This window comes from Aquarana catesbeiana, linkage group LG09 (assembly GCF_042186555.1).
Source record: "Aquarana catesbeiana isolate 2022-GZ linkage group LG09, ASM4218655v1, whole genome shotgun sequence".
NCBI lineage: Eukaryota > Metazoa > Chordata > Amphibia > Anura > Ranidae > Aquarana > Aquarana catesbeiana.
In genome coordinates, this window is record NC_133332.1 from 192,286,119 (window position 1) to 192,347,066 (window position 60,948).

General features: G+C 42.6%; 1 protein-coding gene across 1 annotated transcript; it reads left to right on the forward strand.

The window, feature by feature from the left end:
* Window positions 1-43,044: 43,044 nt before the first annotated feature.
* On the forward strand, window positions 43,045-58,548 carry LOC141107260 (ankyrin repeat and SOCS box protein 12-like). Its single transcript, XM_073597961.1, has 3 exons — window positions 43,045-43,187; window positions 47,863-48,692; window positions 56,998-58,548. Exons 2-3 carry the CDS (start codon window positions 47,879-47,881, stop codon window positions 57,129-57,131), a joined length of 948 nt encoding a protein of 315 aa, XP_073454062.1. The 5' UTR covers window positions 43,045-43,187; window positions 47,863-47,878; the 3' UTR covers window positions 57,132-58,548.
* The last annotated feature ends 2,400 nt before the right edge of the window (window positions 58,549-60,948 follow it).

Below are 60,948 nucleotides of genomic sequence, written 5' to 3' on the forward strand. Positions count from 1 at the left end.
AAGTCGAACTAAACACTTTTCTCCTTTACAGCCAGAACTAAGGGGTGCATACTTTACTTTCCTGTCCAACTCACTGGCACCTGGCATCTTCTTTTGAGTGCCGGTCCTCGATCCTTTTTTCCTTTTTTTTTTTTCCTGTCTTGTCTGTGTCCCATCTGAAAGCAGCAGTAAAGAATAGAAAAACTCTACAAACCAAGGAAAATCCTTCCACAGACAGTTGTTACTGAAACAAGTGTCCCATTTCAATTATCTAAAAGTTTGGATTTCTTATTTCTTTCTGTACCAGAGAAGAGGATCATCAGCACAAATAGAGAGGCAAGGACACCAACAGCATTAAAAACCTTAAATTGTGAGTACAGAAAAAAGGTGCCAAACTAAAAAAAAAACAATACCAGGTGCTTTAAATGTATTCTTAAATCTATTGGATATAAACATCCAGTGTGTTTTGGGGGCCACAAAATCCCCCCTTCCTTTATCGGGGTTACAAGACAGACATGTAAAATAACAATATTTAACCACAAGTTGTGCTAAAAAAAAGAATTATAGATGTAATAGCTGCTAATAAAAGAAACTGAACAAGAACTTAATGTGTGGATGCCGGAACAACTAAATAATAGATACATGTATACCATTTTATCACCATTAGAGGAAAAAAATGCGGCTGGAAAACAGCTACACATGTATCAGAGTGTTTTTGAAAATACTGAATAATTTGTTATCAGTCACACCAATCTACTATGGTTACAATTGAAATACAGTTTAATTTAAAAAAACATGACTGAGACAGCTGCACATGTATCAGAATGCTTCTAAATAAATGTAACAATTGTATCAGAAATGCGTCTTTATATAAAAATGTGATTCAAATAAAGGATGTGAGTGTACCTTAGAAAGTGGTGATCACCGCCTTTTTTTTGTACAAGTGTATCTCAGTTGAAACCATAGTCAAGTGATTGATATAAATATTTCAGTTGTGTCCAAAACATTGTAATGCATATGTAGCTTGTTTTCCAGCTGTTTTTCCTCCTCCTAATGATAACTTGATACATATCAAAATAACAGCTTCTGTATATACGTATCTGCTCCGTGCAGCTTATCAACAATCTAGGCGTGTTCAATGCTCACTTATTGTTTGCAGCTTTATAAAAAAGTTTTCAGTTGGTGCGCAGAATTATCTATTTAAAGTATCTACTGTATTATTTAGTTGTTCTGGCATCCACATACTAATGTCTTGTTCTGTTCATTTTATGAGCAGCATGTTTGTAAGACTATAATACAAATAAATACAGCTTATTAGATGGCAGTCGTCAAAATAAGTGTATGGTTTATTAGGTAAAATGTTATTTGTATTTTATATACTGTACTTTTATTACCTAATCATTTTATTTCACCACGACTTGCTGTTAAAATATTTTACAATTAGTTGTTTTTATACCTATAGATGCATGGATATACATTTTTGTATAATGTTTTATCATTGTTTCATGTCTGCCTCCTTGCCCTGGTGAAAGGGGCCCCCAAAACCAGGGTGGATGTAAATCAATGATATTTTTTTAATTTAAATTTATTTTTTATTATTTTTTTATATATCTATTTTTTTATCACTTTTATTTTAATAAAATGCTTTTAAAGTAAAAATCTATCTAAAGATAGTTTTCTATTTTAAGATGCATCAATAATTTTGTTCATCATGAAATGGAGCTTAGTTTATATAGCATGAGGCTGTATATTCTTCAATATTTACATTTTTAGTAAACTCATTCCATCCAAGCTGAGATCACACGCACTGCATTAATGCATTCACACAATTTTACATTAACCATGAGATAAAACAAAGTTCAGGAATATTCCTTTATCTCATTGTTTTGCAAATCTATATACACTACAAACTGTATGATTGAATCAATTCTGATATCGCTATTTTACTAACCTGACAGATTATCATTCTAAATAGGAAACCTTCATTTTGTTTGCAAATATTAAAGATTCTAACTACCAGCAAGAATGAGTCCTTACGTTTTAAAGAGAACATGTCATTTCAGATCCATCCTGGCAGCGCCTGTTGGCGGGCATCCACTCACCTGCTGCTGCCACATCCCCCACCTTGTTGTGTTGCTGCCGCATCACCAGCCGTCCCATTAAAGTGAATGGGACTGTCGGTGAGTCAACAGCGGGTCAGAGTGTTGGCCACTGTGGAACAGAGATGACAGTTGATTTAAATTAAGCCTTTTTTACTAGTGATTTAATTCCTGATTTAAATCAACCTTGATTTAAATCAAATCCACCCTGCCCAAAACTCATTGGCTTTTTTTTTTTATGTGATCAATTATGAATAATTAAAAGTGCCTTGGACTCTTTTTGGTTTGGTGCCTTTTTTGAAAATTGATACTTTTGAGTTGCTTTCAGGCACCCATGGAGAGAGACCTGTTTTTTGTTTGCGAACTGCCTTATCAGAGCCAGTGATGTTCTTGGAAAACTTCCTTTGGTTTAATGCTTTGAATAAATATTGAAATCCCAGCACCTCCTAAGAGCCGGTTCACACTAGGATGACTTGTCAGGCGACTTAGCCGCCTGACAAGTAGCGTCCGTCCTGTACAATGGAACCGTTCTAATCGGAGCGACGCAAGCTGCTCCGACTTAGAAAAAGGTTCCTGTACTACTTTGGGGGTGACTTGCATTGACTTCTATATAGAAGTCGTTTTGCAAGTTGCCGCTGCAGTCGCGCTGCAAGTCGTGCTGCAAGTCGTGTTGCCTCAGTGTGAACCAACTCTAAGTCTGCATTCACACCTGAGCAGAGCGTATTTCTGGTAATGTTTTTTGTTTTGTTTTTTAGACTTTTTAAAAGATTTGTGTAATCATTTTTGCACATGTATCAAACTTCAGACATTTGTTTCCTGGGCTGGACAAGGGGAAGGCAAAGGACTTCAGGCATGAAAACATGCTTATCGCACATTTACAGGTGCTCCCTTGAAGTCTATGGGCCCAAAAATGCCCGACTACACAAGAAAATCTCATGTATTTTTCAGGAATGTACAAGTGTAACCGTAACGATAATAGTTCCACACTGTGTCAAAGATTAAAAATAAATTGAAGTGCTGATGACCATGTGATCTGTGCTGCAGTCCCATAAATATTTCTAGCACAGGAAGAATGAATAGAAGAAATAACATACAAAGATTGTGCTGTAACTCCTTGAAATCTATTACAGCTTTCATACGCTCCACCTACACTGTAAAGTATCTGAACAGGACCTGATCTTAATGAATTCCCTTTCACTGCATTAAAGCGGAGTTCCGCCCAAAAGTGGAACTTCCACTCATTTGTCTCCTCCCCCCTCCGGTGCCACATTTAGCACCTTTTGGGGGGAGGGAGGAAAGGATATCTGACAGATATCCTGTTCAAAACTTCCAGGAGCCACAGCCACGGCTGTTGACGTCATGGCTCAGCTCCCTCCTCCTCCCTCCTTCCCCTGCCGCCGGGAGGTTAAGGTGCAGCCCCATTCAATTGAATGGGTCACTTTCGGCCAGTGGTACTGCCAGCTGAATGCAATAGGGGAATAATTTTGCCACAGAGTTTAAGCAGAAAGCAATATTTTTTGCTAATGCCAGCTGACATAATGTAAGGCTAGTTTAATAAGCTTGTGCGCATAACCTTTTTTGCATCAGGAATAGAATAATTTATGTGCATTTTGTATTTATAGAACTGAACTTATACAATGTTGTCATGAAATAAATATCTCTTCTAACCCACATTGGACATTCTGTGTATCAATATCTGTACACTTTGATGTTGCACTGCTCTGAATATGCACTGTTCTTAGCAATTCTAAAATGCATTATTGTTGAAATGTTACAAAAGTCCTTGTTTTTCTTAAAGAAATTAAATAATTTTTTGCCACTTTTAAAGTTTTTGTTTCGTTATTTTGCTTTGCTGGGAATGACAGTCCAAATTTTCTTTTTCGTACATCACAGAACACAGAGCAAACCATAAATCATGACTGCCTGGGTTATGGACCACCTATAAATGTATATAGGAACAAAGGAGAGGGAGGGACAGTTGCTTAGGCTGTCGACCATAACCTTTTAAAAAAAAAAAATGGACTATCTCGGCATCGACCACAAAGTTGGATTTATCATAAAATTCATTTATTACATAAAAATATTAATCGCAACAAAAATTATAAACGCAATGGCAAGATCAATACAGTATTATGATACGTATAGACTTCCAGGCTTGATAATTGGTTAAAAAGTATATTCACAGATTTATACAGTCCTCACAGTCCCAACAGTTTCGCGATCATAGGACCGCTTCTTCAGGACGATAAATCTATAAAATAGATGGTATAAACAATCATAAAGAGTCTGAATATAATATGTCAAACAGTATAAACAATAGTTATAACACAGCAGAGAAAAATAAGGCGCATAACTGCTTACCAGTGACTCAATGACCAAACAATATCTTCAGCCGCCAAAGGTTCCCCCCCCCCCCGCGGCAGACAAGGGGGATTTTGCAGGTAGTATTACATTTATATATGTATAAAGATGTATTCAGGTAGCAAGGGGAAAAGGGGAGGGGTGGAGAGGTAAAAGTGGGGAGGGAAGGGAAAAGGAGGAGGGGGGAGAGAAAAGGGGGGTAAGAAGAAAAGGACAGAGAACAAAAAGGGTGGGGGTGGTGAAACGATCAATGGAAAGGGACAGGGAAAGGAGAAATGGGAGTGAGAGCAAAGGGGGATGGGGAAAAGCAAGAAAGAAGGAACAGGAGAGGGGAGGAGGAAAGGGGGAAAAGAAGGGGGGGCGAGGCAAGGGGGGGTTGGGGGAAGTTCAGTCAAATGAAGGGATACATACCAGTATTGTCACAAAAAAATGTAAGGTTGTGGGGGGGGGGGAGAAAAAGGAGAAAACCAGGGACCAGAGGCAGTTGATATAGCACTGCAGGTGAATCACTTTAATCAACTTGTTGACTGGTGATGGCTATATCCATCCAAAAGAGGCGGTATTACAGCTTAGTAATCTGTAATGCAAAATACATTTCAGTACAAACTTCTCAGCAAAAAAGGTAGGTACACAGCCGTACGAAGGCTGGATACATACCTGCCTGGGTGGTATCCTACGGTAGTTAGTGTACCGTTGCCAGAGTAATATAGATGGTTTCCTATCCTCTGGCGGAATTCATGGATAGTTTTGCCCACATAAAATGTGTTTGCATTTGCAGGACATCAGATAAATCACCCCTTTAGTACCGCAATGTGAAGAGGTACGGGGGGCTAACATTTCACCATTGGGTAGCAGATATTTGTTACCCTCAAGAACCCAAGGGCAATGGGGACACTGGCCACATTGGGAAGTGCCGCGTGGTCCAATTACGGGTGGTTGAGGGATCCTATAATGGCTACTACTGAGGCGGTCTCTAAGTAAGGAGGTCCTCTGAAACCCCAGTTCAGAGGTGGATCTTACATGTCTATTCAGCACAAGGTGTCAATGTTTGCCCACAATCTCCCTTAACTGATGGTGATGAGCAGAAAATCTTGTTAAGAAATTTAACAGTATCAGCTTGTTGAGGTTTCAAAGTATGGTAAAGCAATGAATTTTTAGTACGTGCTGAGGCTCGGTTGAAAGTCTTCGTCAAATTGGTGTGGGAGTATCCCCTTGCCAGGAGACGGTCTCTTAAAGAATTGGCTTGTATTCTAAAATCTGATTCTAGTTTACAGTTCTTACATAAGCGCAAGAACTGAGCATACGGTATACTCTGTATTAGAGATTGTGGATGGGCACTAGAAGCATGCAACAAAGTGTTGCCAGCAGTGGGCTTACAACAAAGATCAGTTCCAATGGTTCAATCAGTATGTTTGACGATAGTCAGATCCAAAAAGGGATCTGCCTATCCTCAAAACTGGATAAATACCAGAAGCATGCTTCTAGTGCCCATCCATACAGTAAACAGATCGTCAATATATCTATACCAGAGTAAGATATGGTCAAAGAAATAAGACAGTTGCTCTTCAGAGGTTATAACTCGTTCCCAGTCACCAAGATACAAATTGGCATATGAAGGGGCACATGATGTCCCCATAGCGACTCCTTGAGTCTGTAAATAGTATTGGTCATTAAAAGTAAAGTAGTTTTTGGTGAGTATGAAAGAATTCCAGAATAAATTCATTCAAGGGCCAAGAGGTTTGTTCTTGTTCCATCAAGAAGGATCCAGCCATCCGGTGGGATCTGGATCCCCTCGATGTGTTTTAAAAGATCTGTAGTATCTTGTATGTATGAGGGCAATCCACGAACATGTGGCGTTAAAAAGGCATCAATGAATTTGCTGGCATTATCAGATAGTGACCCAATCCTGAAGACTATCGGTCTCCCGGGGAGTGTATCTATATTCTTATGAGTCTTAGGCAGGGCATAGAGGGTTGGAGTACGTGGAAATTTAGGAATAAAAAATTCCAAAGTCTCACGATCAATCAAGCCTTGCAAATGGGCCCCAGTACAGAGGTCTATTAGCTCACCAACAAAGGTTTGGACAAAAGTGGGGGAAATGGTCCCATACTAATTGCAGTTGTCAAGGATAGTGTGGCACATTGTCTGATAGTGAGTGTGAGTCATTATGACGATGTTGCCCCCTTTATCAGATGGTTTAACGACCATATCAGTACGTTTTTGAAGGGATTCAAGTGCTAGTATTTGTCCCTTATTAAGATTGGGAGGAATTTTTTGCCAAGTTTCTTTTTTGAGGTCCATAATTGGTGCAAAAAGGCCCAGATAGTGGGGCAGGTCATAAGATCTGGAAACTGTCGAGATTTCAATTTTAAATCTGTTGATGAGCTGGGTGGGAGGTTGAGCCTGAGCCCCTGCTTGGGGTTCACTGTGAGGGAGGGATGATGGCAAAATGTCATCAGTAGCACCCTCATCATAATGTAACAGGTCACGCAGGGCCTGAAAATCTTCCATAGAAAAATGTTTGGTTCACTCAACAAGCTCACGTTCAAGGTTCGCTTGCTTGCATTTCCTTGTCAAAGATAAATTTGAATGTGAGATTTCTAGTGAAAATGTAGAGGTCCTTAAAGTGGATGTAAACCCAATGTCATCCTTTCTAAACTACTGCCATAGGGGTTATCTATAAGGATATACATGCTTCCTGCATGTATCTTTACCTGTCAAATGTCTCCCCTCTGTCTGTTATGAGACCCGAAAAACTGCAGATTCTGTGGGTGGGTCTATTGTCTGGAGCTCGGTGGGTGAAGTTGTGATGTCAGTAGACTCTCCTCCCACCTCTACACTCCCCTTGTCAATATGCATTTTCTCCTGTGTATTTCTTACACTGAACTTCTGCTATGATCTCTAACATCCACTGAAAAGACAGGAAAGTAACCACATGACTTCAGCATGCCAAATCATGCTGAGGTGTGGAACAGCCAATCCTTGCAGAGCTGCTGAAGAAAGGAGTGGGGTGGGAATTAAAAAAATACTGCATGTCTTAGGCTAGTGCACGAGATATGTAAATCACCTGTCACTCACAGCAAGGGGGAGGATTTGACAAAGTTTTTCTCTGTTTGTCAAGTTTTATCTCACTGAACAATAAAAGAGGATTGCTCAGAGCTGGATTAACTCTTTGTGGTAAGACTGGGCTCAAATTATAGGAAATCTTATACTCTACATTATGACATCAAATCCACTTTAATTGTTTCGCTAACATTGATGGGATCTTGTGGGCAGTAGCCCAAGCTTAACTGTAAAACCAAAAGCTCATCATCAGAGAATTGGAGAGGAGTCAAGTTAATAATGCTCAACTTAGGGTCGCTATGGGAGTGTTGGGTGAAGGTAGAGGGGGTTTGAGGACAAAAGTGTCCAAGTTGCTTTGTTGTTTCTTGAGATCTAAAAAAAATATCATTGTGAGATTTATTGACCTTAGGGTTCAGAAGTGGAGAACCTAGAATTTTAGGGATAAGGCCATGTAAATTGGAGGAAGAAACAGGGGGAGCATTGCTACCACCTGCAGCTTTGTTCCTATATACATTTACTGTTTTGGATGATGGTACCTTTTAAATTCAACTAAATTTTGATAATGATGGAAGATAACTCATAATATGCACCACCTATAGGTGAATGGACACGGGCAGGACAAATGGGCAGGAACCCCCCCCCCCCTCTATAACTCCTCCCTCTTAGGAAGTGTTTTTTTTGCCAGCATCTTTAAGGTGATGGTCACTAAAGTACAACTCCCTGTGTTGTATGGTCATATTCCCAAGTAATTCCAGCAAGGATCAGAAGTTTTGTCAGCCGAATCCATTTTTATAGCTGGGACGTTAAGATGGATGGATGTACCCAGGCCCCACTACGATAGATTTGGGTATTTTGGTGGGGTTTGCCTGTAATGTGACCATTCAGCGCTGGACCCCACATATATGGAACCCTGCGAAATCTGGTAATGACCAACATGTTCCGGTATGGTGTTGTATAGGACAGGGCAGTGGAGCCTACAGTATCTCACAAAAATCAGTACACCCCTCACATTTTTGTAAATATTTTATTATATCTTTTCATGTGACAACACTGAAGAAATTATACTTTGCTACAATGTAAAGTAGTGAGTGTACAGCTTGTATAACAGTGTAAATTTGCTGTCCCCTCAAAATAACTCAACACGCAGCCATTAATGTTTAAACCGCTGGCAACAAAAATGAGTACACCCCTAAGCAAAAATGTCCAAATTGGGCCCAAAGTGTCAATATTTTGTGTGGCCACCATTATTTTCCAGCACTGTCTTAACCCCCCTGGGCATGGAGTTCATCAGAGCTTCACGGGTTGCCACTCCTCTTCCACTCCTCCATGATGACATCACATAACTGGTGGATGTTACAGACCTTGCGCTCCTCCACCTTCTGTTTGAGGATGCCCCACAGATGCTCAATAGGGTTTAGGTCTGGAGACATGCTTGGCCAGTCCATCATCTTTACCCTCAGCTTCTTTAGCAAGGCAGTGGTCATCTTGGAGGTGTGTTGACAGCCCAGGGATGCCCTCACTTTGGATTGATTTCCTCTCACTTGCTGTTTTGGCAATGGGACAGGGAGTGAAGAGAAATTTCCCCAACAGGACACAGATGGCACAAAAAAAAAAAACAGACAGGATACATAACCCTCACTTACTCTAATGCCGCGTACACATGGTCGGACTTTTCGGCTACAAAAGTCCGACAGACTTTCGACGGATTTTAGGGGGACTTTCAACAGACTTTCTAACGACCGGACTTGCCTACACACGATCACACAAAAGTCAGACGGATTCGTACGTGATGACGCACACCGGACTAAAATAAGGAAGTTGATAGCCAGTAGCCAATACCTGCCCTAGCGTCGGTTTTTGTCTGTCGGACTAGCATACAGACGAGCGGATTTCTGGGTCCGGCGGAGTTACGACGTAAAGATTTGAAGCATGTTCCAAATCTAAAGTCCGTCAGATTTGCGGCTGGAAAAGTTTGCTGAAAGTCCAGGGAAGCCCACACATGATCGGATTGTACGCCGGACTTTTGTAGCCGAAAAGTCCGACCGTGTGTACGCGGCATAACACTTCAATATAGAAATCTAGCAGGAAGCAAAAACTATGTAGGGTTAGCTTCAGATATTACATGATATGTACCTAGAATATAATACATGGGAAAATACAAAAGCTGTGTTAAAATTCTGGGCAGGAAAGACCAGCTATATACTGTATATCTAGTATACATGGCAGTTACATTATTACAACTGATTTATTTAGTTATACAGTGTATAGCTGGCCTCACTATGTTTTACATTAGGATTTAATATGCATTTATATATATATATATATATATATATATATATATATATATATATATATATATCCCTGTATTATATCTTTTATTTTACAAGCATAAAATGTATATTTCTGACAATCTAGGCTAGTGAGTTGACCATATACACTCATCGGCCACTTTATTAAGTACACCTTGCCAGTACTGGATTGGACCGCCTTTTGCCTTCAGAACGGTCTTCATGGCATATATTCAACAAGGTGTTTGAAACATTCTTTAGAGATTTTGGCCCATATTGTTGGTTGTACATCCATGCTGCGAACCTCCCGTTCCACCACATCCCAAAGGTGCTCTATTGGATTGAGATCTGATGACTGTGGAGGCCATTGGAATACCGTGAACTCATTGTCATGTTCAATAAAGCAGCTTGAGATGATTTGAGCTTCATCACATGGTGCATTATCCTGCTGGAAGTAGCCATCAGAAGATAGGTACACTGTAGCCATAAAGGGATGGACACGATCAGCAACAATACTTAGGTGGGCCGTGATGTTTAAATGATGCTCAATTGGTACTAAGGGGCCCAAACTGTGCCAAGAAAATATCCCTTACCACCACCAGCCTGAACTGTTGATACATGGCAGGGTGGATCCATGCCTTAATGTTGTTCACCCCAGATCCTGACCCTACCAGCTGATTGAAGAAAAGGAATATCTAAATAGAAAGGTATATTATTTTTACTTGTTTTAAACTTTTTTTTAACATTTCTTCAGTTGCTTCCCAGTTTCTAGCCTAGGCCAAAATAATATCAAACATCCCAGAAGTCTTCATGTGCCTTTTTTTTCCATCTGGAGGAGGAGCTTTCTTACCTAAACTTGCCCTCCTGCCTCATGCCTGAGCTAAGGGTAGATGGGTTTCAGGAAGTAAATGCTGCTGGAATCATCTGCCCTTTATCAAGATGGCTGTAGCTAGAAATGCTAGGGAATATTTTTCAAAGCAATTTCTCACCAAAATAAAGCACTGAGACATGTATGGATGGGTGAGTTTGCTTTGAATATTAAAAACTAATAACATATAATTTTTCAGCTTGTGGTGTTCAGATATAATTAAAGACGAAATGTAGGCAAAACCTTTTTTTCATTTTGTATAGAGTAAGGGAGGGTTATAACTCTAATCAGGTTTTTTGCTGTGTCCCAATGTATTTAAACTACAAATAAGAACAATATGCAATTAGCAATGTCATTTAAGGTAGGCATTCAGGCAAAAAACATATTTCTTATTTTATTTTCGATATAGTAAGTAAGTAGCTCAAGAAATAAGAATAGGCAGGCACTCACATGAAATTGACTCTCACATGAAATTGACTCTCACAGTGACACTGACAGCAGTGTGCAGCAGCACAGATCTTAATGGCACCTCACCAACACAACACGTCCCCTCCTGAGTCACAGTGACAGTCTTCCTCCAGACCCATCCGAACACACAGTAGCAGGCACTCAGATGGTCTCAGGCGGCTCCCGACTGGAACTGCGCGTGTGCAGCTCTGAGCCCAGTGTCCCAGCCATGTTTTTTTACTGGCAACATTTTCTTGTCACTGGCATTTACTGGCAGGAGAAAAGTGCCCATTTTTTACTGGTTGCCAGTAAAAATACTGAAGGTTGGCAACACTGTTGAAACTTCTTGTGTGTTTTCTATCAATTGCTCTCACAGAATTGTAGTTGATGATTCTAGTGTATGAATAATGTGTGGAGTAGAAATGTAATTTTATTGTGAATTTGTATTCTACAATAACAATAAACCTTATCCTATCCTTAGAATTAGGGAAATTGCAATGATTTCATAAAAAATGTGCTTTATTTGACCATTGCTCCCTGCAGGCTTCATGGATGATGAAGCTTGCCATAGATTTTTCCACCATATCATCAAACAAGGACTGGCCAGTTAACAAAGACCTAAAAAAGAAAAGATAAATTATATTTATTGGGGGGGGGTCTCTATATTTTTTCAGTAAAGACTTTGGAAAAAAATGGAAACGTCTCAAAGATTTTTGTACCAGACATTGGAAGACACTCAGAGATGCAGAGCGGGTTGGCAGTGGTTGCCCCTACAGAGTACATGTATATGAACTTGAATTTCTACAGCTGATCATGAAAATAAGCTATAATCTGTGTTCCTTTCTCTATTTCAAATAATAGTTTTATAAAACATGGGATTTTCAATTAATATTTTCTATTTATAGATCAGAAAGCAGCTGGGATCCAGAAAACAAGCATAAGGACAATATACATGAGGAGCTACCCTGTCCACAGACGCAAGCCTCAATGAGGAGGAGGCAACAGCTACTGCAAACTCAGCACCTTTATGTCAAACACCACTCCAAAAAGAGAGAGAGTAATAGCTTAGAATTTTAATAGACTGTTTGATATAATGTCCACAATGTCAGCCTGATTGGTGTCACAAGGCAAAGAAGCCCTGGCCTTCTACCAGAGCCCTGAATTCTTGGTAAGAAGGGTCCCAGAGGATTTATAGGTTGAAATGCAGTTTGGGATCATAATTATTGCAACACACCACCACCACCACCTTATGCTCAACACTCCCAACCAGGGCTGGACTGGGACAAAAATTTGGCCCTGGACTTCACCCAGACTGGCCCACTTTGACAGGTCTCTCCCATGCCGGCTTGCCACCCAAGCCCCCCCACTAGCTATTAGCCGTTCTACATTATTTCTCTTATAGGCAGTACCAGTGGGGAAGCTAGACATTATTTCACCTGGGGCAAAGAATCAGTTTGGCGCCCCCCCCCAATGGAACAAGATTAGGCAGGAAAGTGAGGCCGCCCTCCTTCCAGATCGTATGATGAGCTTCTAAGTGTTGACTCCTGAGCATCATGTCTGTATTCAGGCGCGCTGCATAACTAGCCAGGGAGAGGAGGTGAGCACTGTGGGGGGGGACAGAGGACTGGAGGGAGGCAGCGGTCCACTGTCACTGAAATCGGCCCACTGAGCCATCGGCCCACCGGGAAACTCCCTGTAGTCCCAATGGCCAGTACATGCCTGCTCCCAACCCACCCACCCATTTCCTTCTAGATCACCTTTACCACTACATTTACACAACTTGCATAACCACATATCCATACAACACACAAGTCAAACAAGTTCTACAACACCCAACACTTCCACCTATAACCCATTCATCACATTCAATCACATGCTTTCTTTCTTGCTGCATTTACTCCATCTTGAGGAATGAATGAGGCAATGGCACACTATGGGGTTGATTTACTAAAACTGGAAAGTGCAAAATCTGGTTCAGTTCTGCATAGAAACCAATCCGCTTTCAGTTTTTATTGCCAAAGCTTAACTGAATAAGCTGAAGTTAGAAGCTGATTGGTTACCATGCACAGCTGCACCAGATTCTGCACTTTCCAGTTTTAGTAAGTCAACCCCTATGACTCCAGCCTGCCAATTATTGTAATGATGTTTTTTTTGTTTGGGATTTATCTAGAAAAGCTTTTTTGTGCCAACTAATTTTGCACATTTGCATACTATTATTGTTTGATGTGTTCATTTTTTTTAATGTTTATAAAAAAAAAAAAAAAATGAGAGCATAGTATATCTTGCACTACAACCTTATTGGCAATCCATTGCAAAACCAAAACTATAGGTGTTAGCACTCTCTTTATAGCTATATAGTCTCCAGTCTTCTGGGAAGACTTTCCATAAGATTGTGTAGTTGCTCTGTTGCAATTTCTGCCCATTTAAGAGTATTTCTATAGCTAAGTAATGATGTATGACAAGAATAGTGCATTCCGCATTCAAAATATAAATGATTTTAATAGGGTTGAGGTTAAGGCTCAGTTCAGGTCCTTTCAAGTTCCTCCACACAAAACTGGTCAATTAAAGTGCTATATATAAAGTTTTAGATCTGAATTTGCTGTTGGACACTGGGACATAAGGTTGATTTATGTATGGCTTCATCCCAGTTTTATCTTCTTTCCAACGTTTATACATTTTAGGATAAAGCAGGGAAGGGCAAACCTGTAAACAAAAATGTATGTGGGTAAAGGGATGTACCTACAAAAGAAAAGTGTAAGTGCTTATGTTTGCCAGTGGCTACACATTATAGCAACACTACATGGATTATCATCCCTCCAACTCCAACGTGCCTTCTGCTGACATCCATGTCCCAAATGAGCAGAAAGAAAGGTATGTGTTTGTACACTTTATAGGCATATATCTTTTAACACATTTCTTTTTCACAGCATTTTACCGCAATCTCTGTTGGTGATACCACATCAGGGTATCCCCTACCTTTTGAGTTTCCCTGTAACAATTAAGTACATTGTTACCATAATAGAAGATATTTACATGTCCTTAATTCCATTATTACTACAAAGAGCAAAGAACTAAAATGAAGCCTGCCAGGAAAACTGTTAAGCATCCAATTCTAAGCGCCATCCAGCACATTTGGCTGCCTATGTCCACCACCTAGATACAGTGATAGCTCTGGGGCAGAGACCATCTGTGACAAAAGTGTGTTCTGTTCCACCAATGGCCGCCTCCAGAACTGTATAAGAGCCATGGATGTACCATATGCTTTACTGATAAGCTATGCTGACACACTAACTTTATCCAAGCATTTCACTGGCAAATTCTGCACCTGGCAACCAGCTTTAGAATTGTATTGGGTTTTTAACCACTTCAGTCCTGGAAGATCTTAACCCCTTAATGACCAGGCCATTTTTTGCGATATGGCACTGCGTTACTTTAACTGACAACTGCGCGGTCGTGCGACGCTGTACCCAAACAAAATTGGTGTCCTTTTTTTCCCCACAAATAGAGCTTTCTTTTGGTGGTAACAATTTTGGAAAAAATAAACAATATTTTTTACTTTCTGCTATAAAACACACCCAAAAAAAAAAGTGAAAAATCAAATTTCTTCATCAATTAAGGTCAATATGTATTCTGCTACATATTTTTAGAAAAAAAAAATCTCAATTAGCTTGATGTTGATTGGTTTGCGCAAAAGTTATCGTGTCTACACACTATGGGATAGATTTAGGAACTTTTTTCTTTTTTTTACTAGTAATGGCGGCAATCAAAGGGTTAACTGTGTTCCCTAAGTGTGCTTACTAACTGTGTGGGGGATGGACCGCCGGGCCCGCTGATTGGCTCCCGCTGCGTCCAATCACAACAGAAGCGGGTCGCCGGCGGTGTGCACACCCCAGACCAGGTCATGTGGACAACGTACAGTTACGTTGTTTCACGCAGCCAGGCCGCCCTGCCACAGTATATGTGCAGTGGGTGGTCCAGAACTAATTAATACTCAAAAAATTTTTTATTTTTTTTATAAAAATAATAACACATTTATAATTAAGAAAGAAATATGTTATTTACCATATACAGTATCTCACAAAAGTGAGTACTCCCCTCACATTTTTGTAAATATTTTATTATATCTTTTCATGTGACAACACTGAAGAAATGACACTTTGCTACAATGTAAAGTAGTGAGTGTACAGCTTGTATAACAGTGTAAATTTGCTGTCCCCTCAAAATAACACCCAGCCTATAATGTCTAAACCGCTGGCAACAAAAGGAGTACACCCCTAAGTGAAAATGGCCCAATTAGCCATTTTTCCTCCCCGGTGTCATGTGACTCGTTAGTGTTACAAGGTCTCAGGTGTGAATGGGGAGCAGGTGTATTAAATTTGGTGTTATCGTTCTCACTCTCATACTGGTCACTGGAAGTTCAACATGGCACCTCATGGCAAAAAACTCTGAGGATCTGAAAAAAAGAATTTGGGGGGGTCAGCCTGTCAGTGCTCAGACCATACTCCGCACTCTGCATTAAATAGGTCTGCATGGCTGTCATCCCAGAAGGAAGCCTCTTCTAAAGATGATGCACAAGAAAGCCCGCAGTTTGCTGATGACAAGCAGACTAAGGACATGGATTACTGGAACCATGTCCTGTGGTCTGATGAGACCAAGATAAACTTATTTGGTTCAGATGGTGTAGAACATTTGTGGTGGCAACCAGGTGAGGAGTACAAAGACAAGTGTGTCTTGCCTACAGTCAAATGGTGGGAGTGTCATGGTCTGGGGCTGCATGATTGCTGCCGACACTAGGGAGTTACAGTTCATTGAGGGAACCATGAATGTCAACATGTACCGTGACATAATGAAGCAGAGCATGATCCCCTCCCTTCAGAGACTGGGCCACAGGGCAGCATTCCAACATGATAACAAACCCAAACACACCTCCAAGACAACCACTGCCTTGCTAAAGAAGCTGAGGGTAAAGGTGATGGACTGGCCAAGCATGTCTCCAGATCTAAACCCTATTGAGCATCTGTGGGGCATCCTCAAACGGAAGGTGAAAGAGCACAAGGTCTCTAACATCCACCAGCTCCGTGATGTCATCATGGAGGAGTGGAAAAGGACTCCAGTGGCAACCTGTGAAGCTCTGGTGAACTCAATGCCCAAGAGGTTTAAGGCAGTGGCCACACAAAATATTGACACTTTGGGCCCAATTTGGACATTTTCACTTAGGAGTGTACATGTGTCTGTGCCAATATTTTATTTGAGATTGGGAGAAAACCATGTTTGGTGCAGAAGCAATGCTCCAATCACACCAATGTGTTTTTTTAAGCTTTTTGCAGAAATACAGGACATTTTTTTTAACATGGGCTCCTATGGAACAAGTTCACATCTATGAATTTTTGTGCCTCTGCATTTTTGGAAAGGGTCAGGGACTTCTTTAAATGCAAAACTGTGCATTTTTGGTTCAATAGACTTCAATGGAGAAGCTGCAGAAAGCATGTAGTGCGTTTTTGCTGCAATTTGTGTTTTCCATTTTTAAATCTGCCCAAAAACAAATTTTCCAAAAAAAAAAACATAAAAAAAGCAAATTGCGGTACAAAAACACAGAAAGCACAGCAAAAAGCACTGCAGAAATTCTTAAAAGCAACAGGCATAGATGTGAATCGAGCCTTACAGAAAATTACAAATGCATTTAGAATCAAATAGAAAACATGTTAAATACAAGGCTCGTGGGCCAAATCTGGCCACTAGGCCATTTTATGTGGCCCTCACACCCAGGTTTTTTTTTTAGCCAGAACGTGGCTACCACCTCCAGCTCCCGCCTACTGCTCCCCGCTCACCACTGTCGCTTGTAAACACAGAAACCTTATGTGTTTTCAAGGATGGCTTTCCTTTCTGCGACTCTCACAAATCCCTCCCTGCACTCACAGCAGGGACAAGGGAGATGCAGGTGCAACATAGGATGGGGCATCACATGGTAAGCTGCACTGTAATCCCCATCTGTGCCTGGGGGGGTAATTGCAGGTTGCAGGTAAGGAAATCGCTCAATCCCCCCATCAACACAGTCAGTATTGATGGGGGAATCCCTCCCGAAGAGCTATTGTGTTCTCCTGGTGGGGGTACGAGGGAGCCGTCCCTGCTGGGGGAACACAGTTATTATTGCTTGTGGCTATAATTGCATGTAAATGTCCAACATGTTGGTTTTACCCAAGTCGACCCATCAACAATTAGCCTGCCCATAGATGGTTCGAAACTCAGCCGGTCCCTGCTGAACCGGCCAAGATTCAAACTGTCTATGGCCGGCTTTAGTAAATCAACCCCAATGTGTTGCAGTGCATTGCAGCAAAGTGTATGTTACTGCAAAATACCAGTCTTAAATGGGTTCTAAGAGTTGGATAAAACAATCATAATGTGTTCCCGATGTTCAGTCTTCTACTATAATTTTTTAAAAATATTGTTGGTAATATTCTTAAGGCATTAAAGGACATTTCTTAAATATTACATGAACCATTTCCCATTTATGTTCAGCTTTAGTGCGGCTTGACACTGCCCCAGTGCAGTCCTGCTGTGCTTTGGGCAAAGCGCAGTTAACCCGTGGGTTCCGTGTGGGTTAACTGTGCTTTCCTATAGACTTCTATGATGATCCACGGTGTGGGTGCAGTTTCAGAAAGCGCACCATACAGGGCCTCATAGATGTCTATTAGGAATTGCAGCTAACCCACAAGAAAACTGCAGGTTATGCCGCGTACACACGAGCGGACTTTCTATCCTACTTGGTCCGGCACACTTTCCGACGGACTTTGTCCGCCAGGTGCGCCGGACTTTAAAACGGACGGACTTGCCCACACACGCCGGGACTTTCCGGCGGGCTAAGTCCGCCCGTCTTTCCGACGGACTTTCGCCGGAGTTCCGGCGGACTTTCAGAATGAACGGACTTGCCCACACACGGACAAGTCCGTTCATTTTGAACGTGACTCAGGTGCGACGGGACTAGAAAAGGATGTCAATCTTGCCGCTTTTATCGGCGAGATTGACACCTTACTAGCCCCGTCGCGGGGCATACCAGGCCCTTAGGTCTGGTATGGATTATAAAGGGGAACCCCGCTACGCCGAAAAAACGGCGTGGGGTCCCCCTAAAATCCATACCAGACCCCGATCCGAGCACGCAGCCTGGCCGGTCAGGAAAGGGGGTGGGGACGAGCGAGCGCCCCCCCCTCCTGAACCGTACCAGGCCGCATGCCCTCAACATGGGGGTGGGTGCTTTGGGGGAGGGGGGCGCCCTGCGCCCCCCCCCCCCAAAGCACCTTGTCCCCATGTTGATGAGGACAAGGGCCTCTTCCCGACAACCCTGGCCGTTGGTTGTCGGGGTCTGCGGGCGGGGGCTTATCGGAATCTGGGAGCCCCCTTTAATAAGGGGGCCCCCAGATCCCGGCCCCCCACCCTATGTAAATGAGTATGGGGTACATGGTACCCCTACCCATTGACCTAGGAAAAAAGTGTAAGTAATAAAACACACTACACAGGTTTTTAAAATATTTTATTAAACAGCTCCGGGGGGGGGGATCTTCCTCCGGCTTCGGGGGTCTTCTTCCGGCTTCGGGGGTCCCTCCGCTTCATCTTCTCCCGGCGTCCGGTTGGTTCTTCTCCGCTCTCTTCTCCCGGTGTTCCTGTTCTTCGGCCGGCTCCTCTGCTGTCTTCAATTAGCTCTCTTGCCAGCAGAGGTCCGGACTTCTGGGCTTCTGGGCTTCTGGGCTTCTGGGCTTCTCTTCCCCAGATGTTGACACGACGCTCTCTCCTGCTGGACTGCTCTCCGAGGGCTGCGTTGTGACTTATATAGGCGGAGACCCCGCCCCCTTTTGATGTCACAGTCCCTGGGCATGCTGGGACTGTGACGTTTTAGGGGGCGTGGTCAACATCACCCAGTGACCACGCCCCCTAAAACGTCACAGTCCCAGCATGCCCAGGGACTGTGACATCAAAAGGGGGCGGGGTCTCCGCCTATATAAGTCACAACGCAGCCCTCGGAGAGCAGTCCAGCAGGAGAGAGCGTCGTGTCAACATCTGGGGAAGAGAAGCCCAGAAGCCCAGAAGCCCAGAAGCCCAGAAGTCCGGACCTCTGCTGGCAAGAGAGCTAATTGAAGACAGCAGAGGAGCCGGCCGAAGAACAGGAACACCGGGAGAAGAGAGCGGAGAAGAACCAACCGGACGCCGGGAGAAGATGAAGCGGAGGGACCCCCGAAGCCGGAAGAAGACCCCCGAAGCCGGAGGAAGATCCCCCCCCCCCGGAGCTGTTTAATAAAATATTTTAAAAACCTGTGTAGTGTGTTTTATTACTTACACTTTTTTCCTAGGTAAATGGGTAGGGGTACCATGTACCCCATACTCATTTACATAGGGTGGGGGGCCGGGATCTGGGGGCCCCCTTATTAAAGGGGGCTCCCAGATTCCGATAAGCCCCCGCCCGCAGACCCCGACAACCAACGGCCAGGGTTGTCGGGAAGAGGCCCTTGTCCTCATCAACATGGGGACAAGGTGCTTTGGGGGGGGGGGCGCAGGGCGCCCCCCTCCCCCAAAGCACCCACCCCCATGTTGAGGGCATGCGGCCTGGTACGGTTCAGGAGGGGGGGGGGGCGCTCGCTCGTCCCCACCCCCTTTCCTGACCGGCCAGGCTGCGTGCTCGGATCGGGGTCTGGTATGGATTTTAGGGGGGACCCCACGCCGTTTTTTTCGGCGTAGGGGCTTCCTTTTATAATCCATACCAGACCTAAGGGCCTGGTATGCCCCGCGCTCGCCGCAATAGGAAAATGTGTTTTTCCTATTGCAGCGAGCGTGAGATGCAATACCCTGCCCTCGTGTTGTATCTGGTCCGTCGGACCAGCCTACACACGAGCGGGCTTTCCGTCGGACCAGCACACACACAAGCGGACTTTCCGCCCGAAACTGAGTCCGGCGGAAAGATTTAGAACTTTCTTCAAATCTAGGTCCGGCGGGCTTTTGGGAAAAAGTCCGCCGGAAAAGTCCGCCGGTGCCTACACACGGGCGGATTGTCCGGCACACTCTGGTCCGCCGGACCAAGTATGCCGGAAAGTCCGACCGTGTGTACGCGGCATTAGTTGTGCTTTAGTAACAAAAGCAAAGGACTAGTTGACCACTACAAAAATTACTGCCAACATCCCAAAAACTTAAATAGAGAAAATATTTACCCCAAGAGGGGATTTATAGGCAGATAAGGGAGTAATGGGAGAGTATAACACAAAGTATAAAATCTAAGTTTAAAAAACATATCCAAAAAAAGGACAGTTATACATCACAGGATAAAAGCATAGCATGATGATACATAAATAAACAAAAAGGCACCCAAATCATGCTGGAGCACCAAGCCAGCCAAGATGGAGTCAGGGCCAGATAGCTGCTGAGTGTTCACAGCTGAACCCAACGTGTTTTGGAATTATTTGTATATTCCTTCTTCAGGAAAAGAGAAAAGGGTGCAGAACATCTATATTGTAATGGCATAACAGTCAGAAAGAGTATGTAGCGCTGGTAGATTTATGATCTACCATCTGATAGATAAATTTAGTGAATTTCTCATTATAGGAAGTTAGATTTGCCTCTGTTCCAGCTTGGCTGACGTTGCGTGTGGTTCCACATTGTGCTGGTGGGTGTCGTCGTCACCATCGGCGGGTGTTGGAAAAGCAACGCGGATGAGTGCTCCTCTGTCCCGGAGACAACTCAGTGGAGGTGGTCCTCCGAGTTGCATTCTGGGAGAGGGTATTTATGGGACAGACGCCATGTTTAGGGGTTCGTTTTCAGCCACCTGCTGGCCCTCCTGGCCGACAGGTATGTGTTAGAGTACCCCCTCATGGTACTCTGTTCCGGAGGCCCGCGTCGCTGCGGCGAGTGGGTGGGCTCAGAAGCCTGTCTGGGGCCTACCACAGCAGCCGAGGAATGGTCCTGAGCTGTCTATCCAGAGTGAAGAAGCTGGACAACCGAGAAGATCACCATAAAGCAGATCAGAATCGCATACTTACAGATAGTCATTATGCGTAAAAACATCATATGTATGATAATAGCATATCCCAGCAGATTATAATATCACACTCAGCAGACCAGGAATAGGTGTAGCCAAAATGCAGAGCAGCTCCCTGCACATGCGGTAGACCATGTGTATATCACCCAGATGAAGGCATGGGGGGGAAAGCTCTGTAAATACAATACATAGTGCTGTCAGAGTGATGGAAAAAGAGGGGGAAAAGGAAAAGAGAAGAAGAGGGAGGGAAAAAAAGGGGGGGGGGGGGGAGAAAAAGCAAAAAAAGGACACACAAGGAGGGGAAGAGGAAAAGGAAGGGGGAAAGAGAAAAAGGTTAGGGAAGGAGCCATGCTAAATAGTGGTAGTACAGTAAGAAACACAATAACGGGGGTCTGCAATACTCACTGTGTCAGAGAGTCAGTATGCCTAGTGTGAAGGCTGCTGGAGATCCGATTAGTAAAAGCACAGCGGGGCAGTGTGAAGCTGTCCTTAGGGAACTGAATCTGACCGCTTTAGGGCTCATGCACACTGCATCCTAAAATCCTTTTTTTAGCTCTCATTTTTTTCTTCCTGGAAACTTCCCTCCATGTTAATGTGTCCATGCACACTTTGACTTTTTCAGGAGTTTACAGGCATATGCTCTTACATGCAGAAATAAAGCCCCACCAAACTCGTGAGCACTTGTGAGTGCCGAAAAGGCTTGGAAATGCCCAAAAGAAGGAAAAATTAGCTGGTTTGTGAAAAAAAAAGGCTTATGCTCAAAGAAGCTCAATAAAGACGCGCAAAAGAGCACAAAAACGCACAAGAGTCTTCAAGCTTTTAGGTCGAGAAATAAAAGCTCACATGCCTGTAAAAGCAACTTTTTTTTTTGAACTGCAGTGTGCATGAGCCCTAAATGTATCTCACAATTCTGCATGTACATATATAATTTTAGGAAGACCACAAGCCACATGACAGGACCTCCCTCTACATTTATGGGGAAAACAACAGTTTATAAGCAGAAACATTCTTTTCCATGACAGACTTTTATCCCTACTGATGGTCATCCACTGCCACCTGATGTATTGCAAATAAAGTTTTTTCTGAGCCTGTTGAAGTCACACTTAAAGTGTAACTAAACCCATATCATAAAAAAACTCTGAATAAATGGTGTATTATATGCTGTTCTTGCTTACTCAGTCACTATGAGATTTGTTTTCTGTATTCTACAAAAAAACCTGGTTGATCCTGCTGTTTTCTATCTCCACTTTCTGTTCATGTCCCCAATTCATCTAGGGATTTTGCACCTATGGTTGAAACTCTGCACATGCTTGGTTTTCATTGAGTTTCTGTGCTGCGCATTTCCTCCCCATAACATATGCCCATATCACTATAGAGTCACACATGTGGGTATACACAGTGGTAAATGACAGCCCACTCTCTCCCTCCTCCTCCGAGCCCACTAATCAGTGTGGGGTGGGATATTACATGTAGATTGATGGAGGCTTCACCTCCCTCTTATTCTAAGACACAGGCTGGAAGAGCGTAACACGGCCTGTCACTGGCAGAAATCCACCCACACCATGTTATTGCCAAAAATATAAGAAAGATTTGATTTCAAGTATATATTTGTATAACAATTGGAAACAGTTTATTGATATGAATTTTTTATTTTTACTCTGTATTCCAGAGGCTGTTTTTTTATTTTATTTTGCACATGTGACCAGCAGCAGAGGACTAGAAGCTCCTCCTTACAGTATGTTACCCCGCAGAGAGGATGGGGAAGAACTGGGTCATCTGACAGCTAAATATTGATTAGGAAAAAGGTACTTAGATTTTTTTTTAATTAAAATAATTACAGTGCAATCATCCATATACAGAAATAGAAGGGACAATCCAAAATAAACAGTGTGTTTAATATCACTTCAATTGATGATGTGATCTTTTATCTTCGCTTATCAAATGTAACCAATGTTGATCATTTCCAGAGTTCCTTATCCTATCTATCATTGCTTTGACATATTTTATTAGTGAGATTGCCACCATTTTTTATCATTGTGTTGTGAGCTATATCTAGCTACCTGGGATTTTGCTGTGAACTTGGCCAGAAGTAATTATAGTAACAAATGGCTCATCTTTCTAAGATTACTCATATGTCGGCTATGCCAATCATTCAGGACATCTGTAGTAGCTTGAATTTACTTTTACTACAACTATATGTAATTCCTTTGTCATAAAAAATTCAAGTTATTCCTGAGATGTGGATCCAGTAAACTGACAGCTGCTGCTGCTAGCTATATTTAAAACATAATGATTGCACCAAATTAACACATTTTAGATGCTCTCATCGCAGTTTTATATGTGCCTTTTGTATTTTCTGTTTTTCAAAGCACAGTTAAAGTATACACATTGCAAATCTGGGCATTTAAACCAAAAACCTGACAAGGTCATAAGCAGAGTATACATTTAGTGAAAAACACATTAAAACAATTAGCAGATCCAGAGATATAGACTGCCAAAGCTGTATGCAGATCTTGACTTTTGCTGTGAAATTAGTGCTGCCCCCTTCCCCACCTCCAATTCCCCAATTTGTCAATTAAACTGCCCATTTCAATAAAGGAAGAACAAGGTGACTTGGGGTGCATGACAAGGAACGGCAAAGCCTAAAGTGGAACTAAACTGCATCTGAGCATCACAAACTGAAAACGCTATTTAATTAATTTTTAATGTTCAAAGCAAACAACCTACTTGACCCCCTACAGTCTGGCTTTTGCTCACTACATGCCACTGAAACTGTCCTACTGAAACTCAATAATGACCTACTAACTGCTAAAACCAATGGCCACTACTCCATACTCATACTACTCGACCTCTCTGCAGCTTTTGATACTGTCGACCATTCCCTCCTCCTCAAAAAACTCCACTCTCTTGGCCTTCAAGGCTCTGCTCTCTTTTGGCTCTCTTCCTACTTATCACAGCGCCCCAGCGCTTCAGTGTTACCTATAACTCTGTTTCCTCATCTCCACTTCCTCTTACTGTAGGGGTACCCAAGGTTCTGTCCTCGGACCCCTTCTCTTCTCAATTTACACCTCCTCCCTTGGTCTGTTAATAAACTCTCATGGCTTCTAGCACCACCTCTATGCTGACAACACACAAATCTATCTCTCTACTCCTCATCTCACACCTTCAGTCTCCTTTCGCATTACTGACATATCAACATGGATGTCACACCACTTCCTCAAACTCAGTCTTTCTAAAACTGAGCTCATAATATTACCGCCTGCCAGTGCCCCCCCCCCCCCCCCCCCGACTTCTCCATCAAGATCAATAATACAACCATTAGTCCCTCCCCTCATGCCAAGGTACCTTTCTAACTGTTGACACCACTAAGCAACTTTTTCACTCCCTTGATATCTTTTGCCTTGACTATTCTAACTCCCTCCTCATTTGCCTACCTCCCTGCAAGCTATACCCACTTCAGTCTATCATGGATGCCGCTGCCAGGCTCATCCACCTTACCAACCGTTCAGTGTCCGCCACTCTTCTCTGCCAATTCCTCCACTGGCTTCCCATTGCCCAACAAATGAAATTCAAAACACTTACAATAACTTACAAAGCCATTCATAATTCTTCCCTGAACTACGTCACCAATCTTATCTACAAATATCACCCAAACTGTCCTCTCCACTCCTCACAAGACCTTCTGCTCTCTAGCTCCCTTGTCTCCTCCTACCATGCTCGTCTCCAGGACTTCTCAAGAGCCTCTCCCATCCTCTGGAACCCATTACCCCAATCTATCCAGTTATCTCCCACTCTGTCCACTTTTAGGTGATCCCTGAAAGCTCATCTCTACTCCCCTCATCTGTTCATCCCTTACAGTCCCTCCCTCTTAGATTGTAAGCTCGCAGGAGCAGGGCTCCTCTAACCCTCTTGTTTTGAATTGTACTGTTGGTGCAGTGTCTCCCTCTGCATTATAATGCGCTGCACAAACTGTTGGCGCTATATAAATCCTGTATAATAATAAACTCACTCATTTTCAGCCATTGGCTGAGAGCACTGATTGGGAGTTGATTGGCAGTCCTTTTTTAGTCATGCCCCTTCGGCAGAAGCCGGCTGAATGGCCGGCTTTTGTTGGACCGGCTGCAGTACACATGAGCCGAATGCTGCCCGACATTCGGCCCATGTGTAGGGGGCTTAAGGTGGAAAGGCATTCTCTGCCCTCCTCCTCCCCCTTTCCTTCTCCAAGCGAACAAACTGACTCAGACTTCTCTGTCAACTTGTGGGTGGGGTATACTGTACCCAGGCACGTGGGGCTAACACCTCGCCCGAAGGCGTTTTTTTTACCAATGCCCGGGACCAGGCAGAGGCTGCAGTCATGTGAAGAATCAAACATTCCCCCGCTTACAGATGAGCCACTTGTGTGCAGAAATAATGTACCTCTGTGAGATGGGTTGTCCCATATCACTACACACTTGTAAATGATGTATGTTTAGCAATCATTCAGAGGGATGTGCAGAGCCTTCGTCCACTCCACCAGTCCAGCATACCTCTGTTACTTAATTTTCAGTAACAGAACGGAGTCCCGCCGAGCACATAGCGGGCCCCATGTGTGCTCATTAACTCATTCCTTCCTGTACCGTGTGACCAGGCCATAGATCTCTGTAACGCTAGTCTGCTCCCGGTGACCGTAGAAGACAGACAGACAGCCAGGGAGGGAGTCAGAGTATGGACCCCCTCACTAGCAAAGGACCTGTCACCTAATCAGCTACCACGCCAAGCAACTGGTTGCTGTAGCTGTTCTTCCTTACAGTTGCCCATGGCAACTACCGCCTCTTCCTTGCCTTGTTCGTTAGCATTTAGTAGCAGTGTTACACATACCCCATAGTGCTGTTACAGATCCAGGTTCTAAGGAAACTTTAGACCAGGCTAAAATCAGTTGAACAACTTTTACTGAAAATTCAGAATAACATGTACAACAGGAATAATCATCCTTTCCCTATCTATCTCTAGTTGCGGCTTCCCCAGCGTACCTGTGCAGGTAAAGTTCTTTCTGGTGTAGTCCATGACTGAAAGATCTCAAGTAGGGGTGTCCATGGTTGCGGGGAGCCCGATGAGTCAGTGCTCTGAAGGTGGACAACAGGTCCCAGCAAGTTTATACAAGTTCCCATTCTTTAGCCCACTTCTCCCCCGGGACCCAGACCTCTCCCCTACATACTGTTAACTCTTTCCAGTAAAGACTAGAAGTTCAGGGAGGCAGCACTGTGAGAGCAGGAGCAAGTGCTGGAGTAAGAATTGTATCACTTACTTGAGAATGTTTTTGTGCTTGATGCGTTAAGCATAAAAACAAAGAAGCTTTAATACTACTTTAAAGTACCCCATGCCAGGACTATGGACATGAAAAATATTTACAGTGGAACCTTGGTTAACAAGTAACTTGGTTAACGAGCTTTTGGAAAGACGAGCAACTTTTTTTTAAAAACCCTGACTCGGTTTGCGAGTGTTGTCTCGCAAAACGAGCAGAATTCAAGCTAATGTGGTGTGCAGTACCGCATTTGGACAGAGGTGTGGGGGCGCCGGTGACACTCGGAACGATTCGGAACCACTCGGAAATACTCCTTTCCCGAGTGTTTCAGAGGGTTTCCGAGTTCAGCCGAGCTGTCCCTGAGTATTTCCGAGGCTCTCCGACACCCCCCACCTCTGGCCACATGCGGTATTGTATGCAATAGAAGTCAATGCGGAACGAATCATCTTCGTTTCCATTGACTTCTATGGGGAATCTCGCTTTGATATGCGAGTGCTTTGGATTACAAGCATTTTCCTGGAGCGGATTATGCTCGTAATCCAAGGTTCCACTGTACATGTTTCCAATAAGCAGTAAAAGAGTTTAAAAACAATTTTTACACTCAGATTTCTAGCTGATTTTAATGTGAAGTTATTTAGTTTCAAAGATCACAACAAAAACTTTAAAGTTTCTTTTCATTGGTTTCTAAGACCTCATTTACATAGGCAATGACATACAAGCGCTTATATTTCTTTACATGCATTTATACAACATTTCTAAGCCATATAAACACTTGTGCATCACCGTGCACACAAACACAGCTCTGCACAGATGTATGGTTTTGTACGCCCTGTGTGAACAAGGCCTAAAACACAGGAGAAAGTGATCTGGGAAGTATAACTTTTTTTTTCTATACTTACCAGATCACTTCTCATTTGCACAGTACAGTAAGTAAAACAAATGCAGGAGCATAGGCGAGCACACAGGGTGTTCCAGGTTTGCCTGTGAACACCCTAATCACCCAATAAAAACTACTGACACCATCCACTCCCCTACTGACACCAATCTCTGCCCTACTGACACTGTCCACTGCTCTACTGACACCGTCAGTATATATATACACATGCATGTGTTTGAGCTTTGAGGTGCACACACTAATGCAATAGTCTGTGCACACCTATATGCAGGAGGCTTGTGTTCATGTAGACTTTAAATGTAGCTAGCAACACATGACAATTTGGCCAATTCCTGCTTCAACAGTCAAAACTTTGCTCCACAGGTGACCCTATCAGCAATAGTTTGATCGACAAAAGATGATCTTTCAATCAACGATCGGTTTGCAGTGGCAGCCGGTGTTTTTTTTTTGGGGGGGGGGGGGGTGGCAGCTGCCGCCATTATATTAATTCGCTATTGTAACACAACTGGGTGGTCCCGGAGCGCAGTGCTCTGTGCCCCGAGACCACCCACTTTTGAAGCCTATTGGAGCCTCTGGCTCTAATCACGTGCTTCAAACTCCCCCCCCCCCTCCATTGGAATCCATGCATTCGGCATCCCTGCATGTAGATCAGGGGGCCGGACATATGGATGGGGGAGCGGCACCCGTGTGCCCCTAGTGGACGGTCCGCCACTGTTGAAAACTGTCAGCCAAGCACTATCTGCATCACATCAGATACAGGCACTTTTCAGGTATTCTCACAGCCTGTGGCACCGGCTGTTGTGAACTTTGAAAGTTTCTCCACAATGCTTATAGACACAGAGATGAATTAGGGGTTGTTTAAATTGTTTATACTGTCAGTTTAATAATATGTATATACTTTAGTCTGCATGATCTGGGTACAGGTTCGCTTTAACTTTAGAGGAAAAAAGCATTTTTTGCATACAAATGGATCTACTGAGCATTTTTAAGCGATTTTCACTGAAGGTAATCTATGATTAAGTACTTTACACCAGCTTGCATTGCCTTAGTTTGCAATACAGCTACATAAAAGATTAATGCCATTGGCACATATATAATTAAATGTTTCTGTGATTGTAGGAAACTACATCACATTGCCAAAAGTATTGATACACCTGCCTTTACACGCACATAAAGACATGGATGAGCAAGTTTGGGGTGAAGGAACTTGACCCCAACCCAATAGAACACCTTTGGAATTAATTAGAGCGAAGACTGCGAGTCAGGCCTTCTCGTCCAACATCAGTGCCTGACCTCACAAATGCGCTTCTGGGAGAATGGTCAAACATTCCCATAGACACGCTCTTAAATCTTGTGGTCAGCCTTCCCAGAAGAGTTGAAGCTCTTATAGCTGCAAATGGGTGGGCCAACTCAATATTGAACCCTACGGACTAAGACTGGGATGCCATTAAAGTTCTTGTGTGTGTAAAGGCAGGCGTCCCAATACTTTTGGCAAAATAGTGTAGATTAAATATAGCTGAAATTGTGTTTACTGTAAAGTTAAAGCATATCTAAGCCCCCCCCCCCCAAAAAAAAAAAATGTATTATATTGCAGCTTACCAGTCCTTAAATATGGTGGCTACATTTGTTTTCTTTCTCAGGCTTTTTTTAAATTTTTATCTGGTGATCCTTCAATTTACTCACTTCCTGCCCCTTCATGTCTACACTCATTTCTTCATTGTATCTCTGGGGGGATCCATTTGTGTCACGCAGGATTGCTGTCTGCCTTGGTGGTAGATTCATGGGTCTACTAGTTTACAAAAGAAAGATAAGATGGTATGCATTCTTTTCAGCATGTAGACAGTGGCAAATCTTTGATGAATTTCTGACAAGATCCACAAGTATTCTCTACACTTGCTGAAAATGTTCTCAGCCTGAAAAAAATGAAAATGAATGCAGCCACTGCTTCTAAACTGCAATATAATACATTTTTGTTTTAAGGTTTCAAAATGCTTGAGTGTAATGTGTTTATTTTATTATCATTCATTTTAGGCTGAAATAGACCTACCAGAGGTCAGGAAAACATCTCACCCAGGACCACAACCTTCTCTATATCTCTATTCTCCTAAGGGTCACCTTATCTTTATTATCCTAAGGGTCTCCTTATCTCTATTATCCTAATGCCGCGTACAGAGGATCGGACATTCCGACAACAAAATCCTGGATTTATTTCCGACTGATGTTGGCTCAAACTTGTCTTGCATACACACGGTCGCACAAATGTTGTTGGAAATTTTGATCATCAAGAACGCAGTGACGTACAACACATACGACGAGCCAAGAAAAATGAAGTTCAATAGCCAGTGCTGCTCTTCTGCTTGATTCCGAGCATGTGTGAAATTTTGTGCGTCGGAATTGTGTACACATGATCGGAATTTACAACAACGGATTTTGTTGTCGGAAAATTTGATATCCAGCTCTCAAATGTTTGTTGTCGGGAATTCCGACAACAAATGTCTGTTGGAGCCTACACACGGCCGGAATTTCCGACAACGAGCTCCCATCGAACATTTGTTGTTGGAAATTCCGACCGTGTGTACGCGGCATAAGGGTTCTCCTATCTAACGTGAGAAAAGAAATTGCTAATAAAGTCTTACATCATTTCTCCATTAACTGAAACCTTATTGCTTGTTACTGGCAAAAATTCAACTTTTGTTACTATTGTTTGTGAATCAGACACCAAGTTAACGTTAGATAGTGTCAGAGAACTGGTTTGATTGAATGAAGCACTGTTAATTTTGACCTCAAATTTCGATTCAGTTTTAGCCAAAGCCTTTTGACTAAAATGCCATTTTAGTTTTAGTCGTATTTTAGTCATTTAAATTGTTTTCTTTTTAGTCGTGTTTTAGTCGACTAAAACCCCCGGTATATTTTAGTCTACTAAAATCTCCAGTACCCACCTGAACTTCCGTTTTCCTCAGAGCTACGCCTGTCTGTTAAAGCCCCAGCCCCCTCTGGCTCCCTCTGCCTGGGAGTTCTGGAACAATGCCCTGCAAACCACAGAAGAGGAACTCCTCCGTCGGGTTCATGTCTGTCTGGATGGGATGCGGTAAATGTCCCCTCCCAGCAAGGTAGCAGTGCTTAGAACTGTGTAAAATAACCGCCTCCCCAGACCATCCAGTTCTCTGCCTTACTGCCCCATCCCACCTTGCAGCCTGGCATTGCAGCCAATTAGGTTTCCATTTTTTTTCTTTTTTATATATACATTTTAAAGTTGCACTTCTGTTTGTCAAAAAGCAATATTTTTGTTTGTTTATTAAACTTTTTATTTATAAAGACGTTATATATCACAACAGCTAAGTCTGTGTCTGTAGTGCATGTTCAAACCTTCATACCTTAAATAATAACATGTTATTAGATTTTTACTCTAGGAGTATATAATGAGTTTGGAAACTCTAGAGAAAAGCTTAGTAACACATTACAATTTAATTAAAGCCATTAGATTTTAGTCAACTAAAATACAGTACTACCTTGGATTACGAGTATAATCCGTTCCAGAAGCATGCTTGCAATCCAAAGCACTCGTATATCAAAGCGAGTTTCCCCATAGAAATCAATTGAAACTCAGATCATTCGTTCCAGTGCCACTGCTAGTGTATGCAGTACCACATGTGGCCAGAGGTGGGGGGGGCGCTGGAGACACTCAGAAACACTTGGAGATGCTCGGAGACCACTCGGGAACCGAGTGTCTCCAAGCGTCTCCGAGCATCATCGGCGCCCCCATACCTCTGGCCACATGTGGTACTGCACACCCCAGAGGCTTGAATCCTGCTCGTCTTGCGAGACAACGCAAGTAAAGATTAAAAAAAAAAAAAGCTCGTATTGCGAAACGCTCCTAATACACATTACTAGCAATCAAAGGTTTTGCTGTATACTGGAGATTTTAGACGACTAAACGAAAATTGGAATTGATTTTCGTCATAGTTTTTGTCAATTGACTTAGTTCTAATTTTATTTTTGTTTAGTTTTCAACACTGAAAACATGCAGCTGATGAAAACTATTTTCGTCTACATAATTAGCACTGGAATGAAGTGAAATTCTTTAATTGCCGTGTTTAGAAAAAAGTCAGCAGTTAGCAGCTCTGCTTGTATTTGTTTTAAAACATGAGCTGTTCAGTAAGACAAGGAGAAGTGTCACAATGTGCAGGACAAGCAGAATGAGATAACAGCTGTTTCCCTTTTCAGAGGATCAATTGAAGCTTACATAAAACAGATGTAAAGCCAGAGTTCCGTGCCTGACAGGCCAGTACCTAGACAATTCTTATCATCTGCCATGTTTCCAGGGGTGTAATGTCTCTAATGCTGCCATAGATTATTGAATACTCCATCTTCTGAGGCTATAAAAAGACGCTCTTGGATTCCAATGAAGAAGTGTTTACACTGCACCCAAGGTCATTTGGGTCTCTTGCACATGAACCTAATAATTTACAGATGTTTAGGCCTCATTCACACAGGCGTATTTATGTGTACACCCGCAGGAAGGGCCATCTTTGCCCGCACAGGTGTTCTCTGCATCTGTCTCATTCATATCTATTTGGATGTAGCAGTTGCATGGACACAGGGCCCGGTATGGGTGCCGGTGCAGGTGCCTGTCCCCAACCACATACTGGGGTTTATTTACTAAAGGTAAATCCACTTTGCACTACAAGTGCACTACAAGTGCACTTGGAAGTGCAGTTGCTGTAGATCTGAGGGGAAAATCTAAAATTAGGGGAAGCTCTGCTGATTTTTTTATACAATAATGTACAAGCTAAAATGCTGTTTTTTACTTTCCTAGCATGTCCCCCTCAGATCTACAGCGATTGCACTTCCAAGTGCATTTGTAGTGCAAAGTGGATTTGCCATTAGTAAATAAACCCCACTGTCTGCATTTGGGAACACACACCTGCACAGGTGTCATATTGGGGACAGCGTGTGTGCCGTGCAGTCGCTACATCCTAATAGACAGTGGCGACCCATCCATTAGGGGCACCCGGGCCACCCCCTATATGCATAATGGATAGATTCATGTTATGCATGGCCGCCGCAGCCACCCCCTATTCATTCATCCGGCCCCTTGCCGGGCACCAGGTGCATGAATTACAGCAGCAGGGGATTTTTTTGAAGCACCTGATTAGAGTCAGAGGCTCTAATAGGTTTCAAAATAGGGTGGGCTCAGGTCACAGAGCATGCGACCGGAGCCCACCCATGTGTGTTACAACAGCGAATGAATATTCTCTGTTGAAACACTGATCTTCAATCATGCCAAACATAAGTGGATGTGAGACCCGCTTTCCGATTGGCCGAAAAGAGAAGACTCCAGATTGGCCGCTGAGGAGGAGGGAGGAAACGGAAGCCGCCACTGTTAAGAGCAGGAGAACAGAAAGCTGCAGGTGATGGAGAGCAGGAGGATGGGAGGCCGCCGCCACCAAGCAGGGGGAAGATGATGGGGTGTGTGCTACCGACCGACTGACGGGGGGGTGGCATAATAATTGCAGACCCCCCAAAAAAAACTCCACCAGCCGCCACTGCCAAAAGACATGGATGGGACTGCCTGCACATGTACATCCTGTGCGGGGAAAGACAGTCCTTCTCACAGGTGTACAAATAAGTACATGTACACCCATGTGTGAATGAGGCCTTATACACAGGATCTTACTGGCAGAAAGATCCTGAGTAAAACATGCAAGTTATGTTCTTACAGACCTGGATTCTTTCCTAAATGTACATAATATAATTGGGTACTGACATTTATAGGTAAGGTTGATCCAGGGAAAATTTGATTGCCTCTCGGGGATCAGGAAGGAAATTTTCCCCTGCTGTAGCAAATTGGATCATGATTTATTGGCGTTTTTCGCCTTCCTTTGGATCAACTGTGGGTATATGATTGTGTATATGGAATTGTATGATATTATTTTTTATTTATTTATTTTATGGTTGAACTAGATAGACTTGTGTGTTTTTTCAACCTGACTAACTATGTATAGATCTCGCGTATTCACGCTTACAAGTGCGCAAATGTGCATACGCATACAGACATGTAAAATTCTTCTTTATCCTTTTCTAGTTGCCAGTGTTTTAATTTACGCATAAATGCTCATATGTATGCAAATACAGTGCCTTGAAAAAGTATTCATACTGCTTGAAATTTTCCACATTTTGTCATGTTACAACCAAAAACATAAATGTATTTTATTGGGATTCTACATTCTATGTGATAGACCAACACAAAGTGGCACATAATTGTGAAGTGAAAAGAAATTGATAAATGGTTTTCAATTTTTTGTACAAATAAATGTCTGAAAAGTGTGGCGTGCATTTGTATTCAGCCCCCCTGAGTCAATACTTTGTAGAACCACATTTCACTGTACTTACAGCTGCAAGTCTTTTTGGGGATGTCTCTACCAGCTTTGCACATCTAGAGAGTGACATTTTTGCCCTTTCTTCTTTGCAAAATAGCTCAAGCTCTGTCAGATTGGATGGAGAGCATCTGTGAACAGCAATTTTCAAGTCTTGCCACAGATGCTCAGTTGGATTTAGGTCTGGACTTTGACTGAGCCATTCTAACACATGAATATTCTTTGATCTAAACCATTCCATTGTAGCTCTGGCTGTATGTTTAGGGTCGTTGTCCTGCTGGAACCTCCACCCCAATTTCAAGTCTTTTTCTTTCAAGATTGCCCTGTATTTGGCTCCTTCCATCTTTCCATCAACTCTAACCAGCTTCCCTGTCCCTGTTGAAGAAAAGCATCCCCACAATGCCACAAGTTTTCTTCTAAAATTGCACTGTATTTGGCTCCATCCATCTTCCCATCAACTCTGACCAGAGTTGCTGCCACCACCATGTTTCACGGTGGGGATGGTGTGTTCAGGGTGATGTGCAGTGTTAGTTTTCCGCCACACACAGCGTTTTGATTTTAGGCCAAAAAGTTCAATTTTGGTCTCATCCAACCAGAGCACCTTCTTCCACATGTCTGCTGTGTCCCTCACATGGCTTCTCGCAAACTGCAAACAGAACTTCTTATGGCTTTCTTTCAACATTGGCTTTCTTTTTGCCACTCTTCCATAAAGGCCAGGTTTCTGAAGTGCACGACTATTAGTTGTCCTGTGGACAAATTCCCCCACCTGAGCTGCGGATCTCTGCAGCTCCTCCACAGTTACCATGGGCCTCTCGGCTGCTTCTCTGAATAATGTTCTCCTTGCCCGGCCTGTCAGTTTAGGTGGATGACAATGTGTTGGCAGGTTTGCAGTTGTGTCATACTCTTTCCATTTTCGGATGATGGATTGTCCTAATGTTAAAAGTCAGCAGCTACAATATGTGTAGCTGCTCACTTTTAGTTTTTAGAGGGGTGGGCAGAACTCTTCTTTAAAGTATATTTAAACCCAAAAACAAAAATGTAATGTATTCCAGCTTACCAATTCCTAGATGTTGTGGCTGTATTCATTTTAGTATTTTTAGCTTTATTTTCACCTGTTGATCTGGCCAGTAACACAGTGCTAAACCTTTCATCCAATTTCTAAATTGCTGCATTTGTAAATTTCAAAAGCCAATATAAAGGAATAGTAGTGGTTAAAAAAGCATGTGTTGGTTTAACCAATCATTTTCTTTTATTTAATTCTTCTTTAAGAGGCGTAGCAGGGGGTGTGTTCTATGCCTACACACTTTTGCTAATAGGTGTCCCTCTTTCCCATCTCAGAAAGTTGGGAGGTATGCACATAGGATAACAAAAATGCTCAAAAGCTGCTTCTAGGAGCATTTTTAAAGGGTAACCTTAAAGGGTGGGGAAAAAAATATCAAATAAAGAAAAAATAATATAGCGTATACAATTGCGACATATTGTCATATTGTAATTGAATGTTATTAAAAATTACCTTTCCTTTTCAATCTGCAGCCACTGTAATTTTCTGAAAATGCAATGTAATATGACTACCTACAGAATGTGTACTGACCAAAAACCACTCCCCAGAAACATAATTTCCTGCTTGTGTAATTGGCTCACCAATTTTTCCAGAAGTCTGCTTAAGATACAAGTCAGGTTTCAGGCATCTCCTGCAACAAAAATGTCATTTTTGGTGAGATACTCCCAAAGGGAAATCATGTCTAAAGGGATGCTGACCCCGCCGCTTTCCTCATTAGAGCTCTGCAGGTGCACAGCTAACTGATAATTATGAAACCACTCCCATTAGACTCCCTCAGTACAGAGGAACAAACAGGTATATCAGAATAACAAAAGGTAGGAATCTGCAACAAAGGTTATTATAATCTTTGCAATGTACATTGATCACCCAGAGGGGAATGTTTTTTTGTCAACAAAAATGGAGTTTCGCTTTAAGCTAGTGTGCATGGAACCTGAAGAGGGTGATGTTTGACACAGACTAGTAGATTAGATGGACTTTACATGAATAAATAACAAAACCTAAGTCCAACATTTTTAACCACTTCAGCTCCGGAAGGTTTTACCTCCTTCCTGACCAGAGCACTTTTTACAGTTTGGCACTGCGCTGCTTTAACTGGTAATTGCGTGGTCATGCAATGCTGTACCCAAACAAAATTTGTGTCCTTTTTTTCCCACAAACAGAGATTTCTTTTGGTGGTATTTGATCACCTTTGCAGTATTTTTTTTTGCGATATAAACGAAAAAAGACTGAAAATTTTGAAAAAAGTTATATTTTCTACTTATTGTTATAAAAAAAATACAAACAACTCAATTTTAGTCATACGTTTAGGCCAAAAAGCATTCAGCCACATGTCTCGGGTAAAAAAAAATTCATGAAATTCCCAGATAGCACAACCCCCCCCCCATTACCCCATTTTGGAAAGTAGACACCCCAAGCTATTTGCTGAGAGACATGTTGAGTCCATGGAATATTTTATATTTTGCCACAAGTTTCGGGAAAATGACAATAATTATTTTTTTTTTTCACAAAGTTGTCACTAAATGATATATTGCTCAAACATGCCGTGGGCATATGTGGAATTACACCCCAAAATACATTCTTCTACTTCTCCTGAGTACAGGGATACCACATGTGAGACTTGTTGGCAGTCTAGATGCATACAGGACCCCGAAAACCATTCACTGTCTTCAGGCTTTTTAAGGGCGTACATTTTTGATTTCACTCCTCACTGCCTAAAAAAAAAAATTATTGTAATTTTCCCGAAATTTGTGGCAAAATATAAAATATTCCATGGACTCAGCATGGCTATCAGCAAATAGCTTGGGGTGGATGGGGGGGGGGGGGGGTTGAACTGTCCTGGTATTTTATGCACAACATTAGAAGCTTATGCCACACATCACCCACTCTTCTAACCTGAAACTTTTTTAGATGAAAAAATATTTTATTTTTTGCTAGAAAATTACTTTGAACCCTCAAACATTATATATATTTTTAAAGCAAAGACCCTACAGATTAAAATGGTGGGTGTTGCATTTTTTTTTCCACACAGTATTTGCGCGGCAATTTTTCAAACAATTTTTTGGGGAAAAAAAACACTTTTTTTAATTTTAATGCACTAAAACACACTATATTGCCCAAATGTTTGGTAAAATATAAAAGATGATATTATGCCGAGTACATAGATACCAAACACGACATGTTTTAAAATTGTGCACAACCGTGCAGAGGTGACAAACTACATACATTTTTAAAAGCCTTTAAAAGCCTTTACAGGTTACCACTTTAGATTTACAGAGGAGGTCTGCTAAAATTACTGCCCTCGTTCTGACGTTCGTGGTGATACCTCATATGCATGGTGCAATTGCTGTTTACATATGACACAAGACCGACACTTGTGCTCGCCTTTGCGCATAAGCATGGGGGGACAGGGGTGGGTTTTTTTTGTTTTTTGTTTTATTATTTATTTTGCTTTTTTATTTTATTTTTACACTGTTACTTTATTTTTTTTATATAATTTTTATTAGCAATAGGTAGTGACAGGTACTCTTTAAAAAAAAATTGGGGTCTATTAGACTCTAGCTCTCTCCTCTGCCCTCAAAGCATCTGACCACACCAAGATTGGTGTGATAAGATGCTTTCCCAATTTCCCAATGATGCTGTTTATATCAATCCGAAACCGAAGTAATGAAATGCTCTTAGCTTCCGGTTTCTTAGGCCATAGAGATGATTGGAGCCATTCTGGTCTCCAATCAGCTCTATGGTCAGCTGGCGGAACCACCAGCTGCATTATCAGGTTCCCCGGTGAGACAGGAGAGCCCAAAAAAAACATGGAAGACAACGGGAGGTAATGTTCTCTCCCACTGCTTGTAAAAGCAGTCTAGCGACTAATTAGCCACTAGGATTGCTTTTACATGAAAGCCGACCGCTGGCTGAAAAGAACGATACCAAGATGATACCTAAACTTGCAGGCATCATTCTGGTATAACCACTCAAAGTCCAGCAACATACCAGTACGTTGCTGGCCCTTGTTGGGCATATATTGTAATGTTCTTTTTTTTCATGCAGCCTGTGGGCTGAACGAAAAAATGAGATTGATTGGTGGATATGCCCACCATTAGAATACCGCCCTGCATCCACCCACTTCTAATGATGGGCATGCATGCACCATTTTTTTTTTTTAATCACCCCTCCACCCCTGCCCCCATGCTTCGGCATACATGCTCTTTTTTTAACTGTGGTGGTGAAATCACCTCCTACAACGATGGAGTCACTGATTTACGTATCGTGAGAGAAAACACTGTTGCTGTCAAGATTAATAAATCAGTGCTGCAGCTGAATGGCATACCTACAAAGAAAATAATGGTTAACAATAAAACACAGTAAACAGTAAAGTATAAAAGAATTACATACCTGCAAAGTAAAGATGATAAAACGTAACATTAAAACATTGCAGTTATAAAATACAGTGAAACAGAGCAGAACAATAGAGAGAGAATAGAGAGAGAGAAGAACAATAAAACAACAACTATTTTTGGCTTTTTTATTTTATAATTTTTTATTTATTTATTTATTTTACAATTTTTTTTGTAACTGTAATTGTAAAGGTTCCAGGTTTGGGTCTCTAAAAATGCGATGGCATCTTTGCAGACCCTGTGAAAGTGTGTCCTATTACTGTACAGTGCTGTACTCTACGCTAATACTCAACTAGTGTGTGGTAACGTTGGAAACATGCACCAATGCAGAGACCAGGTTGGTTAGGACAGGAGGGACAATAAAAGTGTGTGTCACGCCTGTATCCACGTTTCCTACAGACACAACATCTTTTTTGGGGTGTTCTTTGGCCTGAGGTACTACAGAGCACTTCTGGGAAGTGCCTCTCATGCAGCCAGCTCACTGCATTTGCATTGGCAAATTGGGCCACAGCCCCATCTGGAAACAGAAGGGCTGTGATGATCTCTTCCTGGAATTTAAGGAAGGATCCAGTTCATCCTGAAGCTTTGTATAGCACATAAGCGTTCAGCAGAGCCAATTGAAATAGGTATACAGACACTTTTTTGTACCAGTGTCTGGCCTTACGGGCAATTAGGTACGGCACCAACAACTGGTCGTTGAGGTCCACCCCTCCCATATTTAGGTTGTATTCGTGGAGACAGAGGGTTTTTCTCAACAACACCAGTCGCAGTTGGAATTTGGACAGCCATATCTGCGTGAAGGGAGGACAGAACGAAAACATTCTGATTATTCCTCCACTTCACTGTGAGCAAATTATTACACTTCAAGCAGGCTCTCTCCCCAGTCTAAGACGGGACTCTACAAGTTGCTGGGGTAAGCCCCGGCGATTAGATCGCATGGTGCCACATGCGCCAATTCTATGATCAAACAAGTGACCAAAAAGTGGCATGCTTGTGTAATAACTGTCCATGTACAAGTGGTACCCCTTTCCGAATAAGGGTGACACCAAGTCCCACACAATCTTACCAGCGCTCCCTATGTAGTTTGGGTAGTTCTCAGGCTCCACGTGACTATCTTTTCCCTCGTAAACCATAAAACTATATGTATAGCCTGTTGCCCTGTCACAGAGCTTTTACATCTTGACCCCATATCTGGCACACTTGCTGGGATGATACTGTTTGATAGACAAGCGGGCAGAAAATTTAATCAGGGACTCATCAACGCAGACAACTTGATCGGGAGTAAACAAGGCTGCAAACTGTTAGTTGAAGTGGTTTACGAGGGGCCGAATTTTGTAGAGCCGATCGTATTCAGGGTCTCCACGAGGACAACAGAGTTCATTGTCATTAAAATGCATGAACCGTAGGATCTGCTTGTATCGTGTCCTGGCCATGGATGCAGAGAACACGGGCATATGGTGAATTGGGTCAGTGGACCAATATGACCATAACTCACTTTTTTTAACTATGCCTATGAGGAGGGATAGGACCAGAAAGGTCTTAAATTCGGAGACTGTAATAGGTTTCCAATCTCTGGCAAGGGTCAACTGGAGATTAGCGGTGATGAATTGACCAGCATACAAATTGCTTTGGTCCACAATAGATCTATAGAGATCTTCCGTTAAAAACAGCGAATAAAAATCAAGTGACGTAAAATCAACTGTTTCCACCTCAATTCCGGGTTGGCCAGTGAATGGGGGAAGTACGGGCGCTGCAGAAGTGGTGGGCTCCCAATTCGGATTGGCAAATGCAGCGGGAAGGGCACTATGGGCTTGATGGGCCTGTGTTTGTCTTCTTGGTGGCTGCGGGACACTACTTGTGCTAGCCACCGCACCAGCTTCAACTGCACTTTTGGGACTTGCCATGTCACCAAGTGTTACTGCAGTGCTGGATGTACAACCAGGATGTACTAGGCCGCTGATGCTTGCCAGTTCACCAGAAGGATGAGTGGCACTAGTACTGGCTCCATACGAGAGCCCTGCAGTTCTTGCACCTCAACAACAGAAGAAGAACGGGGTCGGGTACGCCTGACCTTGGCAGGGACCACTACTCCGTCGTCAGAGCTATCTGTCAGGGTGCTGCTGCTGTCTACTGGATTGTATTCTGAACCTGAATCCTGCAGATGGGTGACTTCCTCTTCACTTTCATCTGTCATGCTCAGAAACGTGTAGGCCTCTTCATTAGTGTACCTTCGATTGGACATTGTGGCCTCTAAATTTACTGGTACAACTAGTGAAACTCACAGGAAAAAAGAGCATCTGATTGTCAGCAACTGCTTCAAACGCTACCGAAAAAACTGTTAGCGTTTACAGGGATCAGGCCTGACTCGCTGCAGTTATGTGTGTTGTGTTTTGTAAGTGACAGTGATCGATTGATACTTCACTTATGTGGGCTGGGCAGGGTTGGGCTGGGTGGAGGGGCTAAACGCAGGTGCTAGCAAGTATCTGGGCTGATCCCACTAACGCTGCGTTATTTTTCGGGAACCCTAAACTACTGGGGACGCTAGTATAGATCTGATCAGATCAAAGATATTGATCAGTTCAGACACTATACTAGTAAGGGAGTTGTATGGTGTTAGCACTACTGGCACTAATCTGACTCTCCCCTGGGGCTGACGATGACACTAATATCTGTACTGGGGGGGATCAGGAGGTTAAACCTTTATTCGGCAATATATGGCGGGTACCCTGATGCTGTAAAAACCTGACGGTGACAGTAACTAGCTAACTGGCTAACTAGCGTCACCCGTGACACTAAATACAGCAATCAGAAAAGAGATCTGTACACTATATTAGTGACACTGGTGAAAGGGTTAACTGGGGAGCGATCAAGGGGTTAAACCTTTATTAGGGGGGTTAGTGGGGTACCTAGGCCTACTACTAACTGCCCTAACGCTGATTAGCGTCACAAATGACACCAGTACAGTGATCAGTGAAAAATCTGAAAACTGCACTTGGTGACACTGTGACAGGGAGTAAAGGGGTTAACTGGGGGGAGTGAACGAAGGATGACAAGTGTACCTACGTGTACTGGTGTTAGTGTAGTGTTGTCCAACTCACTGTTATGCCGCGTACACACGGTCGGAATTTCGGCCCGCAAAAGACCGATGAGAGTTTTTCGTCAGAAAATGCTCCATCAGTCTTTTGCTCGTGGAATTCTAGCCAGCAAAAGATTGAGAGCATGCTCTCAATTTTTCCATTGGGAAAAGTTCCTATCCGAAAATGCGATCGTCTGTGGCAATTCCAATGCGCAAAATCCCTACGCATGCTCAGAAACAATTTGACGCATGCTCGGAAGCATTGAACGTCATTTTCTAAGCTCGTTGTAGTGTTGTATGTCACCGCGTTCTTGACGGTCGTAATTTCAGCTAACTTTTGCGTGACCGTGTGTATGCAAGGAAAACTTGAGCGGAATCCCGTCGGAAAAGCCGTCATATCTTTTTCCGATGAGAAAAACGATCATGTGTATGCAGCATTAGAGTCCTCTCTCTGGAACGGAAAAGAGTTCCACGAGGGGAGATGACATCACTTCCCCTGGCTGTGTTTACACTTAATCAGGCAGGGGAGGCATTTCATTCGCCAGAACCAATCAGCAGGTCCAGGCCAGAAATCATTGGCCTGGACCTGAAGACTGATCGGTTCTGTAACAAATCCGATCGCCGTGGGCACTGTGGGGGCGTGCGCGTGCGCCCAGTAGCCGTGGGCACGAGCGCCATACAGCTATGGCGTTTGGCCCAGCAGTGCCATTCTGCCGCCGCCAAATGGCAGGCGGTCCTAAAGTGGCTAAGCAGTGGCTAAGCAGTTACAACAACAACTTTTTCTATTCATTTGGGGATAAAGGTTTTACATAAATGCAAAAAAGAGGACCATTGTAAGCACCCCTGTCAATGTTAAATACTTTGCCTCAACCCTCTAACTGACACTTTTGCTGGACAGCTTGGTCTGTTAAAGAAAATTGAAAAGTAACAGACTTATGCCCCTTACACACGGTCGGACTTTGTTCGGACATTCCGACAACAAAATCCTAGGATTTTTTCCGACGGATGTTGGCTCAAACTTGTCTTGCATACACACTGTCACACAAAGTTGTCGGAAAATCCGATCGTTCTGAACGCGGTGACGTAAAATACGTACTTCGGGACTAAACGGGTCAGTGGCCAATAGCTTTCATCTCTTTATTTATTCTGAGCATGCGTGGCACTTTGCGAGTCGGATTTGTGTACACACGATCGGAATTTCCGACAACGGATTTTGTTGTTGGAAAATTTTATATCCTGCTCTCAAACTTTGTGTGTCGGAAAATCCGATGGAAAATGTGTGATGGAGCCCACACATGGTCGGAATTTCCGACAACAAGGTCCTATCACACATTTTCCATCGGAAAATCCGACCGTGTGTACGGGGCATTACTGGCAGGATGAGCAGTTAATACAATTATGTTACAGGGGACTCAGAAAAATGTGTTAATGTTAGTGACAGACTGCATCATATATGTCATTTTGGATTTTTCCCAAAGTTGCTCTTTTTCAGAGAGTACTATATATCCAGCTGATAAAGGCACATTGGAGGAGGAAAGAGGGAGAGTCCACCTAAATCAGGGCTGGCTGGGAGATATGTATACAGTATATTACAATACAGAACATAATGAGTTTGGATTAATCTGTAGGTACATTGCCGTAGCTGGGTTAGGTTACTACAGCTGTTTAGAACAATGTCACTACACCCTATCATACAATTCAGACCAAAACAGACAAGAGCACCTGCCAGGCACCTCTCTATATATACCCTTCCAGTGAGGTCAACAGCCCAAGAATGGACATAGCAAACACGACCTCTCCAGCATTATTTTTAGCAGGAGCTCTGTCCCTTATCCATTTGTTGGAAGAGTTTAATCACACCCAGTTACATTTCCACACTTGTTGGAGTCCTTGTGAATTTGCTGGATAACATTTGTATACAAGGCAAGAATGCAAAGATGGTACATCAGACCTGCACATAAATAACCTTACACAAAGCTTATACAGGTAAGATAAGCCCAGATTTTACTAATCTTGGTACATATGTATTTATCTGCAGTGGGTAACCATTATTTTAGTTATGTTGTGTTATGTACTATGGATCATTGCAATTTGATGTGTTAGTCTTTAGTATTGCTATTCTAATTTGTACTGAAAATATACTGGCTAACCAAGCCTCATTGCACACCTAATGTACTGCACTTAATTCCAAATGTACCTATATTAAAATCTGATAAGCAGAAAGTTGTTTTTATGAAAAATAGTTGCATCTTTATGTTTCCATATGTTATACAATGAGGGCTGTGAAGGGAGTATCAAAAGAAACACTTTTCACTGCAACAAATATGGAAAATACCAAATCTTATGGTAGTTAGGCGTTATAATGATATTATACCTAGCATTATACAGTATTAGGAACATATAGCCTGTATGATATGCATGCTTAGAAATAGGTCTTACAGTGATATATGTAGAACTATAGCTGTGATTTAATAAGCAAGCAACAAGGGGGTCTTATAAGTCTGAGGAACTACAAGTTCCATCATGGCCTGTATTTGGCCAGGATATACTGGGACCTGCAGTGGCTTAAAAAAATGAACAGCTAACCATGCTTGCTGAAAACTTCATCAAACATACCATAATGATTAAAAAAGTAAAAAGTTCATAGGTTCTTGTAGTTTGATTTATATTTAGGCTTTACTACATGGGAATTTGTATGCTGCTGTCTACTAATCATGAATTTGTGATGAAAAATTATGAAAATGAATGAATAGGGAAAAAAAACATTTGAGCTGCTACATCTAAATCTATTATTTAGATCATATGCTGATCATGCAATGATCTAATTCTAAACAGTCCACATTCAATTTCTCCTGCTGCAAAATCTGACTAGTCTTTACATAAAATATACAGTAGGGAACTAAAGGTGCCAATAGACATGAGGGTCAGAAGATCTGACCCCAGACAGGCAAATCTATCAAAAGACTAGTTCATAGAAATGCAAATGCAGCAGTAATCAGCTGGGGAAAACCAATGATGGACCAACTAGGGAGTCATTTCACAGGTCAAACAGTTGTACTCATACAGTATTATGAACATTCCAGTCAGATTATGTGCCAATTTAAATATGGACTTTTTAGGATTTACAATGATTAGCAAGTGTCTTCAGGTGCTTAACACTATATGTGATCCTTATACAATGCCCCCACACTCTTGAAATCCAGCACACAATTACCAATCAGCTTCTTGGTCTTTTGGATCTACCTCTGTGCCATCTCACCCCATCCACCTTACTACAGACCCATCAATGTCATGGGTGACTCCAATAGTGAGACCTGTGGGAGGAAGCAACCACCACAAACCTGTTTGATATTTGCACAATGGGGGGGGGGGGGTCATCTTGTTGGTGACACTGGCCCCTCCTATCCCATGAGCCTCCTGGTTGTCCCACCCATAACAAGGACAGGGTAGTAGTAAAGTGGAGGGGATGTGAGTGTACATAGACAAGGCCAGAAGACCAAGTAGCTGGTTAGTATGGTGTCAGGGGTGCAGGGTCTTGTGACATGTCATTAGGCTGAATCTCCCCAATGGTGACACAGTAAGCAAGATATATTTGAAAGAGGTTTCCACCCTTATTCACTCTTCAAAAAGCCTTTTCAGTTTTGTCTGGGTTCTTGTTAAAGATATTTCCCTTCATTTTCGGACCTGACCACACAACAAGAATGGAAATCTGTTCAGCAGGACACATATAGCATTAAAAACCTGACAGAGGTTCTAACCCTTCCATACTCTATCAAAAACGTGGAGTTCCAAAGTCAGCAGTCATACACAAAAATTTGGCTATGTATGGATGATACTGCTGCTGACTTCCCTCAAAATGCTAGTTGCTTGGTTGCCTGTAGTCTCAGTACTTTAGACCTCTAGCATACAGCTAGAGAGGTCAGAGGTAGGTAGGTCAGAATTCCTGGACTGCACATTTGTCCCACATAAGCATAAAAGCCAGGAAATCTCAGTTCAGCATCCATCAGTAACAAATACCAGGAATTATATATATATTATAATATATATTATAATGACATGATGGTGCAGGGTCCCTAGTGTATTGCATTCTCTGAATTCTCTCCCCATCCTGTTCTCATCGTGGAGAGAGTAGTGTCGCTCTCCTCCATATTTTTTGGGAATGTCCATTTCTCACAAACGTTTTGCAGGAAGTCCATCTACTGTAGTAAACAAGAGCATGCAGCCCTACACTTTGGTGTAGATAGGAACTTCCTACTGTTCCACAATAGTTTGCAAAAATTGATGACAGAAAACTCATGAAAGATTTTGTCTCTACAATTAAAGGAACTGAAGAAGCCTTCAGACAGAGGTGTGTCTACTGCATAGAACATAAATACTCCTTCAATTATCTATCCCTGCTTGCATCCACCTTACCCATGTAACATTGAAGAGCAGGAAAGTACCCTTGTTTCCCTTCCACCCTACCGGCTATTCCCTCCCTGTCTCTTTTTGTCCTTCCCCCGCTCCTTCAACCTAATTTCTTCTTCTGCCTGTAGCCCTGTTTCCTGTCCTTCCCCTCTTTTTTCCATCTTTTAACCCCATTCGTAATCTTTGCCATTCTCCATCTCATTATTTCCTTTAAAAAGTTGACACCCCAAAGTGCCATGCTCCCAATCCTACAACATAATGTGTGGGGATGCCCTTTTCCACTTGTTTCTTCTTTAAGGACTAGAAAAAATGTTTAAATTAATAATAAACCCTGAAGCAGTCTCAAATAAGACAAATACTATGCTAAACCAGTGTTTCTAAACCTTATTTCAGTCAAGACACCCTTTAAATGCCCTTTTTCACTTGTTTCTTCTTTAACAATAGGAAAAATTTTGTAAATTAATGATAAACCCTGATGCAGTCTCAAATAAGACAAATACTATGCTAAACCAGTGTTTCTAAACCTTGTTTCTGTCAAAACACCCTTTAAAATTCTTGAGGCACGCCATTTTAAAATGTAAAAAAACAAAACTAAAACAACTAATTGTTTACATTATGCAGTGACATCAGCACATGTAGGATACCCAACATTGGACGCAATTTATTTTACAACGCAACTACACCAACTACACCTTTTCACACTGGTACTGACTAGCATTCCAGTGTTTATCATTTCCCTCAGTTTCTCTCCCTCATTCAGCTAATGTGACCCCAGTGCTGATGGAGAGGGACAAAAGGCACTCGATGTGCTCCTTATCAACCTATTTCATCATTGGTTGTTAAAATGCCTGCATGGTGTCCAAAGTTGTAATGCTTCACAATTAAAACCTGTAGCTTTGTGTAAAAAAAAAGAAAAAAGAAAAAAAAAAGGCAAGTTTGATCCACCTGCCTGCTTGTTGACAATTTTTCGATGATTTGAGGCAATTTTTTGCCATTTTACCAAGGCAATCCTGAAGAACCCAGAAGGCACCCCATAGTGCCATACACTCTAGTAAAAAAAAGTCTTCCTGCTATACCATTTATTGTACATCTGTGATGTTTAATCTGAATTGTTTAAGGTATGATCATTATGATGTAACAATTTATTGTGTTGCTTCTTCACTCTGAAACAAACCAATATGATGTGTCTTGTAACACTATCTTGTTATCAGACATTGCACTCTTTAAATACATTTATAAAAGGATATTTTAGCCAAAGCATCCTACAATTTATCCCTGCACAGATTTCTACCCTGATTAGTAATGCCCTGTACACACGATAGGATTTTCCGACAACAAATGTTGGATGTGAGCTTATTGTTGGAAAGTCCGACCGTTTGTATGCTCCATAGAACATTTGTTGGCGGAATTTCCGCCAACAAATGTTTGAGAGCAGGTTCTCAAATTTTCCTACAACAAAAATTGTTGTTGGAAATTCCGATCAGAATCAAGCAGAAGAGCCGCACTGGGTATTGAACTTCATTTTTCTCGGTTCGTCATACGTGTTGTACGTCACCGTGTTCTTGACGTTCGGAATTTCCGACAACATTTGTGTGACCGTGTGTATGCAAGACAAGTTGGAGCCAACATCCTTCTGAAAAAAATCCACGATTTTGTTGTCGGAAAATCCTATCGTGTGTACAGGGCATAAGAGTCAAAGATGCTGAGTGCTTTGGACAGACAATTTCTTTGAGGGAGAGAGCAACATGCTCCTTTTAAACCACAACACCCAATCCCTAAGGCTGGCTATACCCTGATCAAAATTTGTCTGGTTCAGCAGAAACTAGTGGAATTTCGATCAGTGTGTGGTTGTCCCTGCTCAACAGAATTGGATTGTTTCATTGTCGTCTGTCAAACAGATATGCTGGATAACTTTTGGATTCAGCAGCTGCAGTGAATTGTTGGGTCTTGCTGTCAGAGAACATTCTCCTTCTACCTCCATCTACCTCATTTGTGTGGATTGGAGAAATCTGTTATTAGAAATTGTGTGTGGCCCAGTGTCCCAGCAGCAGGCATCCACCCAGGCTGCCCTCCCTCTCTGGAGTGAATGAAACTGAGTAAAACATATTCAGCTCATCTTACACACATTCTTTGCTTGGGACTTTTCCTGAAATAGATTTTCTCACATTAGTTTTAAGCAAAGCCGCTGTTTTCCCTTTTGTGGAAGGCCACAAAAACAATGTGTGTAATATTCTTTTTGTGTTTTATCTTGTAGCTCTTTCATTCTGACAATGGTTTTCTGCAGATGTCTAAAAATGAGTGTCATGGATATCACAAAAATTTTTGCCATGTTAAAACCTAAAGAAGACGAGGAGGCATTAGAAGAAAGTCGTGAGCTACATTTGGCCGTGGCTATGGATAATTCGCAATATTTAGCTTTTCTGCTCTCTGATGAGAAGTATAAGAAATATCTGAACAGTCGTAGTGGATGGGGTGTTCCAGTAACACCCCTTCGCCTTGCTGCCTCCAAAGGCTCCCTGGATTGTCTAAAGATTCTCTTGGCCAGTGGAGCAGAAGTGGACATACTGGATGTGAAGGCTCAAACTCCTCTCTTTGCTGCCGTCAGTGCTGGACATTTTGATTGTGTCAGAGAATTACTTAAAGCTGGGGCTTGCCCTTCTGGAAGTGTCTACAATAATGGCTCTCCTGTTCTGACAGCTTCCAGGGAAGGCAACATCAGCATTTTAAGGGAGCTCTTGAAATATGGTGCGGATCCTAATATCAAGTGCAAATTACCTGACTGGGCAGCAAGCAACACCATTTCTACAGGACCACTATACCTCTCAGCTGTGTATGGCCACTTGGAGTGCTTTAGAACTATGCTTTTTTATGGTGCTGACCCCAACTACAACTGTACTGATGAGAAAATACTACAAAGGATTAAGCAACCTAAAACTGTGCTGGATATATGCCTGAAACATGGGTGCATGACATCATTTGTAAAGTTACTTATTGATTATGGAGCAAATGTATACTTGCCTGACCTCAACATTGCTAAGTCATTCCCTAATCCTGAGGCAATGGAGCTTTTAGCTAGAGAAAGAGGTAATTGCTAACATTTGAGTACTTACACAACATTGTTTCCTATGTATCAAAAAGGAAAGTCTTATAGCCAAAATGTAACTTTTTAGTTTTGGATTATGTTGGGAAGGGCTAAAACCCCATATTAGGTAAATTTGTGCTGTGTCTCACAGGAAAGAATTACCTTCACTTCCTGTCCTGTTGATGCAACAGGAAATTAGAGAAAATCTCTGCAAAGTGAAGAGAGTTCCATTTAAGACAGTTGTCACATGTCAACATTTTAAATAGGTGTTTAATCCGTAGGTGATCTTACACTTAAGTAACTGTTTCTAAGCCCTGCTGAGCTGGATCTGGGAAAGCCAGGGATGGTGTATTGGAAACAATATTCAAAAGAACACAAGAACCAATTTTAAAGACTTGGACTTTAATGATACAGAATTCAATATATGCCTACCACCATATTTAAACTATTTAAATATTTAAGTGGTTATAAAGGCACAAGGTTTTTTTTACCTTAATGCATTCTCTGCATTAAGGTAAAAAACCTTCTGCAAGCAGCGCCCCCCCCCCCCAGCTCCCCCTAAATACTTACCTGAGCCAATCTGGATCCAGCCATGTGCACAAAAGCAGAGGCTCTCTCTCTCCTTATTGGCTCAGACACAGCAGTGGGAGCCATTGGCTGTCAATCACAGCCAGTAAGAAGGGAGTGGGGACAGGGCCAAGCCACGTTTTGTGTGTCTTATGGACACACAGAGCCGGCTTGGGAGCAAGCACACACGTGATCCCATAGAAAGCGGCTTGCTATGGAGGCACTCAGCAGGGGGGATGGGCCAGGAGCGCCAGCGGGGGACCCGAGAAGAGAAGAGCTGGCACTGCTCTGTGCAAAATCATTGCACAGAGCAGATAAGTATAACATGTTTGTTATTTTTAAACATTTCATTTTATCCTTTAGGATTACTTTAATATTAATAAGAGAAAATAGGTAGGTGTGTTTATGTTGAATTGAGTACCATTAAAATCCCAGTCTTTAAAATATTTTTTTTTTATATCATCTAGTGGGATGTCTGTACCTGTAATATTTATGTAATACACAACCCACACATGCCTAATATATGTCTACTGCAGGCAATAGTTTGGGTGTCGTGCCTCCGCCCCCTTCCTCTGTTTTGCCATTCACAATGCAAAGCACATTGATGATACTGGAGGCACAACACCATAACTGGCGTCTATCACAGACACCATTCCAATGCAGTGGTAGCATCTTCAAATAAATCCCTGTGTCCCTATGAAGTCCTTTGGATCTTGAGCTGGCCATACACTAGTATAATTTCGTTTGAAATTTTTTTCTCTAAGAAAGTTCAATTTTCAAATCATTAGTGGGGTCAAAGAGATATTCATTTTCAATTGCAGTGATCAGAAAATCAGAAGGAGCAGGATGGAAATTTCCAGATTTCTAAGAGTGTATGTATTTTATGTTCCGGACATTGCATTCACTCCTAAATTGAATGTTAAATGCAAACAAAATGTTTGAATTACTATCAAATGGAATTTTCAAGTCATCGAATGTACTGATGAGAATTTTCCTATAAATGTTAATTCAAAAATCTACTAGTGTTTGGCCAGATTTAGGCCCAGGCTGTACATGGTGATTGACTGTTCAAGTTGAGATTAAGCCCATTCTGTTAATTGAGCTAAGTCCACACTCTGTGATTCAACTGTGATACACCCAAAAGTATAGTGGGCAGTTGAATGACTAGTTGGTTTAATAGAAAGCAGGGTCAGGGTTTATTCATACCTTTGTTGGGTAGAAGTCATCTTGATGTACAGCCTGGGCCTAGGATCCATAGAGACATAGATATTGATTTGAATTTTAGAAACTGTAGCTGAACACACTACATGTCTATGAAGCTATGGATGATGACCAGGTATACTGGATACAATGAGCAGCTACTGAATCTATCTATTCTGTAGTTAATTGCAACCACTGCAAAACTCTACTACACTTTGAGGGACCAATCTCTGAAATTAAAGTGATACAGAGCTTTCATTGACTGCAATTCATATTTTTTTAGCAAAAACAATCTAACAATATGGAGAGCAATTCTGTAGCTGATTGTATGATAGATGGCCCTGACACAGGAACTTGCAGCTTAAATCCAAGACATTTCACTGTCATTTTATTTTGTAAAGCATTCCTTGTGACTTTAGAAATCTGTGAATATAAGGTCAGCTTTTATTCATTTAGTTAAAACCCTTTTCCCCAAAGGAAAAAAAATGTGTTTCTGTACCTGCTTAACCACCTCAGCCCTGGAAAGTTTTACCCCCTTAATGACCAGGCCATTTTTTGCGATACGGCACTACATTAATTTAACTGACAATTGCGCAGTCATGTGACACTGTACCCAAATAAAATTTATGTCCTTTTTCCCCACAAATAGAGCTTTCTTTTGGTGGTATTTGATCACCTCTGTGGGTTTTATTTTTTGCCCTATAGACAAAAAAAGAGCAACAATTTCGAAAAAAAAAAACAATATTTTTTACTTTCTGCAATAAAACATATCCAATAAAAAAATTCTAAAAAAAAAAAAAAAAAAAAATCTAATTTCTTCATCAGTTTAGGCCAATATGTTTTCAGCTATGTATTTTTGGTAAAAAAAATCCCAATAAGCATATATTGATGGTTTGTGCAAAAGTTATAGTGTCTACAAATTATGGGATATTTTTATGGAATTTTTATTTTTTTTTTTACTAGTAATGGCAGTGATCAGCGATTTTTTAGCAGGACTGCGACATTGCGGCGAACAAATTTGACACCTAACTGACACTTTTGACACTTTTTGGGGACCAGTAACACTAATACAGTGATCAATGCTAAAAATATGCAGTGTTACTGTACTAATGACACTGGCAGGAAAGGGGTTAACATTAGAGGCGATCAAAGGGTTAAATGTCTCCCTAGGAGTGCTTGCTAACTGTGGGGGTCTGCTCTGACTGGGGGAAGACAGAGATCAGTGTCCCTGCTTAGCAGGAACACAATATCTCCATCTTCTCCCATCAGAATAGCTATCTGCCTTGTTTACATAGGCAGATCATCGTTCTTCCTCTCCCGGCAATGATCGTGGGTGGCCAGCAGACATCGGGTGCGCTAGACCCACTTATTGGCATCCCCTGTGTGCAATCAGTGCACGATCGAGTGGCAATTGCATGAAATGATTACAAGTATGTGATTTCGCGCAATAGAGCCACCCTGCTGCAGTAAATATGCTGTAGGCGCTCAGCAAGTGGTTAAAGTATAACTAAAGGCAAAACCTTTTTTTTGGATAGAGTGGAGAGGGATGAGAACCCCTGTCATGTTTCTGTTGCTCTCCGTGCCCCCCATTAGGGAGATTCGCTCTCTCTTTTTGTCCTGGTTACCATTATCAATGAAAGTGAAAGTAAAAGAAAATCCCAAATTTTGGATTGTCCCCAGAAACAGCAATAGAGGGGAAGACTTCCAATGGGGATACTAGTTTTGGTGACCTGGGGGGGGGGGGGAGGAATTCCCTTAATTTGCAGGGATTTCCTCTCTCATTTTCTGTTTGGCTATGGAACAGGAAATTAAGGGAAATCTCTGCAATGGGACACAGATGGCGAAAAAAAATCTGACAGGGGTTATAACCCTCCCTTACTCCATCCAAAATGGAAAAAAAGTTTTGCCAATAGTTCTACTTTAAGTGTTAGTTGGAGTTAGATTTTAATTTGTTAGTCACTTATCTAAAGTCCATCTAAATCTACTAGTCTTAGGTATGTAAATGACCAAGAACATTATTCAAGGTTTGTCAAAGCTGTGCAGTTTGCTTATGTCTACAGATGCCCCTTTTCTGCATTGCCAGTTTTTTGGTAAAGGTGAACCTTTAAGCACTACTGTGCTGTTTTATATGCATTTGAGAGGAGACCCGACCACCAGTGTATCGCCAGCATAGCGGGCCATACAACCACTGAAAGATATTGGGAGCCAAGTACTCAAGTAATTGGCCATACCTGTCCTTTGGACACAAGATCAGTGCAGGACAGTCAATGGGGAGGCATTTGCAGGTATAACAACATTAAAAATAAGTGCCTATACTGTTTAAAACCCAGGAATACACTGTCTCACCCTGCTCTGCACATGCTCAGTTGCTCTCCATTTTTAGCCACTGCTGAGTTTGTAGAGGCCGATCTGCTGACAGCCTTAAAACAGAATGAATCCCTCCTATCCTTTACAGCCAAAGAAGCTGCTTCTGATTGATCTGCAACTGCCATGGTACTGCACATGTGATCAGTTATGACACCAACCATTTGATGGTTTTACAGTTTGGTTGAGAACACAAGCAAATGTGACAGTTAGCAATTCTGGCATTCCAGGAATGTAACTGTTTTTTGAAACCATTAAATCAATGGGTTTAGTTCCACTTTATGATTTACTGCTGGAGCTCTGGGCTTCGGCAAAATGGCAGCCTCCAGCAAGAAGAAGCAGGAACAATGCTGGAGGAAGTATACAGCACACACTAATTTTGGTAGCATAATTATTAGGGTTGCACGGATGGCGTTTTTTTAATGGGCGAGTACGAGTACCGATACTTGTGCTTAAATACTTGTCTATAGTGATTACTGATACATTTGTGGTGCGATTTGAGCCCATACAAAATGTATGGGCTCAAATCGCACTGCAAATAAGTGCATGCAATTTGAACAGGAATGTGCTGCGATTCCTGTGCAAATCGCATGGGGTTTTCTCGCTCTTGGCTGAACCTATGCTGAAGTCGTTATGACAAATCTGGGTTCACACAAGAGTGGTGAAGAAAACCGCATGTGATTCGAGCAGAAAACACACCGCATTCCTGTTCAAATCACATTTGATTCTTTGCAGTGCAATTTGAGACCATTCATTTTGTATGGGCTCAGATTGCACCACAAAGGTATCGGTTTCAGGTATCAGAGCATTTGCATGAGTACAGATACTCGTGCAAATGCTTAGTATCAGCATCGATACTGGTATCAGTACAACCTTAAAGTAGTTGTTAAGTCTCGCTTTAAAAAAACAAAAAAAAACAAACATGTTATACTTACCCCCTCTGTGCAGTTGGTTTTACACAGAGCAGCCCAGATCCTCGTCTTCTTGGGTCCCTCTTCACTGTTCCTGGCCCCTCCCTCCTGACAAGTGCCCCTATCAGGGGCAGACTGACAACTCATGGGGCCCCTGGGCAATAGGAGATTATGGGGCCCCCGGGCAATAGGAGAAGATTATGGGGCCCCCGGGCAATAGGAGGTTATGGGGCCCCCAGACAATAGGAGATTATGGGGCCCCCAGGCAATAGATTATGGGGCCACACAGTATACACACACAGACACACAATATACACACACAGTATACACACACAGACTATACATACACACACTGAAAAGGTACTGGAGAGGCGAGGCAGCTATAATCTTGGGATTTTGCAAAAAACACAGAATTTTACATACTGTCCCTGGTTTTATTGAGGCTGGCAACCCTGATGGGGCCCCTTAGTGGCATGGGGCCCTTGGGCAGTGCCCGAATAGTCAGTCCACCCCTGGCCCCTATAGACCAGCAGCTTGCTATGGGGGCACCTGAGCTGCAGCCCTGTGTGTCCATTCAGACACGCAGCTGTCATTTGGCACCGCCCCCTCTTTCCCCGATTGGCTGACTGACTTTGATTGACAGCCGTGGGAGCCAATGGTGCCGCAGCTGTGCCCCAGCCAATTAGGAGGAGAGTGCCGGACGGCTGAGTGGGAATCATGGACATCGTTGGACAGAGAAGGGGCTCAGGGTAAGTGTTGGGGGGTGCTGGGGGGCCGCTACACACAGAAGGTTTTTTATCTTAATGCATAGAATGCATTAAGATAAAAAAAACCTTTTGCCTTTACTACTCCTTTAATACAGTAATTATTAATGTGGAATGTATATTCCTTGCCAAAGAACATTATTTTTTCTTAAGTTGTTATGTGTAAAGTTCTGCTTTAAGGGCCAAGGAGCTTGCAAGATGACAGGAGCTGAGCAGAAGGAGCTTGGAGGTTATGTCATCAGTATATATGTCAGCTACAGGGAGCCACACATTCAGGGGCGTAACTAGAAATCACAGGGCCCCATAGCAAAATGTTGTATGGGCCCCCCCTGCAAACAGCCCCCCCCCACAAAAAAATGGCAGGGCTTAAATTAAATAGTGAGCGTGGCTTAAATGTTGTAGCTCAAAGGGGGTGTGGTTCGAGTCTCAGATGAATGAGGGATGGAGAAAGAAAGAAAGAAAGAAAGAAAGAAAGAAAGAAAGAAAGAAAGAAAGAAAGAAAGAAAGAAAGAAAGAAAGAAAGAAAGAAAGAAAGAAAGAAAGAAAGAAAGAAAGAAAGAAAGAAAAGAGAAAAGAGAGAGAAGGAAAAAGAGGAATGGAGGGACAGCAGGCCCAGATCCTACACCACACTAGCAATATGTGTATTCCAGAAAGTTTAACAATCAGCAGATAAAGATACTCCAAACACCTGGTGTTAGCGTTTCAATCATCACGGCACCATGGTTGTTATGGTGTCAGGATGATTAAAGCGCATTATTTCTATTATTACATTGTAATATAAAATAAAATAGTTCAACTCACCATAATGCAGAATCAGTGGGAGCCCCGAGTGTGTCACTTGCCACGTCGCCTGCCACCAGATGCCATCAGGTGTCCCCAATAGAGTCCCTCCTTACATCAGGCATTCCCAGTAGAGTCCCTCCTTACATCAGGCATTCCCAGTAGAGTCCCTCCTTGCATCAGGCATTCCCAGTAGAGTCCCTCCTTACATCAGGCAATCCCAGTGGAGTCCCTCCTTACATCAGGTGCCCCCAGTAGAGTCCCTCCTTACATCAGGCATTCCCAGTAGAGTCCCTCCTTACATCAGGTGCCCCCAGTAGAGTCCCTCCTTACATCAGGCAATCCCAGTGGAGTCCCTCCTTACATCAGGCATTCCCAGTAGAGTCCATCCTTACATCAGGCATTCCCAGTAGAGTCCCTCCTTACATCAGCTGTCCCCAGTTACCAGTAGCGTCACTAGGGTTGGTGTCACCCAGTGCGGAAAAACATGGCGTTACCCCCCTCCCCCCATAGTCCTCCCTCAGTACAGACCCTCCTCCATCAGTATAGACCCCCCTTCATCAGTATAGATCTGCCTCAGGATAAACCACCCCCCTCCTCCATCAGTACAGAGCCCCCCTAGACACACCAGCCCCATCTGTACAGATCCCCCCAGGACAACCCAACCCCCTCCATCTGTATAGACCCCCTCCAGGAGTACAGACCCCCAAGATAACCCCCCCATCTCTACAGACCCCCCAAGACAATTCACCCCCCCAGGAGTACAGACCCCCCAGGACAATTCACCCCCCAGGAGTACAGACCCCCAGGACAATTCACCCCCCCAGGAGTACAGACCCCCCAGGACAAATAACCCCCCAGGAGTACAGACCCCCAGGACAATTCACCCCCCAGGAGTACAGACCCCCCCAGGACAATTCACCCCCCAGGAGTACAGACCCCCCAGGACAATTCACCCCCCAGGAGTACAGACCCCCCCAGGACAATTCACCCTCCCAGGAGTACAGACCCCCCAGGACAATTCACCCCCCAGGAGTACAGACCCCCCCCATTCATGCACCTGGGCGTGCAGCCACCCGTTACTTGCTCAGACTGTCACTGACTCTCTGGGTGGCACGATGTAATAGGAGGCAGCCAGTGAGAGAGACAGCTGAGTCTCACTCAGACAGGGATAGTGCAGCACCGGGACCCAGGACTCTCCATCGGGCCTCAGCACCGCTCAGGACTCACCGTGCTCGTCTCCGTGCCTTTTACAGAACCAGGAGGAGGAGCTTGGGTGGCAAGAAAGCAGCCAATAGAAATGGAGCTCCATTTCTATTGCAGCCGCTTTTATTGCCATCCGGGCTCCGCCTCTTGGTTCTTCCTTAGCTGGTCTTCTGTAAAATGGTGACGGAGACAGAAATGACCAGTGCCGTGGACCTCTAGCAGCGGCAAGGAAAAAAAAAGTTGGCAAGTATAGTATGCATTCATCATCCTCCCCGGACCCCATAGCGCCTGCGTGGGTCTCTATGGCGGTAGTTCCGCCACTGCACACATTCAAACTGAAGGAAGGACAGTGTTTCTGGAATACCAGACTGGCAACTAAGCCACTTTTAACAGTCAAGTCTATTTTCCCTTCGTGCATTTTAGAGACATTATTTCTACCAAATTGTACCTTCAAAAGTAAAACTAATAATGATTTAAAAAAAACACACCTTTGCCTGTTTGCAATCTCTTTACAGTGCACCCAAAGTCTTTGATGTCACAGTGTCGCCTGACCATCCTGAAGTTGCTGAGACAAGCAGGAAAAACACATCTTCTTGACCAACTGGGGATTCCTCAAACTATGATCAGATATCTCATGCACCAGACATGATGGAATCCTGTAATGGCAGAAACACCAAGGAAAAGACTTGAAAAGTTAGCAGGTCATAATTTGTCACTAAGCAGAGGATTTAAACATGGAACGGCATAATTAGAATTCTAAACTGTGTGGTTTTGTCCATACAAAAGGTGGATGTAATAAAAGGACTACTTTACAATACATTAACATCTACTATTTCCTAAGGAGTAAAGCTGTCCAGTGCCTTCAACGACATCAATCCTTGAAATTGTGTTTTACAAATTCTAAAAGGTGTGCAATAAAATACTACTTTATTGATCAAACAAGAACAGCTTTTGGATCTTTGAGGAGTAAAGAATTGGGGTGAGGAGGTGTGAAATCTATCCCGCACTCTGCACTCCAGATTGGCATCACCCTGGTGTTCATTAAATAACCCTAGAGTGTGTTTAGCATTGAAACTTGGGTGTTTACACAAGGCTAAGGATGCTCCCGCCATCTTCATGTGAGTGTTGGGTGGTTGGGTGTCACAGTGGCCAACCATCAAGCACATGTGCTCCTACCTGGTATGAAAGGAAGTGAGCCATATGCATCCTGGAAAATCCAGGTATCTCTTTTCACTTCCAGAAACTGAATGGAGCAGCAATGGAGTGAAGGATAAGTACAGTATGTGAGGCTTTTAAAGGTAGCAAATAAGCTTACTGCTTTTCCCTGCATTTTCAAAGTACATCTTAAAGCATGCTTCAGCTTAGATCTTGATTGTAATCTTTAAACAAAGCCACTTTAATGATGTGTGAGATGGCTCACCCATTTTAAAGCTGCCACTCACTGGCTGGCAGACAACCTTATTGTGCACGTTTTAGAGTTTGTACTTTTTTTTTTTTTTTTAATCAACAAAATAGATTTTTATTGAATAGAACACAAGACATTAAATAGGGGCAGTTGCATAGGTATACAATCCATGAAATACAGGAGTTTCAATCCTCATAGCATTACATGAATGATAGTAACTGTATAGCCGACTCATCTAGCAAGTGACTGAGAAGCATTGCATAACACCCTGAGTTCCAAGCTCTCTTGGAAAGGAAAGTGCAAACAATCAAACAGAACAACAAGCAGAAAAGAAGAAAAATAAAATAAAATAAAAAAGAAAAGGTCAGTCCAACTGGTATAGTATAGTATAGTATAGTATAGTATAGTATATAGTATACAGCCATTACATTGTGTTATAAAAAAAAGGCACCCATAGTCACCCATAGTCTCATATAGTCACCTGAAGTGAGTGCAGGAAACCACCTATCCCATTAGTAACCTGTCTAGAGCAATCTGCGGGGGTGCCACCTCTGGGGAGTTCAACCAACTCTGCCATGCTTATACATTTTTTAGGTGATTTCCTATGATGGTAGGTGTTCTGTTCTCGGATGAGGATGGCATTAACCATTTGGATCCACTGTACTTCCTTCGGGGCCTGTGCCGAAAGCCAAAGTCGGGCAATCAGCTTCCTAGCTAGGTATAAGAGCCTCATGAGGGCGATGTACACCGGAGGGGGGTACAGTTCCTCATTGAGACTCCCCAGCAGACACGTCAACGGGTCCACCGCTAGCTGAATCTGGTATACATTGTTAATTTTTAGTGACAATTCTGTTCCAATATCACACCAACTTGGGGCATCTCCAGAGCATATGGATGAGGTCACCCGGGTGAGCCTGACATTTCGGACATATGGAAGGTCTCTCGTCTACCCCATTTATGTAGCTGTACAGGTGTACGGTATACTCATTGCAATATAAACTGGTGTGACAGCCTCTGCGCCGCAGACATCGACACCAATGGTCCCACTACAAGAATCTGATCCCACTGTTCACCGTCAATGGGACCAACATCTCGCTCCCACCCCTCCCTGCAGGGTGAAAGGTCAGGAGCTTGTACATGTGATAGTAGTTGGGTATAAATTTTAGAGATTTACATCGATTTTGTTTTGGTACATTGTCGCAGGACAGCTGAATTGTCAGTTAAAGTGACGCAGGTGGCAAATCCTTCCGGTCCTTAAGTGGTTAAAGTCTATCTAAAGCATTTAGTTTGTTCCTTTCAGATTGATAAACAGGATTTTTCAAGGCAAGTTGGTATGTTAATGGGAACCTACAGTACCTCTCTGTTATACCAGCATTCAGTCTGTCCTTAAATAGCCAGCAGTCTCCTCTTCTCTACATTCATTCAAACACCAGAACTTATAAATCTTGTGTGAGGTTTCAGAAAGCAGGGGGCACGGTGCTAAGGTTACACTCTGCAGAGCTCAGTGAGGAGAGCTGATTGGAGGGAAGGGACACACCCTTCTTCACACCGCACCCAGGAACAGAGCTGAGGCTGTCAATCACAGACTGCCTGTTGCAGCGCCCTCCCCAGTACCTTTTTATCTCTTGGTGTCAGAAAATTAGTTAGAAGTGTTTTATGCCGATAGCAGAGGAATGAGGCAGCAGATAGAGATGATACTCTGCTCTGGAATGAGAGAAGTACACACTATAGAGGGATATGCTTTGTTCATATTTCATGTCTGAGTTTTACAACCACTTTAACTGCTGGCAGACTGGTTAACTGCTGCTGGCTAACTTCTCTGAGCATGTCGTGTATTTTTGCGCTATAAACAAAAAAGAGCAAAAATAAAAACAATTTTTTTCTTCATCAGCTTAAGCCAAAATTTATTCTTCTACATATTGTTGGTAAAAAAAAAAAAAAAATCGCAATGAGCATATATTGATTGGTTTGCACAAAAGATATAGCGTCTGCAAAATAGGGGATATATTTATGGCATTTTTATTATCTTTTTTTTTTTTTTACTAGTAATGGTGGTGATCTGCAATTTTTAGCGGGACTGCGACATTGCGCCAGACAGATCAGACACTTTTGACACATTTTTGGGACCACTGACATTTATACAGCGATCAGTGCTATAAAAATGCACTGATTACTGTGTAAATGTCACTGGCAGGGAAGGGGTCAACACTAGGGGGTGATCAAGGGGCTAAATGTGTTCCCTGGGAGGTGTTTCTAACTGTGGGGGGGTGGGACTGACTGAAGGAGGGGAGAGATTGTTGTTCCTAATCACTAGGAACAGCAGATCTGTCTCTTCTCCCCTGTCAGAACGGGGATCTGTCTGCTTACATTGTCAGATCCCTGTTCTGGCTCTCTGTGGAGCAATCGCGGGTGGCCGGCGGACATCGCCGCTGCTGGCCACGCGCATCAGCTCCGGCGTCCCTTTATTTATTGCAGACAATGTTTACCGCATTTACTCATATTCTGTCAAATAATATACAATCATTTTTTGATAGAAGTCTAAAAATATCCTTCACAGATGACCCAAAGCGTATACCAGTCCATGCAGTGCCTTGAAAAAGTATTTATACCCCTTCAAATTTTCCACAGTTTGTCATGTTACAACCAGAAAGCGTAAATGTATTTTATTGGGACTCTATGTGATTGACTAACACAAAGCGGCACATAATTGTAAAGCGAAAGGAAAATGATAAATGGTTTTCAATTTTTTTTACAAATAAATATGTGAAAAGTGTGGCATGCATTTGTATTCAGCCCCCTTTACTCTGATACCCCTAACTAAAATCTAGTGGAATTAATTGCCTTCAGAAGTCACTTAATTAGTAAATAGAGTCCACCTGTGTGTAATTTAATCTCAGTATAAATACAGCTGTTCTGAGAAGCCCTCGGAGGTTTGTTAGAGAACCTTAATGAACAAACAGCATCATGAAGGCAAAGGAACACACCAGACAGGTTCGGGGATAAAGTTGTGAAGTTTAAAGCAGGGTTGGGTTATAAAAAAATCCTAAGCTTTGAACATCTC

Bases quoted from the DNA above. Each gene is read 5' to 3' on its own strand.
- LOC141107260 (XM_073597961.1), top strand. From the start codon at position 47,879: ATGGTTTTCTGCAGATGTCTAAAAATGAGTGTCATGGATATCACAAAA. The intron at 48,693-56,997 runs GTAATTGCTAAC...ATCTCTTTACAG, and splicing joins GCTTTTAGCTAGAGAAAGAG to TGCACCCAAAGTCTTTGATG.